Source organism: Urtica dioica, chromosome 3, assembly GCF_054948205.1.
Source record: "Urtica dioica subsp. dioica isolate 48M chromosome 3, U.dioica_male_clone48M_v1_H2, whole genome shotgun sequence".
Classification (NCBI taxonomy): Eukaryota; Viridiplantae; Streptophyta; class Magnoliopsida; order Rosales; family Urticaceae; genus Urtica; species Urtica dioica.
This window is the reverse complement of record NC_142758.1, coordinates 43199041-43260151: the sequence shown is the minus strand read 5'-3', so window position 1 is coordinate 43260151 and position 61111 is coordinate 43199041. Positions and strand designations below refer to the sequence as shown.

The window sequence follows — 61111 nt, the reverse complement described above, 5'->3', positions numbered from 1 at the left end:
ACATTTAGCGACGATAATAATCGTCGCTAATTAGATTTAGCGACGATAATAATCGTCGCTAATTAGATTTAGCGACGATTATAGGGTTATTACCGACGAAAAAAATCGTCGGTAATTATAGTATTTGTTGTAGTGCTTGTGCATCATCTTCGTAGGGTCTTCATAGTCATAGCCAATCAATTGATTTCACCATGACTAGTTAAATTTTACTTGGTACTTGGTTTTGATCATACATGAATTTATTCACAAACATATGTTACTAAATCTTAAATCTCATTAATTCAATTTTTTTCTTTAACAACTAGCACACGTCACATAAGAGATGTTCCAATAACATGTAGGATATCAGTTTTGTCAAAATACAAAAACAGCCGATTCAAAGTAATTATCTCTCTATTTTGCACTTCTTCTCTTTCGGCGTCCTCCAACGACACATCGTATTGTTGTTACCGGTAGCCTTGACGGAAACAAGACTCTCAACATACACATAGAAACGCAAGGCTCCCCGAACCGGAAGTTTCTGGAACTGTTTGGTGCGGAGGTTGTACGCCGCGGAACCCCACTCACCCGTAACCCTCTCCTTCATCCTCACCAACACCTCGTCTTCTTTCCAAAACGTCGAGGGCGAAAGGAATCCCATCCACAGCACGTCGATATTGAACTTCTTAGCCCAACCACCACCACCGTCTCCGTCCAAAACCCACACCTCGAAAGAGTCCGTGACGCACGCGAGAGACTCACCCCGGGCCATCACAAACGGGCCATCATTGGAATCCCAGCGGATCGAGGACGGCAAGTCGAGGCTGACGAAGCGCTCGTCGCTCGTGCCGAACGAGAGTAGGTTTTTCGTCCCGTGATCGATCCAGTAGCAACGGCCATTCACGTACGTCCCGGATTCTTCGGTCTCGACGTATCCGATCTCGAATTCTCTCCGGCGGCCGGTGCACAGAGAGTACACCTCGACCTTGGACTTGTCGGAGCCCATTGATATCCTGACAAACTTGTAGTCGTCGGTCTCGGGGTCGTACCCGAAGGCGTAGCTGAAGAACATGTAATTGGGGTACGTGGACGGGGTCTCGGAACACTCGTGCTCTCTTAGCGCCGGGTTGTAGAAGAACACTCGCTCTCCGGAGAACCACAGCCCGATGACGATGCAGACGATGCCGTGGCACTGAGCACTGAACAATACGTTGGTAAACCCTACTTCTTCGGCTTTTAGTAATTTCGGCCTGTAGATTCCTCGCAAGGTCATGGTTGTGAGCAGAGAAAATTCTGGTTGCTTTTTGAACCTGTCCTTCACGGCTAAAACCAAACACAGGACGAGATTTTATCAACCTTCGCTGATATAAATTTTAGTTTAATTAACTGATGTTTTTTTTTTTCCTGGTATATACCTAAGACCAGAGGAGCTTCGTTGTTATCGGAGAAAGCTGCGTTGCTTTTGCGGTTGTTGGCTTGAAGGTGATCGTTGACAAACTTCTTGCTGGTTATGAGAGAGTTCCATGACTCGCAAACGCTTCTGAATCGGACCAGGGATTTCACCGGCAACTTTAACAGAATCTCTTCGTGCAATTCTTCTGGAAGATAATACCCGGAGAAAGAGAATCTCCTCTTCATGTTTATATTAATTGCGTAGATTATTTAGTTGTTTAAGTAAGAGATTACTAAGAGATAATTCAAAGTCGAAGCCCTGATGTACAGGGGACACAAACTATTTAAAGAAGGATGAAAGACTCCATATCCGACTTTAAAATTCCAACGCACTTACACATGCGGACAAAGTAAATGAGAAATTTCATTTTCTAGATCTAAAAGTTATGAAAATATCTCAATTAGACCCGTTAATTAAAAAATATCTAAAATTGGACTTTTGTATCAATTTTGGACAAAAATGCCCTCAATTCAAAATAAACCTCATAACATCATCTCCTTCATTCTCACTTTCTCACTCTCTCACTTTCTCTCAACACAAAAACAACTTTTCTCCATCTCCACCAAATCCGACGCGAAAATCACCAAATCCGACGCCATCCTCATCAAATCTGACGCCGACCTCGACACCTTCGACGCCCACCACCAACTCCGACGCCGACCCCGACCGCCATCAACCTCCATCAACCTCCATAGCTATCTCAAAATGACAAAAAAAGGTATGTTTTTTAATGGTTTTTTTAATGGTTTTTCATGGTTTCTTAGTGTAGCATAGATAAGAAATAAGATTAGAGAGGTTTCATAGTGAATTTTTTTTTTTTTTAAATTTGGAAATGTTTGAATTTTTTTTTTTTTTTTAAATCCTGATGGATCCCGTCGGATCCCATCGGAATCGGTCGGAATCCGACCGATTCCGATGGGATCCGACGGGATCCGACCGTCTCCGACTGCAAAGTTATTTTTTTTTTTTAAATTTGTCGGATCCCGTCGGATCCCATCGGAATCGGTCGGATTCCGATGGGATCCGACGGGATCCGACTGTCTCCGATGACATTGAATCCCGTCGGCTTCAAAGTGAATTTTTTTTGTTTTTTTTTTCTACCGAGAGATGGGTTTAATGATATTTGTGTTTTGAATGATATTTGTTTTGTTTTAAAATTTATTAGTGATTAAACTTGTTATAACTCGTGTTTTAGGAGAATGTAACGTGGTTGCTATGCGATTAAACTTGTTATAATTTTTTATTTTTTTTCAAATTTTAGTTGTGTTTATTGTTGGATTGTTTTGAATGATATTTAGTTGTGTTTGTAGTTGTGTTTTGAATGATATGTAATTGTGTTTTTAGTTGTGTTTTGAATGATATTTAATTTTAGTTGTGTTTTGAATGATATTTGTTTTGTTTTAAAATTTATTAGTGATTAAACTTGTTATAACTCGTGTTTTAGGAGAATTTGACGTTGCTATGTGATTAAACTTGTTATAATTTTTTATTTTTTTCAGATTTTAGTTGTGTTTATTGTTGGATTGTTTTGAATGATATTTAGTTGTGTTTGTAGTTGTGTTTTGAATGATATGTAATTGTGTTTTTAGTTGTATTTTGAATGATATTTAATTTTAGTTGTGTTTTGAATGATATTTGTTTTGTTTTAAAATTTATTAGTGATTAAACTTGTTATAACTCGTGTTTTAGGAGAATTTGACGTTGCTATGTGATTAAACTTGTTATAATTTTTTATTTTTTTCAGATTTTAGTTGTGTTTATTGTTGGATTGTTTTCAATGATATTTAGTTGTGTTTGTAGTTGTGTTTTGAATGATATGTAATTGTGTTTTTAGTTGTTTTTTGAATGATATTTAATTTTAGTTGTGTTTTGAATGATATTTATAATTTATTAGTGATTAAACTTGTTATAACTCGTGTTTTAGGAGAATTTGACGTTGCTATGTGAGAGTAATTTTTCGGGTCGAATCACGTATAGTGGTTCGGGAATGTTGAAGTTTGTGAAAGAAAAATTCACAGCTCTGGATCTACTTCAAAGGATAGCAGAGACTCCGTTCGCTCAATTCTTCGAGGCGACGACGTTAAATTTCTCTTCAGTACTCTTACACTCTCTGCTTCTTCGAAATGTGGAGTCCACGAAAAGTGGTGAGATTCACTTCGGTATCGGAAATAAACGCGTGAGATTCGGTAAACTCGAATACGCGTTGATCACCGGATTCAGTATGGAAGACGGTCCGACGTGCCCAATAACCCAAGGTGCAGCTCCTCTATGACCTTCTATTCGAACCACACGCGCGCAAGAATATCTACTCTCATACGACGTTATCTGCCACATGTCAGACCACTGCACAACACCCCTCAGCTTCCAAGTGCACATCTCATTTTTGCATATGACATACCATCTCTTTTTCGAAGACGATTTCACTCTAAACTCAAAATTATTTTTTAGAGCAAAAACATGAATCTGTTGCTTCATCTGTTTCTTTGACTCAAACTCTTTCCCAAGGTATATATCTTCTGTGCTACCTATTGCATGTAATCAATGGTTATAAAATATATAACATAACATTTTCCATATATAAGTAGATATCATTGTTTTTATTACCTGTGGAAGAATGTGACAATAGAGTTGGACCTTCATTACGTTCTTCTTTGACAACATCAGCCGCTGTGAAGTCAGGGGCTTCCCATGAATAACGCACGAAATCCGTTTGTGAAACATCTTTACGAGGGTCACGTGACGGTTCACCTTGTTTTGATTGTTCACCGTGTCCTGATGGTACTGCAAAATGTTTAACAAAATCTTTATATTCTTCATGATTTACAAACTCTTCGAATTCTGTTTATTTGTCACTGTTGAGTCCATCTTCTCCCTTGTCACTTTTATCTTTGTCAACTTTGTTATTTTGTTCTTCATCATCTTCTTCCTCGTTGTTGTGATAATTATCTCTATCATGCACGTATACTTCATCATCTCGATCGGTGATTATCAAATTCTTTCGTCTCTTGTTGAGTTCAACACGAGGCAACTCTTCATTGATAACATTTTTTCCTTTATCTACTTTGTTTGCACTGAACGCTGTGATTTCTTTCGATATCAAAGTTACACAAAGTGCATATTTTCTACGACTTTTGCACTTCGTGTAATACTTAACATCAATATCGTCCTTCAACAAAGCAGGCTCAATCGGCATATTACCCGCTTCATATGGAACTTCTAACTTTAAGTCATACTTTGATCTGTCTATATCGACTCTATTGTACACCTTGTCGACTAACCCCGTGTATGTCGTCTCTTTCGAAACTTCAAGCCGAAATGTTCTTGCATTTTTGAACACGTATAAGTGTCCATTTCTCTCCCATGTGCCGTTAACCATCAACAAAACTGCAACAAATATAACATAAAATACATTAAATAAAAAAAAAACAAAGTTTTTATTTTTATTTTTTCTACATACACTATCGGTTCCGGCCAGATCCGGTCGGATCCGGCCAGATCCGGTCGGATTCTGGCAGTTTGCCAGATCCGGTCGGATCCTGCCAGATCTGGTCGGATCCGGTCGGATCCTGACCATGCCAGATCTGGTCGGATCTTGCCAGATCCGGTCGGATCCTGTCCGAATTTTAACTTAAATTTCATCGGAAATCGTACTTAAATTTCATCCTAAATTATCGGATTTCATCGGAAATAACGTTAAATTCCCGGATATTTGACCTAAATCTACTAACTTCTTTTTTTCTACACAAACTATATCAACATAACTATAAAAGATGAATGAATGAGCATACTAACCCATTTCGACGGGATTGATTGAAGTGGATACTCAAAAATGATGAAACGAGAGGAAATGAGAGAGGATGAGAGAGGATGAGAAGTATAGAATGAAGTGAAGATGGTTATATTACCTTGAAAGGGTATTTTTGTCCGAAATTGGTACAAAAGTCTAATTTTAGATATTTATGAACTAGTGAGTCTAACTGAGATATTTTCATAACTTCGAGGTCTAGAAAATGAAATTTCTCAAGTAAATATGTCAACAGGCTTTTTAAACCAATTTAATTTAAAAAGTTAAAGGCCTCGGTTTTTTTTTTTTTTTTTTACAAGGCCTCGAATTTCCGTAAGTCGTTATATAGAACCTTTTTTTCTTATTATTGAAGTTCTTTTTTCTTATTATTGAAGTTCTTTTTTCTTTTTGATGGAAACTTATTATTCTTCTGGTATATATATATAAGTAGATATTATGAAATTGTCTACACTACCATAATTTGATAAGTTTTTTTTCAATTTATCACCAAAAATTTAATTTGACATAAAATACTTATAAGCTACTTGTAATTAAGGTACTTGGCATAAAATTTAATTTGTATTTGTACAAATAATTAAGCTACTTGTAATGTGTTTATTTTACATTAGTCAACGTTTTTAAAAGTTTACAAAAATAGTCATTTTGTTGATGTGGCAAGATTTTCGTGTAGGATTCTCGATTTTTTCATTTCCTAATTTAGTAGTAAGGAAAAAAATGAATGAAATATTCTTTTTTTTTTTTATATAAAAATTAATTGATTTGATATATTTTTTTAAAAGGAAGGGGTAGATTTGTTATATTAATATCATTGTATTGGCTAATGTGTGACAAATATTCGAGCAGGATCCGCAAATCGAAACTGAAAAGTTTTAATAGATTCTTATTCCTCATTACGAGAGGTATAAGATCGGTTGTTTATTTTTCAAAATTGAAACAGTAATGAATGAGTAATTGATGCTCAAAATGTGTTACAAGAAACAAATTAGTTTTGTGAAGCAAGTGAAATTACAATAGCTCCACATTGATGGGGAATGAAAAATAAAATAAACATTTACAGCAAAGTTTAGATAAGGGTTTTGGTTCTCTAAGATGACCTTAACGTGCGCGCCGTCGTTTGGTCGGGTGACCAAAACGAGCTTGGGCTTTGCTTGTCTTGGTTGTGGTTATATCCTTATCTCTTTGTTGCTAATTTCACATTTTCTTTTTAGTTATTACATGAGTAACTATGTTATTTTTCTAACAAATAACTAGCCATAACTTTTGTGAGCATTGATTGAGAAGTAATGACTTAATTGAGTATTAGTGGCTGACTATTTTTTACATCAATGACCTTAAAGGTTGGAGTTACATATATGGACTATATTAAACTATTATGCGTGTTGGTGGGAGACTTCGTCTTAATTGGGCTAAGTCGCGTACGTAGGCCTAATCAGCTTAGGCCACCTCCAATTTATTAATAGATGAGACCTTGAGAACTAAAATTGGTGATATCATTAGGAAGATATTCATTGCGAAGATATCACCTCGGAAATTGATGAAGGTGAGGTGATACAAGCCCCACCTTAAGGCGAGGTGATACGAACGAGGAATCAAGTGGTCAAACAGCGGAACAAGCCATGCTCGCACAAATAAGTTAATTAATTAACCTAACTTACTCCAGTACGTTAATTAAATTAACATATTCGCGAAGGAAGTGAAGGCATTATGGTCTGAGCCGAATATATGGGCTATTTGCTTAATAAAATGAAACTTGGTCTATTCCCCCAATAAGAATGACAAGCTTGGCTAGTTACAACAAATTTCACAATTTTTTTTTGTGGATTTTGAATATTGTAAATCCAATTATATTAAGAAGGTATATGTAGGAGAACAAAATACCATATTAACATTATAAAAAACTGTTGATATCTTAATAGTTTACCATTACAAATTTTAATGTTATAAAACCAAATTCTTAACGATTTCAACGTAAAATTTAAAACAAATGGAAAACAAAAATTAATAAAAATAATAATTAAAAGAAATATAAACCGGGAAATTGTTTGCTTAAGACGCATATCTTCAAATAGAACTTTATTTTCTTCGATATCTCTCTGTACTTTTTTTTTTCTCTTAAACTTTTAATCACTTTTTTATAACTTCGAATATTGTAAAATCAATTATATTATAAAGATATAAATAGGAGACAAATTTTTTTGTGGATTTTGAATATTGTAAATTCAATTATATTAAGAAGGTATATGTAGGAGAACAAAATACCATATTAACATTATAGAAAACCGTTGATATCTCAATATTTTACCATTACAAATTTTAACGTTATAAAACCAAATTTTTAACGATTTCAACGTTAAATGCACGCATAGCCCTAATAAACTGAATGAGCCTTATTTCCCCTATCTGTATTTATATTTGGTAATTTATTACATTTTTTAAAGCAATTTATCCAAATTTCTATAACATAAATAATAAAGAGAAACTTTCTCTCACTTTCATCCAGAGGCCGCCACCTGACTTCGTCACGCAGCAACACGTGACGGCTTTTAGTTTTTTTTTTTTTCCTTCCTTTTTCTCCCTCTCTCCACCCTCTTTCTCACTCCCTTTTTTTCTTTTTCTCTCACTCTTTCTAACGCGCGCAAGAACATATATTCAACTAGTCTCTAAAAAAATAAAGCACTAATTATCTTTGTAGCATTACATTTGCAGGTTTGAGCCGCGTAACCAATGTGACAGCCGGCGCCGGGTAGCCCATATCACATACATGGTCCACCAAACTGCTTTTTTTTTTTTTTTTTGTTCATTTTTGTTGGACAGCTGGCCAGATAATTATTTATTTATTACGAACACATATACATCTGACAGCCTTATACCTCATTTGACACTTATGCTCGGCCATGTAAAGGCCTTTCATTTTATGAGAAGTCATTGATCGCATATGCTAATTCTTCTAACCTTTTAATAATAATAATAATAATAGTAATCGATTTGAAATAATCACCCATGAATAAATAACAAGTATAAACACTAAAAAAAATGAGCACCATAAATTAGATGCCCAGGTGGGACTTGTCCTTCATCACCTTTATACCTACAAAACTCTTTGGGTGTGGGGATACAAGGCAACCGGAGTTCTTTTTTTTTTTTTTTTTTTTTTTTCTTGTTATAATTTACGAAAAGCTAGGTTGTTTAACCCAAACTAATCCTAATTTGAAGCGCCTTCGTGGTAATCATCAGAAATCATAATTAAATCTACTTTTCTTTTTATTATTGATTTTTTATCCTGAGCTGTTTTAGTCACCGGGTCCAAGCAAGTCATCGCATCTTGTTCCCTCGCAGAGACATTCATAAGGATTCGCGTAGAAATAATCTTCCTCCTTGGGCCTCTCAGCGATGACCCTCCGAAGCCTCGGTTGTCCCATCCTCTTCTCATGGGCCAATTGAACACCGATCACAAACTCATTCCATGAGAGCGTCCCATTTTGATGCATATCCACCAGCTCCACAATATTCCTCCGGTCTAACGAGATTGTTCTCTTAAACCCGAGATACCTGTGACAAAAAAAATAAGGTTAAATAAGCCACCGAAATTCTAAGAATTGCTAGATAGCCAACTTTTTGTAAATTTTTTGTAAATAACCACCTCAACTTATTCACGACAATCAAAAAGACAAAAATACCCAAAAATATTCCCACCTATTTTGGGGTTTTTTTTTTTTTGTCTTTTTGAGTGACGTAAATAAGTTGAAGTGGCTATTCACATAAATTTTACAAAAAATTGACTATTATACAAAACACTATAAATCAAATGGCTATATAGGTAAAAGACTAGGAGCTAAACAAAAGAAAATTTTGCTTCTAATGTGTGGCCATCTGTATATTATATACCTCCGGTGACCTTCGACTAGTTTGGCCATGTTTCCATCATAGGTAGGAACGAAAGTGTTGCTGGCTACTGAAACCATGAAATCCAAAGCAGCCATTTGGGAAGAATGATTCTGGAACTGTTGTAACTCCTCTGGGTCAAGCAGCATTTCCTTTTTGACCTGCCATGATTAATGAAAACCATGTATGAATATATGATAAGAAATAAAAAAAGATCATCTTGGTATGTACCCAAGAAAGAAATGAAACAACATTGTGCGATTTAGAATAAACTCACTATTCTAGGGAAGGCAGCTCTTAGCACTGCGAGTCTCCGGTCAGTTCCATAGATATCACCGGCCGCAATGTAGATCTGAGTGCTGTTATCAAAACGCAAGGCTTGTAAAACCAAAGTCGCCTCTTCTGGCGTCAATGGACACAGGCCCTGTGATCTCTTTAATTCAGAATCGATTTCTTTATCCTTCCACCAAGTGATTCCGTACCTGAATGAAAATTATGCTATCATTAGGACTTTTGTTTTGTTATACTCCTTCGAGCAGAGCCAATTATTGACTACTTGTTAGGACCCAATTATTTCTTTATCCTTCGCTCCATATATCTGGAAAGATTATATTTGCTACATTTCTGATTGGTACAACAAACCTCATTCGTTTGAGATCTTCGGCTTCTTTCTCTGTACAGCCATGAGTGCAACCAGAAAATGCGAGCATGTCCATCTCATATCGTAAATGCAAAGCCACAAATGGTCCCCTTTCCTGAAGTATGCGGATCAATTTGCGCCCCAAAGTCTCAATCTGTGGAGTGAACTTCAAAGCCTGGAAATTGACACGACATCTGAGCCTCTGTAGAGAAATAGGAATCCCATTGTTTGCCAAACGAGCATCTGTCTTGTTGAAATGTAGAACCATATGCTCGTCGAAAAGTGGAAGAATCTGCATTATTAAATTCGGGCATCATAAGATGATGAACCAAATAGATTAACATTTCCTACTGCTATCAAGTCCATAGACCTAATAAGACCAGCAAAGGAATATGCCATCAACTTCACTATAGTCTAAAAATCGAGTACAAGACACGGAACATATTAGGATCTCAAGGATAGTAAATTCACATCACCAAGGATTAAAAAAAAAATTTAAAAATTAAAAAGAAACAAAAAAGAAGCAACCTTTTGAATGTAGTATGTCTCATTTGACCAACTAACAGGAGGCATTGCAAGAGTTTTGAACCAATATTTCCTGTTAAACCTTTTAGGCAATCTTCTAATAATTCGAACTTCATCTCTCAATGAGCCAATGAAATGCTTCACATCAAAGATGTCTTCAAAGTTACTGGATGAAAAAAAAAAAAAAAAATAGCTGAGACTCAGCAACTATTCAAATCTGTAATTGCTAGGGTGATTAGTTCAACATTGCTCAGAAATTAATATACCTAGGATCAGCCCAGAAAGATGTCTTATCAAGCTCTGGAACAACCAATGTAAGATTCAAAAACCGGGCGACAGTCACCATATCACAGATCTGTATACAAAATGCCGATTAAATAACCGGGGTACCCGAGAGCCAAAGAAAAAATAAAGATAAAGATAAAAATAAAAATAAAAAAAAAAGAAGTACAAACCGCAGCACGCATTTGATTCAAGCCCCCATTGCAGGACACTCTGAGAAAACCATTACTTTTATATCTTCCTGCAAATTTAAGAGACACAAATGAGATTACAAAGAACTACTCAACGATATCCAACTAAATCTTCTCTATAAAATCATTGAGGATATGTGCAACTCGCAGTCCTCGCAGTTCATCATCTAAAACTTAAAAGGAAAAAGTAACAACTATGTGGTTTTACCATCTCTTGCATCCTCATAGAACATCATAAACAATTCTTATTAATACTTTTGCATCCTTAATTTAGCGGTTTTTTGCCCTCAACTGAAAAACCCAACATGTCGAACTACAACAGCAATATTGGTCGATTACCACTAAACAAACTTTGACTACACCCAAACCTCATTCTCTTATAAAAAGGAGAGCAGATGATCTTTGCTGCTCAACATGGAAAATTGCTTCAAGAACAACAGTGATTTTAGGTTTACAATTTCTCCCATTCTTATGTAACCTTATAAAAGATTACAGCTTTACGATTCTGCATTCTTAGTTGAGTAGTTCTTCGCTCTCATAAGACAAAACCAACACCCTGAACTACAGCAACAAAAAATTGACCCATAACCACTTAAAACAACCTGGACCAACCACAATAGAAGCATTATATCCCTAACTTTCTAATTTTACTCATTACTCAGTTCACAGCCATAAGTCAAGGAAAAGAGCATCCCAAAATGTCATAAGATGGGGTTTCGTTCTTCACCCCCAAATAAGAGACAACCAACCAAACACACTCTCTGAACTACACCAAAAAGAGCAAAAGCATCAAGGAAAGAATTGGTAATAAAAAAAAAAAGACTCACTTCGCGGTGGCAGAGAAGGCGGAGGCGGCGAGAGAAGAGGCTCTTGTTGGAGGTGGAGAGGAAGGTGGTTGGGCTGAGAGATACGATTCGAGAGGTTGGAGAAGAGACGAGGCTTCCATAGGTCTCCGACGGCGACGAGCTGAACCAAACACGTCCAAAGCAAAATGCTCGAGCAAACTCTGATGAACCAGACCTGCAATCGCCGAGTCCTCTGCGTCACCGTCTGACCGCTGCCCAGAACTTTCTCGCTCCTCGCCGGAATTCCGTCAGATCTGTTAACCTCCATTTCTCTGCTTCTACTCGCCACCGCATCGCCGCTTCATCCGCCAATTTTTTCGATTGAATGCAATGCAACGCAATACAAGCCCTAATAACTCCGAATTCGACCGGGATCAAAGTGTATATATATGATACACACAAATAAAATCAAATATACGAAATGAACGAAAGAGGGCGAGAGAGAGATTGGAGTCTGAGAAGAGAGGGAATTTGATAGTTAGGATACGAAGATCTCAAGTGCAAACGGAAATATCGGATGATTTTTGTTGGAATTCTCTCTTTTACTCTCTTTAATTTTGGGGGATATATTTTCCGATGAAGAAGAGAAGATTTTATTTTTGTTTCGCTCTCTCTCTCTCTCTCTCTCTCGCTCTCAGTTTATTAAGGAATCTGGAGATAGGCGTTTATTTGATCGTCTGTCTGTTAGGTTGGTTAAATTCGAAAGTTAGGCTTTTGAAAGAAAATCACGGAAAAAGGCTCTTCTTGCACTCCTACAATTTGATGTTATGATATCTTTAACGAATATAATTTTTTAATTTTTTTATTTCCTTAAATTTATGATTCTGTATCGTATATTCTTAATAAAATAAAGAAATAAATAAAAACTCGTTATCTATAATTTGTTTTGATTTAGTAAAAGATATGCTATTAATTTTTTTATAAAAAATAAATAAAAAAGATATATTGTTAACTATTACCCGACATGTGACACATTGAGGTAAATATAATTTTTTACTATTTTTTTAATGAAATAAAATGGAGGGATGCAACAAAAAAAACACAGGGAATTTTCAAGAGGTCGCCCATTTAGCTGGTATGATTGTATCATTTTTTTTTATATAAATGATAATGAATTGTTAGTTATGGAAATGGAAGCAAAATTCATTCAGTTTGCAGTTACAGACATTTTTTTAAACTATTAGTTTTATGGAAAAATGGTATGAACTAGCCAATCTCAAATTATTGCTTTTGCAAAATAGCTATAGTTTCATTTGTTTGGTAAAATAGCCATCTCTCAAATAGCCATCTTTCTGGACCACATTGCGTTGCTCGCCAGAGCCCCCACGCCACCACTCTCATCGGAAAGCGGACTCTCGCCGAGTTCCAGTCTCACCAGGCCTACGGCGGAGGACTCGGAATCCCTAACCAGGCGAACTACCTCTGCTCCGTGAAGCCCAGGTTGTACCAGCACTCCTCTCCGCGATCTCGCCGCCCTCGCCGTCTCCGTCATCGCCGCCTCCGGTGACACCGTCTCCGTCGAGTCTTCTCCCGCAGCGATCCGGTTTCGCCGCCGCCGTCGGAGCGATCGGGAACATCGCGAGCGTCGAGGACGCAAGAATCGCGTCGCCAAAGAAGGAGATGTTTCGGTTCTGCTTCAGATCTGTTGGATTTCCAGATTGTCATTAAATTTAATCCTGCCTCGATTAATTTTAATCCAGCCATCATAAACCTTACATTCTGTCTTTATAGTTCGTTGGGATTAAATTTAATCCAAACTAGATTAAGTTGGCTAGTTTGCTTATAGTTGACAAACTATGGCTATTTTGCAAAAACTTAAGTTCTATTTGGTTATATAGCCGCTTCACCCTAGTTTTATATCCTCGCAAATTTAAATTTTGATAAGATTGTACCACTATTTTTTTATATATATATAATATCGGCTTTCCATGGATCGTATTCAACTAAAAATGTTTTTGGATGGATTTTTTTTTTTTGTAACATTGATTTAGTTATTTAATTATTCACAGGTAATCCTCTCGGTATTCATAACATCTATAAATTGCCAATCATGTCCATATTTTAATGTTTGTTAAATTTATGAAAGACATGCAATCAATATCCTACTTTAAAGCTTGCTTGAATTTACTAATTTTATTTCATAAAATTTAATAATTTACCATTCGAATTAAGTTTTAATTTCAATGTCAATTATTGTTCAATGATTATAATTTAGAATGAAGGCCTAACCGTTATATCATTTTATTGTAATTATAGACCATTTTTTTATCAGCATGACTACATTTAAGATTAAAAAATAATTATATTTTCATCATCAAAATTAAATATCATGACATATATAGTGACATTCATGCATTAAAATTCTCAGTTTGAATTTCAACTAAAATTGAAATCCGCAATCTAACAATAATACCTTAGCCTTTTATTTTCGGCCGAGAAACAAAAGTAAACAAGGGAAACTCATGTTTTCTTAAATTCTTCAAAACATCCTTTGAAAAACTACATTACATTTTGTTTCCTTTCTTATGCTAAAATTTCAATAATGGCATTTATATTGTAGATTCTCCCCCAAGCAAACACTTTAAGAATAGGATCCAATCCAAAACCAATAGAAACTTGTTGTCCCTCTCAATAAGGAAATAAAATTCTAAACGTACTTGTTTGTGTTACTCTTTTTTCACTTGAACTATAAATACAATGCCATGAATGGCTCTTCAAGCTGTGTACTCGACACACTAGGCAGAAGAATTTATAATGATAATAATAAAAATCATGGGCGATATATATTTTGGTGGTTACTCATTATTACTAAAAATATCAAAAACTTTATAATTATTCTATCCAATTTAGTTTATGTCAACAATTTTATTTTTTCATTTTCTTGCCCAAGTGTTTTGGGTAAACTTCCCTTTCACGAAAAGTTTGCCTTTGTATTTCAGTGTGTGTGGAAGTGGAAGCAACAAAAGTGGCGAGCCAATTATGTTGTGGATAGGTGAAGAGCAAATATTCTATGTTCTTTTTTCTTTTCTTTTTTTTCTTTTTTTTTTCTTTTATTCTGTTTGAGCAAATTAAATATTATATGTTCAATATACAATATGAAATTCATAGTCAATATCAATGGAAAAGTTTTTAGTATGTATGAATTTGGTGTTTGTTTATTCTCGTTGTTTTTAATTTGTTTAGATTCTTATCCATGTACTTACTTGTTGTCACGCAGTTAATTAATGCCAAATGATTATTTTTTATGAATTCATAAATCAAAGCTTCGATCTTGAATAAGAATTTCACATGGAAAAAGATATTTTACTATTTACCCTTTTGCAACGCTTATAATAGAGGGTCCACATTATTTGCCTTTAAATTAAATAACTGATTTTTTTTTTCCCTATCAGTTGCATTTGAAATTTTAGTGCCAACTCTAATCATCATTAAAAACATTAAAAGCAAAACGATATGTTCGCCAACTGTCGCCTAATTAAATATTTAAGTTCAAACTCCGTGCTAGTTTTTTATTATATGAAAATGTTTGACTATTGCTTCTTATTAAGAGTAAGACTAATAGAGAACTCTAAAAATTCTATAGATAGAGGTGAGGATTTCAATTATAACACTAAATTTCTATATTTAGTGTAGTTTTATCTCAAATAAATAGTGATATTAAATTTAATGTAACAATATTCATCTGTTATAAAAATTACACAATTCTTAAATACCATTATAATATTATCAATTCATATTAAATAATAAAAGTGTATATATTTTAGATTAGATATATAATTAATAAATAATTATTAGAGCATCTCTAACCTAAAATTTCATAAATGAAATTTCTTGCACTCAAAAATGCATTTTATGTCATTTCAAACAGTATTTCATTCCAACTCAATACTCCATTTTTAACATTAAAAAAAAGCATATTCCATATTTTTTCTAATATTTTAATAGTTTTAACTTCCTAATTATTACATTGTAGTCCATATATATTTAAATTGTATATTTTATATCCAACCATACTACATAATTTTTAAAATAATTATGTGATTCTCCAACCATACTATATAATTGAGTGATTCCAAATCCTACGGAGTCGTGACGCCGAGATCTTCAAAAATAGATCCATTGTGTTTGATGAAAAATAATGTTTAATACCATAGATGTAGAAGAATCTACCTTAAATATGGAAATAACGGAAATTTTTTTAAATTATAAAAAAAATGGAAATGTAAATATGATGCATTAAACATAATTTTTCATCAAACACATTGGGTCTATTTTTGTAGATCTCGACACCACGAATTTGTAGGATTTGAAATCACTCAATTTCGAGTTCGTATGAGAAAGATACGAATTTTTGAAGTTTTGATGCAAAAAAAATTATTTGAAAAAAAATAGGAGAGAGAAAGTGACGAATTTATTAATAAATAAGGGCAAATCATACCTTAATTATTGTCACATGAGCCATTTGGCTATATCCCTAAAAATTGTCAAACATAGGTTAGATCCAAAATCACATGTTTAAAGTGGTCTAGTTAGTTACAAATCTCTTTAAATATTTGACAAATAATTATAAAGTGAATTGCATCATGATCTAAAATACTAATTAGAACTTTACATGTATAAAAAAACCATAAACTATGGATAACAAATATAAAATAAAACAAAATATAAACAATTTATTTAGTCTTATTCATTAATCTATTTTTCCCACACATGATTTATCAATGCGTTTGCAATTGACTTTGTAATATATTATATTTATCATATTATTTGCACTTGACTTTGTAATGTATTATGTTTAGTAATTTATGAGTTTTAATTTGTATATATGCTATGTAATTTAATGACTACTTGATCAGTTCATATCAAATTAGAATAACATAAAGTGATTTTGTGATAAATTAATATAATTATATAATAAATATTAAAATGAAGTGGGTTGGAGATGGTTTAAGAGCTTAGATATACAAATGACACTATTATAGTGGTAGCAGATGATCTTAAAAATATATGAAGGAAAAAAACATTACTAACAATCATGACTGGTGATAAATGTCAAATTAACATTTTTTTTATTGGTAATTGAGAAATACCGATCGCACTAATAAGTGACCAACAATTTCCATCTAAAATAAATAAAAATTAATAAGAGACCTAACAATTAGCGTGACTTCTTTATTGGCTATTTTGAAACATACTCATCTAATAAACATGCAAGTTTAAGGATTACTTGAAGTCGTTAACTCATTATTTATGATCTCTTTTTTCTTCTCATCTCCTTCCGTGAGAACGGAATTTATGGCCAGTGATGTCATTGCTGATGCTTATTTCATTATTGTACTACTGCCAGTATATATATAGTCTTATTTTGTCAGACTCAGAAAAATTTAATTCGGAAGGAGGTGAGTAAATAGAGTTTTCTTTCAATTGTGTTATCATCACGTGTGACCTCAAATAATTTAATTCAGGCTTATACACACATGTACTCTTTAAATTTTACGGTCATAGTATTTTTTTTTTTTACACCACTAATATTTTAATTTTAAAAAACTTGTGTTCGTAATCTTTTTTACTTACTTTTCACTAATTATGGTATTGGTTATGATTAGTATGTCAATCTACACTATAGTTGATCTTCCGGTTCCCACATTTGTCACAAAAAAAATTAGATAGAATATACTCCAATTTTTCCAATTTTATGTGGAATATACTCCATTTTCCTATGACGATTTGAACATTCGTAAGTCCGATATTATGGTTGAAGCTCTTCTTGCTAAAATGACATTAGTTTTTATCGGGATGATAATTGGCGTGGGATCACTCTTAGGCCTTTTGCCCGTTCTATTTGTAACTCAAATCTTACTACTGTTGAAGGTCTTAAGGATTGTGCTCTTTTTCTCCATCTTCGAAGAACTATTAATTCCGAGAGAATCTAGAATTAAATTCAATGCACATTGATAGATCATTCAAGTGACAAACTAACCCGGACTCCCAACGATTCTGGTGACTTTTATATCTTGGATTACTACAATTAGAAAAACTTCAAGAGGGTGCGATAGAAAGTTTTAACTAGAATGTTATGTTTTGGAAGTCCAAAGTCTCCTCTAATATCAAAATTTTCATTTGGAACTTTGATATCATGCAATTCCAACATATGAACGTGTAACCAGTCTTGGCATTCATTTGGCTTCAAAATGTCAATGTTTTGAAGATTTTTCGAACGAGCCAACGAACTACTCAAATTTTAGTGTGGTCTATATTTTGTTTGTCGGAAGTTCTCACACAATGTGATTTCATCTAATTCTACTTTTATGATAAAAAAAAAACCAAGATTTCGAGAATGATACAAATATCAATAAGTTGCGAATATTGGCATGTTGACAAAGGTAGCTTGAGCCTGGAGTGGTCTTTAGCACCCCTATTTTCTTTAAAATATTTTACATATTATCTAATTTTCCCTTTAATATCTCTATCAAGTCTCTCTCTCTCTCTCTCTCTCTCTCTCTCTCTCTCTATCTCTCTCTCTCGATTTCTCGTTGCTGACCCGACGCCCCTCGCTCTGTCCAGCACCTCCACGCTCACGACGTCGTCGTCGTTGTCTCAAGTGAGCTCTCATTTTTCTCTCTATATATAATACTCCTTCTCTTTGTCTCTCTGCCTGACTCTCTCTTCTCTCTCTCCATCTCTCTCTGCTGACCACCCGAAACAGTCCCGAGACAGTCCTGAAAAGCCTAAAACAACCCCGAGAAAGCCGATGTCGAACCGCCACCTCTCTACTTTGTTCAGCCTCAGCCCCAACCTCGCCTCTAGCTCGTTCAGCCTCATATCTACCTCGTTCAACCGGTTAAGTTGGTTTTTTTTCCTTTATGGTTGTTATTTCGTAATATGGTAATTAATTTGTTAAAATGTGTTAGTTTAGTATAATTTGTTAATAAATTAGGTTAGTTTAGTATAATTTTTTAGTAAATTAGGTTAGTGTGAATTTGTGTTAATTAGTTTAAGAAATTGGTTATAATATGTTTTAGTAAATTTAGTTTTAATTTGTGTTAATATTAATTTAGTAAATTAGTTGTAATATGGTAATAATAGTGAAATTGTGTCAATTAGTTTAGTATCATGGTAACATTTGTAATTAGTATGGTAATTGATTGTAATATTGTAATAACATTTAAATTGTGTCAGTTTGTGTTGTTAGTAATTGTAAATGTAATTGATTTAGGGTAAATAGTTTAATGAAATTGATACTTAGATTAAAAAGGATTATGTGATTGTAATTGTAGTTCATCTCTTTAATTAATTTGTTTGTTTATTGATTTTGATTGTTGAATTGTAGTGGCCGAGTCGCAGAGGCTCGGTTTAGGATTTAGTTGATTAATAGGATAGTCTTGGTTGGTTTTTATATGTTGATTTTGGTTTATTAATATAATAGGAGAAACTCTGTCGAAATTTCGTTAGAATACTAGTTTTCAATAGTTCTGTTTTCAAATAATATGCTATTCTAGTCCTTGATATCAATATCAATTATCAAACTTCATATATAATGTCATTTCTCTCTTGTTTTACTAAATATTATGTCTTCCCTATCTCTCTTTGTCCCTCTCCTTTTCTCCTCTCGTTCAGCAAAATGTCAAATCCAAGTAGAGGTTGGATTAACGAGAACGATCGATTGAGCTTGTAATATAAAACAGTCGTAAACAAGTTTATCCGCCTTGCAAGAAAACAATTGAACGATGATATGTTAATATAGGTGTCCTTATAAGTCTTGCAACAATGTGAGATGACAAGAAATCGTCAACTACATCCATTGTCACATCCAAATTGACCTTTAGATGCGACTTGTATCGCATACAAATGCCTTATTTGTCCTAGTGCAAGGGCTTAGCTTGGGTGGCAAGTCATCTTGCCTGTGAGGTGACCTCTACGAGAGAGGGAGGGTTCAATCCCTAGGAAACACAATATTGACGTTTGAAGATTATATCTTGTAATTTTTGTTTAAATGTTCAATGTAATTGATGATATGATGTATGATGTAAAAATTGAATTATTAAAAAAAAAAGGACAATGCTATTTGACTCTATCACTAGATAATGGTACAAGTGTTGTCAATAGTGCCTACAAGAAGAGTAGTAGTTATTACTTATGTACATTTGATGTGATAAAGTCTCACGAAGACTCTTGTTTGTAACTGCTGAATAATTAATAAAAGTTGAAATGTTCATTCATTCTTCTTTGTCTGTTTGAAGCTTTATGATAAACTATAGTCTTTAGTCCTTAAACAAACCTAACAACAAATGAATATTCAAATATAGATTTGCATGAACAAACTCTTCATGGTTTGCTTAAAACAGTATATTCACAATCTAAGGATCAAAGGGCTATTGATCTCAGTATGATTGTTAGGAGAATCTATGATGTCTGGTTATGAGACATAAAGAGTTGAAGACTCTGTAGTTCATCCTAGGTATCTTATGAAGGTACTGAATTGACCAGTGCACTTCTAGAGACATTGTAAGAACAAACCATTTAACATCTTCTATCTCAGAGTCACTATGTATGAATTGTATCATACTTACCTCAATCCTGAAATAAGACACGTCATTTCATAGCTTACAAATTCTCATTTGAGAAAGTCAGAGTTCTAGATTCACTATATGATATAGACAAGATTTATTGGTGAAGTACTAAGTTATGAAGATGTCATGAACAAATTTGTAAATGTCTCATAGATATGGAATTCATGTACAAGATTGCTTAAATGCAATGTATATCACCTCATGTTTTGTTCCTTGGAATGTGAATAAATGAACTGGCCAGTGTCCAAATTGAGTCATGACTCTTTTGGATGAATCAATGTGACTAGTTAGCTCCTCGTTAATACATTGTTTCTAACTTATTCACAAGCGACAAAGGAGTTGAGGAAATAACAGCTAGAAGGGTAAAATGGTAATTTTGTGAATCCCGACTAGCTGATGATATTCATGAAGGGTAAACATAGATAATATTCAGTGGATCCACTCATCACAATTTAGTTGAATTCTTGAGTAGAAAATAAATTAATTTTAACCGAGAGATTCTCAGTGTCAACTCTTTAGTGGAGTCTGTTGACATTAAGCTAAACTTGAAAAATGTTTGTGAACTTTTGAGTCCAAGTATTTTAGCTCAAGCTTTGTTCATTTGGATCCATGAGGTCACTGTCACAAATCATATCGAGTAGAAATAGTTAAACTAGACGCTAAGTTAAAACAAGAACGAGACAAGTTTTATGAAAATTGTCTAAACGGTAATTTTGTCTCTTTGGACATAGGACGAAATGAATGTCAATAAATTTTTTGACATTGTCATATGATGACAAATGAAGCTTAAACCACTCGGCCATGAAGAGATTATTGGGCCTTGAGGATTAATTTCATTTCATAGAATTTTTCTTGAAAATTCTTAATGGGCCTTTCTTATGTTGTCATGAACACATGAAGAAACATCTAGAAGCCCCTTCTAGATGCACTATGGCCGTCTAACCCAATAAAAAAGGAGAGATTATTTTTTGCATTAATGTATGAAGATACTTGCCAAAAGAAAATGAGAAAACAAATTTCCTCCATGAGGAAAGAGAGAATTCGGCCAACAAGCAAGGAGAGAACAAAAGAGGAAACAAATCCAAGCCTTCTAGAAGACATTATGGCCGTGTTACTCTAAGGAAAAAAGGGGGCAATTTTTTATCATGAATATGTGATATTCTATAGAAGAGGAAACTACCTTATTGAAGTTAATCTCTCCCCTATAAATAGAGGCCTCATTCTCATTGTTTATTCATATAATGTTTTAGAGATTGAGAGTTTCTCTCTCTAGCTTGGCTGCCCATCTCCTCTCTCTCTCTAAGTTTTCTTTCGTTTTTGTTTTGGCACCTAGGTCCACACTTGACCTAGTGTTTTAGCTCTTCAACTCTTAGACTTGTTCTTGAGTCGTCGTGTTTAAAAGTTCCCACACGCTAATTCCTTTCTTTCTCGAGTGAGTATTGTGATAGAAACTTTCGTAGTTTCTCGAGTTCCCGAGGAAAGAAGAGAGACGTGCTGCGAGGGGAGACGAACGTTTCAACCTTCCTCAAGCTTCTCAACGTTCAAGCTTCTCAAATTTTAGTAAACATACAATGCTCATTTATAGTTTTTATTTATATGTATTTGCTCTTTGTCTAGGTTAGTAAAATCGTTTTACTTGTTTAAAAGAAAATTTTTAAATTCCGCCGTTTGCTCGAAGCGTTAAATCTTTTCTTAACCCTAGATCAATTCCAACAGTCACTACCACAAGTCATTAGAGTAGGATTAGTTAAACACGAAAGTGAAGTCAAAACAAGTTCAAATGTTGAACTAGACAAGTTTTACGAAAATTGTCTAAAGGGTAATTTTGTGTCCTTTTGGACATAGGATGGTATGAATGTCAATAAATAAGTTTTTTGACATTGTCATATGATGACAATGAATTCATGTCACACGGCCACATTAAAGAATTGGGCCTTGAGGATTGAATTTCATTTCATGGAATTTTATGTGAAAATTCTAGATGGCTTTTCTTATATTGTCATGAACAAGTAAAGAAACATCTAGAAGCATGTTTTAGAAGGCTTAAAACCATCCAACCCAAGAGAGAAAAAGAGATTATTTTGTGCATTGATGTATGAAGATACTTGCCAAACGAAAAAGAGGAAACAAATTTCCTCTATGAGGAAACAGGATGGGCGGCCAAAGAGAGAGGCAAAGCAAATGAGGAAACAAATCCAAGTGCCTTGGTGGCATGTTGGACGTGCAAGGGTAGGAAAAGAGGAAACAAGGATTTGCTCATGAATATGTGATATTCAATGGAAAAGAGGAAACTACCTTTTCAAAGCAAAACTTCCTCCTATAAATACCTCACCTCATTCACAATCCACAACACACAATTTTAGATATTGAGAGTCTCTCTCTCTAGAATAGTTGGCCGCCCCCTCTCTCTCTCTCTAGACCTCTTCTTGTTCTTTTGTTTTGGCACCTAGGTCCTCATTAGACCTAGAGTTTTGTTTTAGCTCTTTGGCTCATAGACTAGTTCTTGAGTCATAGTGTTTAAAAGTGCCCATACACTAAATCCTAACCATACTCGAAAGACTCTAGTGGTAGAAACGTTCGTGGTTACTCACAGGTTCAAGAAGACTAGTGGGAGGCGAGCTAAGTGGGGAGACGAGCGATTCAACCTTCCTAAGGCTTCTCAACGCTCAAGCTCCATTCAAGGTTGGTACCGAGTGAAAACTCAAAGTAGTTTTAAAATTTTAAATTATACGCTCATGCACTTTGTCTATGTTGTAAAAACTTTTTACGAGTTTTTAAAGAAATTTTTATATTCCGCCGCTTACTAGAAGCGGTAATCTTTTCTTAAACCCTATATCTATTCCAACAACAAGATTGGACTCGAGGATGGAATCACTTGGACGTATCACTTACGTATTTTTATAAATAATACCTTTTGAAAGATCGTACTCTTCAAATTCTGTCAAAAATAGACATACATTTAGGTAAAATGTTCATATGTTGCTAATGTCATAAGTGTATTTTATATACACTAATCATCAATATTCGAGCTCAATTTATTGTGAGTTATCGATTGTTTTCTTTTTTTAATGGTCTTTCATCGTTCTATGGTGATTTACATATTTTGAGCAAAATCTTGGTATTAAGAACTCAACCGAGTCATTCAAGATTAAGAAAAACAAATTCAGCCAACTATGCCCCTCGCGCTACCACTACGCACCGTAATTTCAAGACTAGAGTCCAAAAAGTCACATGGTCACCGTCAGGCAGTCTACGTAGCGCTCGATGCACACTGTATTTTTCTTGCTCCATTCAAAAGTCCAAATAACTCTGAAAATACCATTGCAAATTATACATACAAGATTGAATCTCAAAATTTCATCTAGTCTTTTTATATTATTCATTATTAGTGTTTGGGTTATTTAGAGAGGTGAAAAGGAAATGGTTATTTTGTTTGGAAGAAAAAATGTTCGACTAGATAGTTTTCGCCTACAACTACAAGGGGATCAATAATGCGTTTTATTAAGCGGTAATTCCTTCGATTCGTATTTTCTATTCTATCGTAAGAATAGCGTGCTTAAATTTTTTACTGTTTTAAGTTGTAAATAGTCATTATTTTATATTTACAATTTCTAAGAAAAATATTTATCTACTATTTTGGCTTTATTTAAGGACAAATTAGCAAACTAGTCATTTTGAAACGTTAAAATTTCGATATTACCCGTGTTTCGAAATTTTTAATAAACTAGCCATGACATGTTAATCTTTTACTGAAATACCCTAAATTATTTATTTATAAAAATAAAAAATAATTAAAATCCCATAAATCAAGTAAATGCTTCCTTAAATAAATGCTATTAATAACTGACTCCTACAAAAACTCTCAGCCAAACAGACTCTCTTTCTCATAAAGAAAAACATAATCACATAATTCTAGAGATCAAGATGTACAAAATCAAGGTCAGTTAGCCAATGCAATAGTCATATACCATATTAGCCCGGGAAAAAAATATAATTGATAGACTTTTTGACTCACTGTTGAAGGCATGGAATCCACGAGAAAATTTATCCATATAACCTCTCGAAAATTACATATTCTGGTTCCAATTTTAAAAAAATGCATATATGAAAAAAGTTCTATCGGGGCCCCTTGGGATTTCGACAAATCATCATCGACATCCATGCAATTCTCTCCGCTGCCTAAGGAAGAATACGTCTACACTCCCTTTTTGGTCCAACTCCACAACCTGCGTCTCAGTAGCAGAACTACTCCAGTTGCTCGCTACATTGCTAGCCAATTGGGTGGATTTCATGATCTCGATCCTAACTCCCTACATTTTGGAAGTGTTTTCTTACGTGTTAGAGTTCTACTAGACACTCGTAACCATATCCAAAGAGGTATAACCATCACTCTCGAACAATCAAACAAGAGTTGTGGATTGATTTCCGTTATGAGCAACTACCAGACTTCTGTTTCTTTTGTGGAAAAATGGAACATATACTCTCCCAATGCACCGATTACATGGAATATCAAGAAAATGATTAACCCCACCTTTTGGTTTTGGGCTGAAAGCTACTAGAGAATCATTGCACAAACATCTACCTTTCTATCCACCAAACTCCTCTATTGGATCAAAATACCATTTCTTTATAATCCCGCCTTATCTTCCACTACCCCATCTCCCCTTATTCAACGATGAAAATCACACGATCTCTTACTTACCAGCAACATCATCATATCTCCTCCTAATACGTCCGAAGATCTACTTAAGCAACATTTTCTTACCATATTTGGCAATACATCCTCAAATTTAAACTATTCCCCAGTATGATTACTCCTATAAAAGTATCACATGTGAATCATGCAAGTCTTTTTATAACCCCGGCTACATATCATAATGCCAAGGCGCTGGCAACATATGAGGTAATTAATTCATCATTTATCTCCCTTTCAGCTTACTGGAGATAGATTCACTTAGTACAAAAATCGGCTCTCATCTGACAGCATTAAAGAAAGATTAGACTGGTGTCTCGTCAATCCGGTTTGGTTAAAGAAATTCTCAGATGCGCAACTAAATCACCTCGACTTCTTTACATCAGATCATCGAGTTGTGCAACTACTTTCACATGGTATACATTTACCAATCATCACCTCTCAGAAGAAACACTCCAGGTAATTCTCTATTTCAATAAAAACAAATTTTAATGTACATGTTCACCATTCTCAAAGCTTTCAAACTTATTTTGTAAAAGAAAAATCATTCATCTTGCATTCTAACAATAGTTAAAAAATAAAGTAAAATAAAAATCATTTTAAATCGCTAATATTGTCACTTAACTAAGATACAATACAAGAAAACTGATAATCCCTTGAATTATTATATGCCTAATTAATCTATCACCCTATGTTTTACACTACTATCTCCCTGCCTTCAGTACTTATATGCGTGTCTACTAATTTTCAGATTTCGATTTGAAGCATTCTGGATGAACCATAAAGAGTGCAATGATATTATTAAAGGTGTATGATCTTTTGATACCAGCAATCCAGTTTTAACTCAAATCCTCACCAGCATGAAAAACTGTCAAATCCACGTGCAAGCATGGCATAGTACAAATTCGGAGGCCTCCATAAGAAAGTGAAAGATGTCAAAGCAATATCCATGAACTAACACTCTCTGGTGAGGTAACAAATACTTTCAATGAAGAATTATATAGCCAGAAAAAAAATTCTAGACAACCTTCTTTCACAAGAAGAAATTTATTGGAAACAATGCTCTAGATTTTCATGACTACAAGTGGATGATAAATATACAAATTTCTTTCATAAAAAAGCATGTCAACAGAAAAAGATTAATAAAATCAAGAAGCTACTAACTCCTTCGTGCAATGAAGCCACTTCTAATGACGAAATCCTTAATACAATCCAAAAAAATTTCTCCGAATTATTCTCGACTAGCCACCCATCCACAGAGGACATAGAACTCATCCTAAGAGTGATCCCCACTACAATTACAGAGGACAATAACAGATCTTTGCTGCATCCATTTACCATAGGCGATATCACAAAAGCAGTGAAATATATGTCGGCAGACAGATGCCCAGATATTGACGGTCTTCCAGCCATGTTTTATCAACGATATTGACATATTATCGGATCATCCGTATCAGCGGCTGTTCTAGACTTATTTCATGGTATAGGAGATATCCAAGCATAAACACAGCTCTTATTACCCTCATTTCCAAAGTCAAGAATCCTAGCACCATTAGTGACTACAAACCCATTTCCTTATGTAATGTCTTATATAAAATAGTAGCAAAAGTCTTATCCATGAGATTCAAAGAGGCACTCCCATTTGCTATCTCAAAAAATCAAAATGCTTTCCTTAGAAACAGATTAATCACCGACAACGTACTCATAGCTTTCGAGACTGTCCACTGTATCAAGAATAGACGCTCTGGTGAAATTAGACACACATCCATCAAACTAGACATAAGTAAAGCGTTTGATCGAGTCGAGTGGATTTTCATAGAACGGGTGATGCTCAAAATGGGATTTGATAGCCAATGGGTTAACCTTATCATGTGATGTGTCACCATAACATCTTTCTCTTTTATAATTCAATGGACTCCCTACATGAAAGGTAATTCCGACATGGGGAATATGTCAAGGATGTCCAATATCCCCTTAATAATTCCTCATTTGCTCCGAAGGATTATCATCTCTCATTAATAGAGCGGAAAGAAACTCCGACTTGATAGGGATCAACATTGCTAGATCAACTCAAAAGATATCTCATCTTCTTTTTGCCGATGACTGTCTAATATTTTGCAAAGCTACAACAGCAAACTGCGACTCAATCAAAGACATCTTGAATCAATATAGTGTTGGATCTGGTCAACATATTAACTACCAAAAGTCACATCTATCTTTCTCTCAAAACACTGCTCAGTCTATACAAGATTATTTTGCTGAAATCTTGCATATGACAATTGGAAAATGCCATGAAAATTATTTGGGCTGCCGTCCTATTCCGGAAAAGACAAAAAAAAATTTGTATTGAATTGAAGGAAAAGATCTGGAACAGATTATCATCCTGGGAATCAAAGCTTTTCTTCGGTGTAGGTACCATCTACTTATACTATTACACTCTTTAAACTCTGGATATTCACTATTATTCTTTTCAATTTTATTATTAGAAGTTGAATAAACAATTTATATTTCATATAGCGAATTATATTTTTTTTTTATAAATGTTATTTCTGAATGAAACAATTGAACTCATCCTACAATCTAATCTTATGCTACCTACCTGGCTATATAATTGAATTTGTTATAAATAAGAATTCAGAACTCGAATTGATGTCTAAGAAATATGAAATCTACATGTAATCTTACGTTATTGAATCATGACTCAATTCACAATAGTATAGGAACAGAATGTGAATGTATTGCCATCTTTTGAAAAAACAATATATTGTGGTGTATTTTTCGTGGACATTTGTTATATTTCTCTTTTGAGGTATGCTGTAAAAGAAGTATAACAATCTATTACTACTTTCAACTCTTTTGAGAATACTACTCTACCTAATTAGAGACTCAAAGTCTCGAACAGCTTGTTACTCATTTTCCTGTATCTTTCGGGCACTAAAGAATGCGTTCTCTCTGGCTGGTAGATTGTCCTACACGACGGTCTTTGGGTCCTCCTTGAAGGTACATGTGTCTTATCGCCGTGATTGCATTGAGGACGGAAGAGGATGATGAAGTCTTTGTCCCCCCAACAATAACCATTCTAGCATCGGAGCGCCTCCCGGCCTTCCCTGGCTAGCGAGAAAGCCCAAGAATCCCACATCCTACTGGCGAAAATCCTGGACCGACGGCCTCCAAGTCGAGGAGTCCTTGCTTCGGTGTTGAGCAAAGTATGGAGGACGACAAACCAGTGGAATGTCTTTGAGATTAGACCAGGGCTTTTCAAGTTCCAGTTCAAAGACCGTAAAGACAGAGACCTGATTCTTAACAGAGCACCTTGGACCATCAAAGGGTCTCAACTCCTGGTGACGTCTTGGCCGGAAAACCTCAACCCGGATGAGGTCGAGTTCGTCCAGTGTCCTTTCTGGATTCGGTTGCTGGGTCTGCCTCTGGCGGCGATCAATCAAAAGACTGTGGAGCACCTAGCTGCTTTCTTTGGGGATGTGGCGGAGTGCAGAATCAAACCCCAGGACCGCCATGGTCCCTGGGTTAGATTCAAAGCGGTGAACAATATCGCAAACCCTATTTTCTGTTTCTGGACAGAGATAACAGGCCCCTCATCTGGATACAGGCCAAATATGAAAACATAGGCATGTTCTGCTTCAAATGTGGTCGCTTGGGACATGGTCAGGCAGAATGCACGCTAAAATCGGCGGTGTTAATCGCAAAAGAGGGCTTCCCTCCTGTTCCGATCTATGGGGAGTGGCTGAACGCCTCGTCGGAGACCTACTCGTGTTTCACCGGTGTGAGGAGGAGCGTGGGAGAGGGAGCCAACAAAGATCGTCCAGCGGCCTCTTCGCTGGGACAACCTGGGAGCGTAGGGGTGGGGAGCACGGGCGGAACCCAAAAGGGGGTAGCGTCTGACCTCGAGCAATGTGAAAGGAGGGATGAGGTCCACCCCTCGACCGATGGGACTCAGCAGCTTTCTCAGGGTGAAGAAGCCGATCTGTCGCTGAGGAGCAGTGAAAAAGGAGATCTGACATCTCCCTGTTTGAGGGCTACGAAAGAGAGGGCTAGGGTTAAGTGTTTTATACCATCCCCTGAATTCCCTGAGGTAATGCCTCAAAGTGGGGCAACTTCTTCAGGCTCAATAACTCCTTTTGGCCACGCGGGCCTTAACCCAAATAAGACAGGAAATGGGCTCACGGTTGTCACTGAAAAACCAAAGCCCCACCACTTTGAGTAAACCTGTCTTGGGCTTGGAATTTACTGCTCCAGGGGTTTCAAAATCGGGAGCCACTCCAAGAGGGAGACTCTCGAATAATGGAAGACCCGGAAAGCGCCAGTACATCGTCCAGAGGAAACTAGGTACTTTAGCCAAAGAGGTGGAGAATACATCAAAGAAAAGGAAAACAGGACCGGTCTCTGTTCTGGTGGAGGACGTCGGTCCTGAACGTAGTCATTCCCCTCCACTTTTTTCTCATCGGTGTTGGGAGTTTCCCATCCTAGGGATTCCTCCGCCTCCTCCCATGAATTTTTATCAGCTCCCCCTGGCACCCGAGGCGACCTGGAGCAATGATCGGACTTGTTTAGAACGTCCAAGGGATCGGAAACCCTTGGACGATGGAGACCCTACAGCTCTACGTGCAAGAACACTCACCACAGTTCATTTTTCTCTCTGAAACAAAGCTCTCGAAGGCTGCGGCCGAGAGGCTCCGGGTGAAACTTGGCTATGATGGTTGTCTTGCGGTGGACCGTGTAGGATTGAGTGAGGGCTTAGCCCTCTTCTGGAAAGACGATGTGGAGTTCAACGTGGGATCATTCTCTAGATTCCACATAGAAGTGAAGATAACATAACAAGATGGTAAATGCTGGCGATTTATGGGGATCTATGGAGAACCAAACGCGTCCCAACGCAAAAACACTTGGGAGTTGCTGAAGAGGGTGTACGACTTATCCACCGGTCCTTGGCTATGAGGATGGGACTTCAACGAGATCCTCTTTAATCACGAGAAAAGTGGAGGAGGTACAAAAAGCCCGTGTTATTTAGAGGGCCTTCAGGCAAGCTCTTAATGCGTGCAATTTGGAGGATATCGGATACCTCGGAGATCCCTTTACATGGAGGCGGGAGACTAACGAAGGATGCACGTGGGAGAGGCTAGACAGATGTGTAGCCAACCGGGAATGGATCGAATTGTTTCCGTCCGCGAGTGTTCGGCACCTTGATCTTTGGGGGTCGGATCACCGTCCCCTTCTCCTCTCGACGGAAAGGGTAGGTCATAACCCATCCCGGCAGTCCCGGGGAGCTTTCAAACGCTTCTTCTTTGAATCGGCCTGGTGCAACGAAGAAGAGTGCAAGAGTATTGTGGAAAAATCTTGGTGCAATGATGCCCGATTGGCGGTGGGGAAGTGTTCGAGAGCCCTCGCTAATTGGGGGAACATGAAGTTCCGGGAGCTGCGAAGAGGTATAGAGAGACACCGTGCGACCCTCGAAGCTCTCAACTCTTCTTTCTCGCCCTTCGATGCCGATACGCTTCGCACGGAGGAGCGAAGCCTCAACGCCCTTCTAGAGAAAGAGAACACCTACTGGAGACAACGCAGTCGGTATTGCATGGCTTCGGAGCGGGGACCGCAACACCAGCTTCTTTCACCGTAAGGCCTCGATCAGGAAGAAGAAAAATTTTATTGCGGGACTCTGGAATGATGCCGGCCAGTGGGTAGACCACCAGGAGGGAATTGAAGGTATAACCTCTAAATACTTCCAGCAATTACTTCCTCTAACCCCCCATGTGAGTGTTGTGGAAGTTGTGTCTAGCTGCCTATCCCCGACGATCACTCCTGAGACCAATCAAGACCAAAAGTTTTGGGCGATGGTGAGTAGTAGCGTGACAAAAGTATGCCTCGGCGTCCACAACAATGGCGATGGTCTTGGGTCCTTGAACGACACAGTGTTAGTTTTGATCCCTAAAGTGAAGTCCCCGAAGGAGATACGAGAGTTCCGTCCCATAAGCTTATGAAATGTCATGTATAAAGCCATTGCCAAATGTATCGCTAATCGGCTTCAGAGGTCAATGGACGGAGCGATTTCGGAGAACCAAAGTGCTTTCGTGGGTGGAAGACAAATTTTTGATAATGTCACAATCGGTTTCGAGGGTCTCCATACAGTGAGAAGGGGCCGGTTCGGTAACGGGAAATGTGGGGCCCTCAAGATCGATATGTCGAAGGCCTACGCCGCGTGGAATGGGATTTTCTCGAAGCTATGATGATCCGCCTCGGGTACGCGCTTGAATGGGTTCGGCTAGTGATGAGGTGTGTCCGATCGGTGAGATTCTCCTTTGCCATCAACGGTAAAATTAGCTAGAGGCAACATCACCCCCCACCGAGGCCTACGCCAAGGAGACCCGCTCTCCCCTTTTTTGTTCCTCTTTTGCTCCGAAGGTCTCTCGGCGTTGTTCCAAAAGGCGGAAGAGACTAGGCGGATTTCCGGCTTGAAGTTTGGCATCTCGAGAGTTCCGTCTCACACCTCTTCTTCGCCGATGATAGCTTCATTTTCTTCACGGCCAAGAAGAGGGAGTGTGAGGAGGTTCGGAAGTGCCTTGAGGTGTACGCTCGGTGTTGGAATTGATCTAGGGTTTAAGAAAAAGTTTAACGCTTCAGGTAAGCGGCGGAATTTTAAAAAATTTCTTTTGACAAGTAAAACGATTTTACTAACCTAGACAAAGAGCAAGCACATGTAAATATAAACTATTATGAGCATTAAAGATTACTAACCTTTTTAGAAGCTTGAACGTTGAGAAGCTTTTGGAAAGTTGCAACGTTCGTCTCCCTCGCAGCACGTCTCTCTTCTTTCCTCGCCAACTCGAGCAACCACGAAAGTTTCTATCACATAAATCACTCGATAAAGAAAGGAATTAGTGCGTGAGCACTTTTAAACACGATGACTCGAGAACAAGTCTCAAAGTCAAAGAGCTAAAACCTCTAGGTCAAATGAGGACCTAGATGCCAAAACAAAAACGAAAAATAACTAAAGAGAGAGAGAGGAGTTCGGCCGAGTTCTAGAGAGAGAGTCTCTCAATCTCTTAAACTTTGGATGAATGAAATGAAGGGAATGAGGGCTCTATTTATAGGAGAGGTTTTACCTTCAATAAGGTAGTTTCCTCTTTTATTGAATATCATATATTCATGAGCAAATATTGCTCTCCTTCCCTTAGAGTTACACGGCCAAGAGTGCTTCTAGAAGCCCTTGGATTTGTTTCCTCTTTTGTTCCCTTCCTTACTTGGCCGTATTCCCTAATGCATCTAGATGCAAATTTGTTTCCTCTTTTTCTTTTGACAAGTATCTTCATACATTAATGCACAAAATAATCTCTCTTTCACACTAGGGCTGCACGAAATTAGTCTCCCATTCTCTAGGGTTGGACGGCCAAAAGGCTTCTAGAAAGTCTTTCTAGATTTTTCTTTACTTGTTCATGACAACATAAGAAAAGCCAATTAAGAATTTTCAAGTAAAATTCTATGAAATGAAATTAATCCACAAGGCCCAATGACCACATCATGGCCAAGTGATCTAGACCATCATATGACCATGTCAAAAAATTTATTGATATTTATTTCATGCTATGTCCAAAAAGACAAATTTACCCTTTTGACAATTTTCATAAAACTTGTCTCGTTCTTGTTTTGACTTAGCTTCTAGTTTAACTATTCCTACTCGATGTGATTTGTGACAGTGACCTCATGGATCCAAATGAAAAAAGCTTGAGATAAACTTGGACTCAAAAGTTCACAAACTTTTTCCAAGTTTAGCTTAATGTCAACTGACTCCACTAAAGAGTTGACACTGAAAATCTCTCGGTTCAAATTAATTTATTTTCTACTCAATAATTCAACCAAATTATGATGAGCGGATCCACTGAATATTATCTATGTTTACCCTTCATGAATATTATAAGCTAGTCGGGATTTACGAAATTACCATTTTACCCTTCTAGCTGTTATTTCCTCAACTCCTTTGTCGCTTGTGAATAAGTTAGAAACAATGTATTGACGAGGTGCTAACAAGTCACATTGTTTCATCCAAAAGAGTCAAGACTCAATTTGGACACTGGCCAGTTCATTTATTCACATTCCAAGGAACAGAGCATGAGGTGATATACATTGCATTTCAGCAATCTTGTACATGAATTTCATATATATGAGAACTTCACAAAGTTACTCATGACATTCTCACAACTTAGTACTTTACCAATAGGCCCTGTTCAGAATCACATAGTGAGTCTGAACTCTGACTTTCTCAAATGAGAATACGTAAGTTGTGAAATGGCATGTCTCATTTCAGGATTAAGGTAAGCACGATGCAATTCATACGTAGTGACTTCGAGACATAAGAGGTTAAATGCTTTGTTCTTATTTTTGTCTCTAGAAGTGCACTGGTCAATTCAGTACCTTCGGAAGATACCTAGAAGAACTATAGAGTCTCCAACTCTCAATGCCCCACAACCAGATATCATAGATTCTCCTAACAATCGTACTGAGGTCAATAGTCCTTTGACCCTTAGATTACGAATATATCGTTTTAAGCAAACTACGAAGAGTTTGGTCATGCAAATCTACATTTGTCTCTTCGTAAGTTGTTAAGTTTGTTTATGGACTAAAGACTAGTGTTTTATCATAAAGCTTCAAACAGACAAGGAAGAATGAATGAACGTTTCAACTTTTTATTAATGAATAAGCAATTACAAGTAAGAGTCTTCGTGAGACTTTATTACATCAAATGTACGAAATAAAGACTACAACTCTTCTTGTGGGCACCATTGACAACACTCGGGCCTCGGGCCAATCCATCAACTATGACAAGTCGGAGGTTTGGTTTGGGAAAAAAACGAAGCCGGAATTGGGCGAGGAACTTGCTAGGATTCTAGGAGTCAAAACCACGGACGGTCATGAGAGATATTTGGGTCTCCCCATGACTTCGGGCCGATGCAAGGCGGAGGTGTTTAGCTATATTCGAGAGCGGGTTTGAAAGAAGATCCGGGGATGGAAAGGTTCATTCTTCTCCTTCCCCAGAAAGGAAGTGATCATCAAAGCGGTCTTCCAAGCTATTCCTAGTTATGTGATGAGTTGTTTTATCCTCCCTAAAGAAATTATCAAAGAGCTCCATCAAATGGTGGCTAACTTTTGGTGGGGAAGCATGGAAGAAAAAAGGAAAACCCATTGGGGGAGTTGGGATAAGCTTTGCGCCCGGAAATAAGAATGAGGGTTAGGCTTCCGGAATCTCGAAAGTTTCAACCAAGAGCGTTGTTGGCTAAGGGTGTGTGGAGGGTGCTAAAATTCCATCATTCTTTGGCGGCACGAGTCCTCAAAGCGAGCTATTTTCCGAATTCGGATATCCTCTCCACCAACAACGTGAACTACGCCTCGAGCACTTGGAGAGGACTTATGTGGGGGAGAAAGCTGATCATTTGTGGTTCAAGGTGGAGAATAGGCTCCGGGGCTTTAGTTGATGCGAGGAAGGGATGATGGATTCCGAGGACGTCGGGCTGCATGGTGCGAGAACCGAATCTACTTCAGGAGGGCGCGAGGGTGGCGGACCTGAAATTACCAGGGGGGATTGGAATATACCGCTCCTCCGCGAGGTTTTGGCCGAGGAAGACTTCGTTGAGGTTATGTTGGAATTTCACAGAGGATGGGGAGTACACCGTGCGAAGTGGATATCGGGTGGTCCGACGTGGCTCGGGAAGTTGCAGCTCTTCGGACCCCTGGGAGATGGAGAAGTGGTGGGAAGGCGTTTGGAAACTCGGTATCCCCCCAAAGTTTCGTATGTTCCTCTGGAGAGTGGGTAAGCTTTGGTTACCCACCGTAGGAAATCTAGCTGACCGGGGTATGAACGTGGATCCGGGGTGCCCGAGGTGCAAAGCCGGCAAGGATAACGTGTTCCACGCGGTGTGGGGATGCAAAGTGAGCGCTAAAATCTGGAAACTTACAGGGTGGTGGAAAGAGATCAAAAGCGTTTTTGTGGGCGACATCATAGCTTTCCTCATCCACATGAAGAAGTTCCTCTCCCTCCCAGAATTCGAGACTTTTGTGGGTGTGGCTTGGACTTGCTAGAATGAACGTAACAACGAAGTGCACTCGGGTCGTCGTGGGGTCCCGGCAGACCGGTTTAACTACGCGCTCCACTACCTAGAAGACTTTCGCCAAGCCTCTCTGCCGAAGATCCCAGTGAGAGTCAAGAACCTGAGCAGGACCCGTTGGCCCCCTCCGCCCCGGGGTGTGACTGCAGTATGGGTCGATGCGGCCGTCCCTCAGTCCGGAGACAGCTGCGGCACGGGTGGAGTGCTCCGCTCCTCGGAAGGTCTGGTGCTGGGTTCCTTCATCTCTCAGGCGCGACGCCCCTCCTCCCCGCTGATAGCGGAGCTTCTTGTTGTGACCGAAGGACTCTGAGTGGCACAGGAGCTGGGGTGTTCTAGGGTCCTCGTCCAATCAGATTATGCTACGGCGGTCAAACTCCTGAACGGCGATCTTCGACGGGTGAAAGAAGAAGGTTTGGTGGTTCTCGAGGCGCTTCACTTAGCTCGTCGGTTCGAGTACACGGAGTTTAGTTTTCTTCCCCGTACCTGTAATGTGATAGCCCATGTTCTAGCTGAAAAGCTCTTTTGTTTCCTGCTAAGACGGTCTGGGTGAGGTCTGCTCCCCCGGAAGTCGTTGACTGTTGTTTGGCCGATTTGCCTTAATGGAGTTCCTGGTTTTTACCAGGTTTTTCAAAAAAAAAAAAAAAAAAGAATACTACTCTAACAAAGTTATAATGTAATAGTACTCTTTTTTTTTATCCATAAGGTAATTGGAAATTACGTTAAAAAATAAATAAGGTGTCTTGGAATTACTTTTTTTCTATGACGGGTTTGTTTGTTTTGTAAAACTTGTTTTCAATTTGAATTACTTGTCAGCTTAACACACTTAAAAAACGGTACTTATTTAGCATTCAATTATGGGAAAATAACACATTTATACCCTGTGTTTTAGTGAAATGTCGAGTTTAACCCTCGATTTTCAAAAATGTCGAGTTCATACCCTCTGTTTAATTCAAATGACGAAATTATACCCTCTGTTTAACTAAAATGACAAAATTATACACTGAAATAGACAACAGTGTCACGAATATTCTTTTTATTGACTTTTCATTGACGTTGACTATAATATTTATATATAAAGACCAATTATCTTTATTCATTCGCGCCATATATGTAATTTACTTAAAAACTAAAAAAATAAATAACAATCTCTTAATCGTGAAGAACACAGAAAGAGGCAAAGAGGTAAACATCGATAGTTGATAGTCATCAAAATCGCATATTCGAACAGAGAATCCAGGATTTAGAGTTACAATTCGAACACGGAATGAAGTCATTTCTTAGGAGGTATGAGTTTTATTATTTAATTTCAATTTAAGGTTATTTTTATTTCAAAATTGAGAATTTGGAAGTTAGGGCACTGATTTAGATTTGATTTGATTTTTCTTATATAAGAGTTAATATCAATGAAAGGGAGATTTGTGACGCTGTTATTCATTTCAGGGTATAATTTCGTCATTTTAGTTAATCAGAAGGTAAAATTTCGTCATTTTAGTTAAACAGAGGGTATGAACTCGACATTTTTGAAAACCGAGGGTTAAACTCGACATTTCACTAAAACACAGGGTATAAATGTGTTATTTTCCCTTCAATTATTGGCTTGCGTTTTCAAATAATATAATAGCTCATTCATTGTTTGCATATAAACTTTTTACTTATTCCTACATTGATTAACTTGGGTCTTCTTATTTTCTCGATGGACACGTTTGTTCTGTAGTTGACATTAATATGACACATATTTACATATTCTTATAAAATATAATTTAAATTCACAATAATCATTCCATTTTCTTATATATTAGACTTTAACAAAAATATTGATTATGTACATCTTATGCTATGCTCTAATCTTGATAATTGTCTCAATAAAAAATTTAGGGAAATAAATTTTGCTAAAGGCAGTGATCCAATCAATCCTCATTTACTACATGAGCTGTTTCAAATTACCAGCGTTTATATGCTCTGATATCGAATTAGCGATCGCTAAATTTTATTAGGGCTTTACATCGAAAATGAATAAAGTACACTGGAGAAATTGGAAATCCATATGTCAATCGAAGTTAGAAGGTGGATTAGGATTTCGTTGTTTCGAAGATTTCAACCAAGCATTACTAGCAAAACAAGCTTGGAGAATTCTGGACAATCCTCAATCTCTCCTCACAAAAATCTTCAAATCCAAGTACTTCCCATTACCAACCACAAATCAGCATGTGTAGGCCATCACCATTCTATAGTTTGGCGTGGCATCAAATGGGGAAATGAATTACTACAAAAGGTCTCCTATGGAATATAGGAAATGGTATGCTTATCAACATCACAACACTGCAAGAAATATGACATTTAGCTACGAAACTATTAGCGACGACTTAATCGTCGATAATATATCGTCGCTAAATATATTTTAAGCGACGATATTGTCGTCGCTAATTATTTGGTGCCAAAACTTTTAAAGTTTGGCGGCAAAGATAATTAGCGACGATAATATCGTCGCTAATTATTTTTTGTCGTCGCTAAGTTCGCGGGAAAATATTTAGCGATGATATTATCGTCGCTAAATTGTTTTGAACTCATTTAGCGACGATAATATCCAAATTTTTAAATGTTTAATCTTTAGGTAAAATGAGTTATCCAAATAAGAATTGGATAATCGAGGACCAACGTTTAAGCGTTGAGTTTGCGGCTGACATGACAAAGTTCATGGTAATGGCCCGACAACAGTAAACATCGAAGGACGAGTTAAGTGTCCATGCAAGAGGTGTAACAACGTGTTGATGCAAAAAATTTATGATATAGAGAATCATCTCTTTATAAGAGGATTTAAGAGGAATTACACGAGGTGGATCTTTCACGGGGAGGACGAAGATGACGTAATGCAGTATCAGACGGATTACAGAAGAGGAGGTGAGATGTTTGATGCTGTACACGATATCTTAGATCACAGCGACGTAGACGGTGACGAAGATTTGATGGAAGAAGATGATTTGTCAGACGACGATGATTGATAGTATATAACGTTTTTCATTTACTTACTAAATTAACTTATTTAAATTATTACGAATGCATAACTAAATAAAGTTTGTTTTGAATTTCAGATGGCTACGGCTACATGAGCTGGAGACAGCGGAGGCGGGGATGACTACTTATCCCGTCCCCCGAATTATTACGAGTCGGTGCCCGTACGCGATGGCGTCGAAGAAGAAGACGAGGATATCGAATCGGCCGTGCGTAAGCCGATGCTCGAGATTCGATCTGAGCATGCACGGCACCCCGGGGTGAAGGAAGTCGTTATTTATAACGAGGAGTTTCAGTCGTTCTTGCAGTCAGAGCGAGAGATGGATCCGGATCTCGCAACGTTCGCGAACACGCTCGGGTTGGTCGTCCGAGACAAGATCTCGCCTACGGTCCCAAGGTGGACGAATGCGAACGTGGGGCCGGCGAAGGAGGCCGAGATCCGAGCAGCGATTCGAGACAAGTACGACATTCGAGTCGATCGTGACGCAACCGGGAAGAAGAAGGCGATTGTCGATGCGGCAATCATTCGAGACGCGAAGACTCGTCTTCGCGATTGGAGGCATACCTTGCGGTCATGGTTCGACATCGTCTGCAAGAGCAGCGTACAGGTGGTGCGGTCGATGAAACCGAGGACCGTTAAGCTCGACACCGAATGGGAGACGCTTATACAACGATATACGAGTGATGAGTTTAAGGTAATCAAATCATTTATGTTAAATATGTGTTTACTCTTTTATTATACGATTTTTTATTTACGTGTACGTTTACTTATATTACATGCCATACAAGCGAAGAACAAGGCGAATCGCGCGAAGAAGAAGACGAAGAGTCGACAGGAGACGATTGGATTCTTGACCCACCGCATGAAGAACGTAAGTTTTATGTTTATATGATACATCAAATCGTTAAAACTATCTAACACTTGAAATTTTGTTTACATGCAGAAGAACGCCGAGACAAGCGCTTTCGAGAGCTTGTTTGCGAACTACAAACGCCAACATCAATCCGACAAGTCCGAATGGCTGACTCCTGAAGCCTCCGCACGTTATGTAAGTTTACATTTATTTTGTCTTATTTTTCGATTAATATATACTAACTAGTTAATTATATCAGGATCGACTGGTCGATAGGTTCAACACGTTGCGAGCGGAGGCTAGCAATAAGGAGCGGACATTGATATTTCCGTCCTAGAGCAGCAGGCGATCCGCGATATTATGGGTTCGCTGACTGATCACTTGACCGGCGACGGACGTTTGGTGCCACAGGGAGCACGGATGGCGGCTGAAATCGCCGAAGTCTACGGTTCGGAGACTGGGACGTCGCAACCAGGATATATCTCGCAGGAGGTGTTCACGTCGACCCTCGCCTCGTTCGCCGAGGCAATACAGAGTCAGGTGCCCGGCCTAAACCTGAGCTCGTTTATGCCCCAATTTTTGCAGAGTTCGCAGTAGGCTTCGTCGACCCACAGCCAGCAGACTTCGACGACCGGCATCCACACTCCGACGGGCGGCCAGCAGAGGACTCCCGACGCTAGCCGGCAGACGACGCCTGGCGGTCCAAGTCAGTCTACTGATGAGCACATTGTTCCGCCGCAGCTTGCAGAGTTTCAGTGCCAGCAGAAGAGCGTTTCACGTCGAGGAGGGGAAAACGAGCGGCGGGACGACGAAGCAAAGGTCGCGACTAGTGTTTTATTAGATATTTTGTGTATAGTAGATTATTATTTACATATTCTCGATAATCGAAATCGTAACCGGATTTTATATATAAGTTGATTTTGATAATATAATTTGGTTTTTATTTGATTTTTCATTTTAGAATTTCATAAACGAAAAAAAAAAATTAATAATTAACGACGAAAAATAAATTAATAATTTCAAAAACGAAAAAAAATAAAAAATTATTAATAAGCGACGACTTATTAAAAAAAGTGAAGTTATTAGCGACGACTTTATCGTCGCTAATTCGCCCGCGAAATTTTCCCGCGCGAATTAGCGACGATAAAATCGTCCCTAAATATATTTCACAAAATTAAAAAAAACTTTTCGTTTAAACATTTAGGGACGACATTATCGTCACTAATCTCGTCGGTAAATATTTAGCGACGACTATTTCGTCGGTAAATATATTTAGGCACGGACATTTAGCAACGATAATAATCGTCGCTAAATAGAATTAGCGACGATTATGGGGTTATTACCGACGACAAAAATCGTCGGTAATGGTTCTATTTGTTGTGGTGCAATAGATTCATGGATCCCAACCTCATCTACTTTCAGACCTATTAGCTGAAAACCTGAATGCTCGAATTTATGCGTATCCCACTTGCGCTTGAAAAACAAAGAATGCAATATGCCTATACTCCGTTACCTATTCAATGAGTTAGACGTACAACGAATTCAAGCTATTTCCTTAAGCCTAAGGGATAATAATGACCAATTAATTTGGCATTACACGATCGATGGAAACTATCAAGTTAAATCATGTTAAAAATTAGTCAGTCATAAACCGCAAGAGGCATCCACATCGGACTCTTCCTCAAATCAACTCTGGTGGAAAAATTTATGGCATATATAAGTTAAATAAATTTTAAAGATCTAGGTTGCGATCTGTCTTTAGTTGCTTTTAATCATTTGTACTTGGTGAAATCAATTTATTTATTGTATGTAATTTTTGCTCTATAAATATCTTTTTTACTTGTTCCTGTGCCAATTGGGAATTAGATCAAAATGATTTTTTTGTCTAGGTCCATAAATATCTTTTTTTTAACTCACTTATGTCTTTCTGAAACAGTCCCTAATAAGGTGAAATTTTTTATTTGGCGAGCATATTATGACGCCATACCCACTGCCACTGGACTTTACAGACGCAAAATTATTCAATCACCCAATTGTAACATATGCTCTTGAGCTTGGGAAATAGTAGGCCATATCCTCATTCACTGCAAATTTGCAAAAGAAATTTGGAGGACCTCTTCCATTAAGCTAAGTTTCAAATCGCTCTGTAATCTTAGTTTTGCTGACGTTTTACATTCGGTCCAAAACTCTCTTTCTAAAAAAGACTTCCCCTTATTCCTTTGTATCCCATGGACTATTTGGAATGCTAGGAATAAAATACTCTACGAAAAAATTAAGAAGGACCTTTACCATATTATCTCGTGGACGTCGAATTCTCTTCTTGAATTTCAGTCTGTCCAATCCAGCCGTCATCTGCATATAGTTTGCTGAGTGGTCCTGAACTCAGACAAGACCGCTCCCAAGCAAGATGGATACCTCCAAGTTGCGACTACTACAAGCTCGACGTTGATGCTATAATTCCTAAATCTTCAAACTGCATTGGAGTTGGGGCCATGATTCACAACTCTTCTGGACTGGTTATGTCTGCATTGGCTCTAAATCTTTCAGGCAAATTCACGGTCAAAGAAGCTGAAGCTCTTGCTCTCCGATACGGCTTATCTTGGGCTTTGGAAGTGTTTTTGTCTATTCATTTTGTGGAGTCAGATGCTAAGACGGCACTACTACAAAATTTATTTTCTGATGCGCAAGACTATCAGATGCGACTAGTCGCATCTAAAAGTCGCATCTAAATAACTTTTAGATGCGACTAGTCGCATCTGATAGTCAATCAGAAGCCGAAAAAATTCGCTCAAATTGTCTTTTGATTTTGACAATCCGATGCGACTAGTCGCACCTGAAAATATGATGAAACTTTCAGGTGCGACTGTGTCGCATCAGATAGTTTTAAATTTTTAGGCGGTCCTCATCTCCCCCTCTTTTATTTCATTAATCTGACGTGGCGAATGAAATTTTTATTTTTTTTTATTATAATCCGGTGCGACTAGTCGCACCTGAAGAATTATCAGATGCGACTAGTCGCACCTGAAGAATCATCAGGTGCGATTCTGTCGCACCTGATTATTAGGGTTTTGTTTAAAAACCCAGGTCGACTCTTCTTCTCCACAGCCGCTGAAACTTCTTTTTTTTGTAAACTCGTTTTTCTCTCTTCCTCTCTGCGAACTTCTCTTCTCCGTCCTCATTAGCCGACTATTCCTCCGTCCCTCTCTTCTCCGACTATTCCTTCGCCGAAGAACACTTCGCCGACCACCACAAGCGCCCGTCTCAGGTTCCGCTGCCTCTCAGCCGGCCACCGGACCACCACAAGCTCCCGCTCCGATCGACATCCTCAGGTTATCTATCTATCTATCTCTCTCTCACTCACTCTATCTCTGGCTCTCTCTTTCTCTCACTAATTTTCTATGTTTCATCAGCCGGAGCTCCGCCACCGTCTCCGCCGTCTCGCCGTGCGCTCAGCCCCGGCCCCGCTGCCTCCGAGTCACCACTGCCTCTCTCTCTCACTCGGTATTTCTCTCTCTAACTCCCTCTCTGCGTCGCTCTCTCTCACAGCCACGTACCTGTACCCGCCTCACAGCCACGTACCCGTGCGTCTCTGGTCCTCTGCCTCGTACCCGGCCACCGGACCTCCGCCTCATCCGGCCACCGGACCTCGCCAGTCACCACTGCCACCGTCCCTGCTCCGGCCACCAGGTTATCTCTCTATCTCTCTCTCTCACTCTAACTCTGGCTCTCTCTTTCTCTCACGACAATTTTGCTCTGTTTTTGTCCAGCTCCGCCACCGGACCTCACCATCTCCGCTGTCCCTGCTCCATCTCCGACAGCGCCTCAGCCACCGGACCTCACCGTCTCTGCTGAATCTCCGACGCAAGGTTAGTGTTTTTATTTTTTTTCCTGTTTAAGTATATATACATATATATATATATATATATTAATTACTAATTCATATATGAATATATGTGTAATAATATATGTATATATATATATGTGTGTGTGTTTGTATATTGCATATATGTTTAGTTTATATGTGTTACTAATTATAGTATTATATATTGTGTTAAGTAATTTTAATTGGATTAGTTTAATTTAATGTTTAATTTAATGTGTAACTTAATTAGTATTAATTTGATAATTAATTTAACATGTTTAATTAGTAATTTGGTTAAGTTTAATAATTCTATTAGTTTAAGTTAAAAGTTTAAATTGATTGTAAATTAGTTAGTATTAATATGATAATTTCACATGTTTAATAATGTGATTTGTTTATATTAGGTTAAAATTAAGTTTTAATTGTTTTTTGACATGTTTTGATATATAGTTTGTGACATTTTTAAATTTTTTGGTTTTAATTAATTTAGATTAATTGTAAGTAAATTATTACCTAGAAATTGTAATTAGTTTAATAATTACATTTATGTTGCTTAGTTTATAATTAGTTAATTAATTTGTGATAACTTTGTGTAGTTGATTTAACATGTAATGAAATTGTAATTTAAATAAGAAAAATAGTTTTGTGACATGCTTTGATAGTTTGTGACATGTTTTGATAGTTTGTGATATTTTGTTTATTTCGATTTTTCATGTATAAATGTTGTGATCGAACCACGGAGGTTCGGTTTAGGGCTGAGCTAATTTATAGGATAGTTCTGGATGGTTTGTGTATGTTTTTAAATAATTTTAAAGGTTTTTGGTTTGTCAGTATAATAGGGGAAACTCTGCCGAAATTTCGGTAGAGTTTCGAATTAATTAGTTTAAAAACTCCCAACTTATTCAATCCGAGCTCAAAATAACATAGAATTCATAATCTCTCTTTCATTTTGTTCTCCGTCGTCCTTTATCAATAACTCTTCCAAACTTTCATTTCTCGCTCTCATTCAGCGAAATGTCCAATCCAAGTAGAGATTGGATCACGGAGAATAATCGAGTGACATTGCAGTACAAAACCGGTGTTAACGAGTTTATTCGCGCTGCAAGAAGATTCCCTAACGAAAATGGCAAATATTGGTGTCCTTGCAAACCTTTCAACAACGTGACATGGCACGACATCGGGGTTGTCAGGAATCATTTGCTGAACAAGGGGTTTACCCCAGGCTACACAAAATGGTATCATCACGGCGAGCTCGAGCGTGTCGTCCTTCCTCATGAAGAAGATTCCATCGGAGGAACAGATCAGAGAGGAATAGGAGGATTGCACGGTGCTGTGGAGGATATCAGGGATCACGAGGATTTCAACGATGCTACGGAGCCGACCCAGAGCGAGGTGCGTGCAGAGGAGCAAGTGGAAGACCTCTTCGCCGAGTTGGAAGCAGAATTGTACCCTGGATGCAAAGAGTTTTCTTCTTTGTCGTTCTTGGTTTCATTGATGCACCTCAAAGTCACGAACCATTGGACGAACAAGTCTTTTACAGAACTCTTGCAGCTCTTGAAGAAGTCTCATCCAGCTGGTAATCGAATTCCGGAGAAGCATTACGAGGCAAAGGCGAAGCTGAAGCGTTTTGGCATGGGATACGAGATGATCGATGCGTGTATTAACGATTGTGTCCTATTTCGAAAAGATCTCGTGGAAGTCGACGTGTGCCCAGTATGCAACGAGATCAGATGGAAGCCAACTGGGAAAATGATACCACAAAAGATTTTGCGATATTTTCCCCTGAAAGATCGATTGAAGCGGTTGTACGCGTCTCGACACACGTCGCTTTTGAGATGATATTTCCACCAGCTTTTTTCACGATCATGATTCACGTGGCGATTCATCTACGAGATGAAGCGTTGTATGGCGGCCCGGTGCATATGCGGTGGATGTACCCATTTGAGAGATACCTTGGGACGTTAAAACATTTTGTCAAAAATAGAGCTAGACCAGAAGGCTCTATTGCGGAAGCTTATGTTGTAGAAGAAGCTCTAACGTTCGTTGCAAGGTATCTTGAAGATAAAAAAAGTGTAGATGAAGTTCAAGTGCGAGAGCTCTCTGTTTTTCGATCCGAGATGTGTGTGCCTTATGGGATGATGAAACCGATAGTATTAGACGATGAACAGAAAGAGAACGCGGAGTGGTACATCTATACCAACTGTCCTAAAGTGGATCCATATTTGACGTAAGTTATCGTTGGGAATGTGTTTCAATTCATTCTTTTTTATATATTGCTATTGAAGTAATGTTTTTAATAACAGCGAGCATTTGGATCTCTTGAGCGAATCTGGAGTTCGCGATATTGAAGCGGAGCATAGAAAGAGGTTCAAAATTTGGTTTGAGAAGAAGGTAATAACACAATATCAATGCAATTTTTTGATAAACGCACAAGTGCTAATCAATGCTTTCTTTTGTAATCAGATTTTTGATATGAAAGCTAGTGGTTCTGTCGTGTCTGACGAGCTCTATTCGCTTTCTATCGGTTCCCTTTAAGTCGCCTATCAATATCCGAGCTGCTTTGTAAATGGCGTGAAGTTCATCACTCGTCGTCGCGATAATCAACGAGTCACTCAAAATAGCGGTGTATGTGTACTTGTGGATGATTTCACTTACTATGGTCGAATGGAAGACGTCATCGTCGTGAACTATAGGCATAAATGTAGTGTTGTATTGTTCAAATGCATTTGGTACGGTGACAAGTATCATGCAAACCGACTAGTGCACACCGATAAGACTACTGGAGAAACGAGTGCTTATACTGCAAAACAGTGGTTTAAAGAGGAGCCGTACGTACTCGCGACTCAAGTGAAACAAGTTTTTTACATCGAAGATCTTATTAAAGGCGGCGACTGGGAAATCGTCCAGCAATGCAATCATCGAGGGATTTGGGACATTCCTGAAGTTGACCCCTCCAACTCAGCCTCGATCCCATTGACTATAGAGTTGTCAAACATCGAGCGTTTGAATCATCGACACGAAATCGATGAAGCTGAGTTAGTGACTGTCGTTGACGATGATGAAGAAGACGATGATGAAAATGAGAGACAGGTCGTTTTTGAGGGAGAAGATGTTGATGTCGATATAGAAGATGATATTAACATTATAGGCATAGATGATGATGAATTGTTAATATCTTTTTTGTATGTTTATTTACTATATAATGTAACCACGGTTTTCCTCCGCCATATGTGAGGTTTGTTAATAATAAAATCCGTGGTACCGTCCACTTTTTTTTAAACAGAAAACTAATATTTATTTACTAATATTGTTCACATCTTACAGGATGTCAGATGCAGGTGGAGCAGGTGGAGATGAGTCTCCGCTACACCGTTCAGGAGCAGGTGGAGATGAGTCTCCGCTAGAGACACCGGGTTCCCAAGGTCCTAAGAAAACAAGGGGACCAACAACCGGGTCTACTTCGGCAAAAGCAGCGCTTGGGGTACCCGGTGCGAAAGTTGTTAGGTATGACCCAATCAACCAAACTTTCTACCAGGACGTAAGAAAAACAATAAAAAAGGTAGGAGTATTCAACAACCGCGTCGGCGCTTTGGTGAAAGTCCATATCCCGGTCACACTTCGTGATTGGAACGAAGTGACGCCCCAGATGTTGGGCAATATTCTGAGCGCACTTCATTCCGAGTAACCTTTCGTGTACAAGGATGATGAGACCGAGGAGCTGCTTCCGGCGGATTGCTATCGTCATCAGATTGACCAAACTATCATTCGCGATGCAAAGCGTATGAGGCGCAACCAAAAGTCTAGATTATCAGGGACTTTCTTAGGAAAATGTTCTGGGCAAATGAATGTCGCCAAGAAAGAAATCCCAAAAGGATATCAAAAAGACGATTGGGAGAAGGTGATAGAGGAGTTCGCAACTGACGATTGGAAGGTAATGTATAATTCAAAAAATTATGTTATCTTCTATGAAATCGAATTATAACGCAATTTAATATGTGCAGAAAAAGTCTACTCGCAACAGAGACAATTCAAAGAACAAGAAAACAAAGTCCACACAAGGGTCGATTTCTTTTTTGGCTCATCGACATTTGAACATAAGTTTATTCTAATTTTGTAATATTTTTTTTGCAATAAATACATTACTCATATTTTCATAAGAACTGCAGAGTAGGGAAGATGGGACTTTGGCCTCGGCGTTAAACACGTGGGAGAAAAAACATCAAGATGATCAAGGCAATTGGACGACAGCTTGGGCGCAACAAGCATTTGTAAGTTACTTGTGTTAATTACTTAATAATCAAGTTTCGATAATCTTAATAATTTTTTTAACATATGTTTGAAGGCGCGAATTATGACTCAAGTCGAGGATATGCAGCGACAAGCAGCGGAGTCAGGCCAAACGTTTGACATAGACCAGGCGGAGCAGTACGCAATGGATACTGTTCTCGGGCAACGTCGAGATTGGTATGTCGGGATAGGTCCCTCGATCCCGAGATCCTCGTATCTCTTGGCTCAGGCTCAGGACGACAGCTCGTCCTCAGGTTCTTCATCGACGCGCGTTCCAGATCCAGTGATTAGCGAGCTACAAGCAGCGTTGGCCGCACAACAAGCTCAGATGGAGGCGTTTCAGCGACAGTTCTTTGCCTACACACAGCAGCATCTGTCTCCCATGCAGACATCCCCCGCGATGATGCACCCTGGGATGACGCCGCCATCAGCTTCAATGCCGAATGTTCAGACGCCGGCATCCGCTTCAATGCCGAATGTTCAGACGCCGCCATCCGCTTCAATGCCAAATGCTGATCAGACGCCAGGTTCGGTAGAATTTCAGCGACATCGTTCGAGCGGCAGCGCATCAGGCCGCCAAGGCGCACGAGCAAGATCTGGCGGAAGAGGAGGCCGTGCATTCCAGAATTGGCAGACTTCGAATGAAAAAGGGAAACAAAAAGAATAAATTGTAATTTTTTTAATTTATTGAACGTAAATTATCAAATTTTATGAATTTAATATTAGAATTTCTATTAAATTATTTATATAATTATTCTAATTAATATTATTCAAATTATTTATTTAATTTAACAAAAAAATTATTTAATTAATTTTTTAAATTATAATTTTTATATATTTAATAGGCTGATTCTATTAGAATCAGCATTTTAAAAAAAAAAAACTACAGACAATCAGATGCGACTAGTCGCATCTGATACCTTCGCGGGAAAAGTATCAGATGCGACTAGTCGCATCTGATTGTACTGTAACCCGCCAAATATTTCGCGGGGAATTACTATCAGATGCGACGAGTCGCATCTGATACTTTTCCCGCGAAGGTATCAGATGCGACTAGTCGCATCTAATACTATAACTCCCGCTTTAATAACTTATTTTGGAGGATATTTAGGTGCGACGTTTGGTGCGACTAGTCGCACCTGATAGTGATGACTTTCAAGTGCGACAAGTCGCACCTAAAATCATCAGGTGCGCACTTTCAAATGCGACTTTGTCGCATCTAAAGTCGCACCTGATGATACTTTCAGGTGCGACACTGATGCTTTCAGGTGCGACTTTTGTCGCACCTGATGCTATTAATTGTACTAGTGCGGTGGTACAAGCTATCGAGAAAAAAGTTGTCTTCAAGAATGAGTTTGGTTCCATATTGTCGGATATATCTAGTTTATTGTCTAAGTTTCCATGAGTAAAGTTGTCTCACATCTATTGAGAAGCTAACATGACAGCCCATGATTTAGCAACTTACGTTTTTTCCATAGATGATAAACTCATTTGGTTGGAGGATTTCACTCATTTGATAGAGTCTATAATTAATCAGGAGTGCTGCGAATTAATAATAGATTTCTATTTTTCAAAAAAAAAAAAAAGGAAAAAAATTAGAATTGTATTCACACCAAAATCTGAAAACGCCTTTATTAACTATAATTTATAAAAAAAGAATCCCTAAAAAAAACTATAATTTATACAAATTTACCATAATTTATTAACGATAATTTACGGAAACTAACTGATAATTTCTGCTTATTTTTCCTCGACCTGAGTCACAGTTACACGATTGAAAACTCCTTCATGATCAGATTTCTCAATCTGCCTGATCTTTCTCCGTCATGGTTCAGCCAAGGGGGAGAAGAAACAGTGGTGGTGAATCGCGATGACGGCGAGGAAGGACATAAGATGAGAGAGAGAGAATCATAATAACACCGTCGAACTGGAATGAGGTACTGTAAATAAGGTATCGACAATAAAGGATATATATATGATATATGTGTATATATATATATATGAATGTACTTATATATATTACGAATATAGAAGGAAAAAAAACAAGATCATGTATCCACATAACAACGACAAAAAGATATATGTATATCTGAATGTATTTATAAATATATGAAGTATATTATGACTATGGCAGGAAAAAAAAGATCCGATTGTATGTAAAAGACCATGAGACGGAGAGAGAAATAACTACAGAGAGATCGAACGAAGCTGAAACAATAAATAAATAAAAAATAAATAACTACTTGCTGAAAATAAGGAGTGAAAATAATTAATGAAATTTTATATAAAAAAAAAATAATTTGAAATTATATTTAAACCAACTCTCCAAATTAGGAAGGGCAAAAAAGAAATAATAAATATGCCACATCAACTGAATTGCTATTTATTTGAAATATTGTAAAATCGATATATTTTTGTCCTGTAAAATCGATATATTTTTGTAAATTTCCTTTTTAATAATAGGCTTACAACAATCGGCCTTATGTTGCTGGATTGGAATTTATATATATTCCGATATTTCAAATACTCTTCCCACCCTAAAGTCGAAACACGAAACAGTTTAAAACTGTGACTACACGTTAGCTGAAATTTTCCAGCAGGTTCGACAGTAAGTACAATCACTTCTTCCCATATTTAATTTCATCCGATGGATGATATTTATTTGTTTCATTCATATATCAATCCAAGCTAGAGAATCATCATGTGCGAAAACAATCCTTCTTTGATAAAAAAATAATCGTTCTGAGAGCTTGAGCACAGTACACATATAAGTTCACCTTCTGCCTCTTCTTCACCATTATTCTCCCTTTGGTTTTTTTTTTTTTTGTTTATTGTTTATTTATTCAGATATAGGTAGATACTTAAATAATCTTAGAAAACCAAGACACGATGAAGAGGAAAAAAGAGAAGGGATTATTTTCCGGCTGCAAAGTTCCGAGAGAGTTGGAGGAACAAATATTGTTGAAGCTGCCTTGCAGATCTATGGTCCGATTCCAAACCGTTTGCAAGTCATGGAAGTCTCTGATAACCGACAAGAGGTTCCTCGAGCAATGCGGCCGAGAAAAAACCCACAGAAACATGAATGACACAGCTCAGGGCCCGAATAACTATCTCGGGTTCAGGCTAAAGGAGAGTGAAAAGATAGTTCTTGATGCTATAATGACGGAGCGCGAGGCCAGGAAATACGAGAAGCAGAATTTCTACGCCGCGGGACGAAAGTGGCCGAACGTGCTGTATTTCAAGTGCAAGAATGTGAAGTGCACGGCAAAGAAACGCCTCATTCTACTTGATAACGGGCAAGCAAGGCTTGTGCTCATTAATCGCCATTGCCGGTGATCACTTCGTGTTCTAAGCGTATATTTTCACCGGGTACGCTGAATTATAATTTTTTTTTGTTTTTTGACAAGTAGGTTTTAGTATGTATATTAAATTTTTTGAAGAACAAAATAGATAGAATTTTACAAATTAATTAAAGTCCGTTTTTTTCGTTTGAAATTTGAATGATAAAAAATATACCACCTGTTAGGATTAGATCTTCACTACCTAGTCATTAGTACGCGTTTTTTAGATCCTTCAGTCATAGAGACAAAACATAGTATATAATTTACAGGAATCGGGGACTAATATCATAATTGGACTCATATCAAATTTGTTTTTTTTTTTAAAGAGCAAATGACATAAATTCCCCCTGAATTATAGCACTTGTTACAACGTGCCCCTCGTGATATAAAAACGACTTATTTGTCCCTCAATTTCATTTTTTTGTATCATTACACTTCTTCTGTTGACAGTTTCTCACACACCGTTAGTTAAGAGGTCACGTGATTATCATGTGATAGTCAAATAAAAGACTATGTATTCTTTCAATTTCCATCTAAATAAAAATAAACTAAAATAAAAATTGAAAAGAAGTCCTCTCTCTCTCTCTCTCTCTCTCTCTCTCTCTCTCTCTCTCTCTCTCTCTCTCTCTCTCTCTCTCTCTCTCTCTCCGTTCATTCAATTTCAGTTCACAGCCCACACTAAAAATTAAACCTCAAATTAATCGGCCGAACTTGTCCATGGCAGCTTCCATGGCCGATTCAAGCTCTTCGTAGGGGTATTTTGGGTAGTCTACTAAGTTAGCAGAGTTGTGGGACCGGGTTTAGGGTTTACTGCTTTTGAATAATCTGAAATAAATGGGGAAGAGGGAGAGAGAGGGATTCATTCTGATTTTGGGAAAAGAAAAGTTGTACGTAGGAGAGCACTGGTCCTCTCGAAAGGCCAGGTGTCCTTGTGTACTATGTATATCAGTATCAATCCAAAGTCTCTCATATTCTTCTACAAACACTTTCTTCTTCCTCTGTATTTTTTTTGCTATTAAGCCTGAACAGGGATCTATCAATTTGGTATCAGAGCATAGATCCTCATGGCAGCCAAGCAACAACAACAGTTCGATTCACGACTTACATCGGTGGAGGAGGTGCTGGCCGGAATCCGAGCTGAAGCTCACCAACAACAGGAGTCGCTGCGCAACCTGTCAGAGTCTTCTCTACAACAGCAAAACACCCTCGCTCAACTCACCACCTCCGTCGCCGCCATCCTCAATAAGCTCGACGGACCCACCCCGGGAGAGGAGCGATTCGCCAAACTCGAGCAGGAGCTGGCGTCGGTTCGTCTCGAGTTGACCCCGAGAGCTGTGCGTGAAGGCAGAGCAACGTCCGACGAGCCCCGACGGGCCGAAGGAAAGGAGACCGCTGGACTTGAAACCCTAGATCTGGATCCAGATCTGGGAAGTCGCCGAGTCTCGCCACGCGATCTGGACCTGCGATTAGGTGGAGCCGGGCCGCACCACTCGGCCCATGGAGGCTCGTTAGATCCGCACCAGCGACGTTCGTCGCCGGTTGTCAACCTCGATCCTAGCCCTCATCGCGCTGGCGCCAGCTCGACGTACACGAGAACCGCGGAGTTTCAGAACCCCGACCCAGGTCATCGCGGGGAACCGTGCGTGCTGGAGCCCCGACGCCCCGACGAGCCGCGCGAGTTTCTCTGGCGGAGCGAACTGGCGACGAGACGGTTGGACATGCCGATCTTCGAAGGGGACGACCCGGAAGGGTGGGTTTTCCGCGTAGAGCGTTACTTCAAGGTCAATCAGCTCTCCGACCATGAAAGACTCATGTCCGCCGCAGTGTGCCTCGAAGGGGAGGCCTTGTCATGGTTCCAGTGGGAGGACGGTCGTCAGAGGTTTCGCTCGTGGGTGGAGCTGCGAACGAAGCTCCAAGAGAGGTTCCAACCCTCACAAGATGGCTCGGCGCTCGACCGCTTCCTGAAGGTCACTCAAGTGGGGACGGTGCGAGAATATCGACGTCGATTCGAGGCACTGGCCTCCCAAACGACGGACGTGTCCGTGGCACTGCTCGCAAGCACGTTTTCAAACGGGCTCAAGTGGGAGGTTTGGGCAGAGGCGCGACTTTACCAACCGGACTCGCTCCAACGATGGATGACTGTGGCGCAGCTCATCGAGGACAAGAACGAAGTGCTCGAAGGCACGGGGTCGCACTCGGGTCCTCACCAACACCGACCTGTGCCAGGGGCTGTTTCGGCCAAATCGGGTTCGTGGAGCGCTCATTCCAGCCCAAACCCTCGATTTGGATCATCGCCAATGCCCCGGGTCAGCTCGGCCCCCAACACGAGCTCCATGGGGCTCCCTTCACTCCAAAGAGCCTCCTCGCTGCCGGTGACTGCGGCACCAACGGCGAGGCCTAACAATGTCCGACATCTCACCGACTCCAAAGCCCAACGACGGCGCGATAAGGGCTTGTGCTTCCAATGCAATGACAAATACTTCGTGGGGCTTCCCTGCAAGAATCGGGAGCTGAAAACAATGATCGTGGAAGACGGTAGCGACTCCGACGTTGAGATAGGAGGAGAAGACGATGATGGGGTTTCTCCGGCCGGGCATGCCGGATTGGAAATCGTGGAGCTTGCAAGTAACTCCGTGGTGGACGGTGACCGAATCGTGGTTCTCAAGCTTCGGGGAAAAATCGCTCAAACCGAAGTGGTAACCATGATTGACAGCGGGGCCTCTCACAACTTTATCACCAAGGAGGTGGTAAAAAGGTTGGGAATACCATGTCACCACTCCAATCGCTACGGGATCAAAACGGGAACGGGGAGCGTGGTGGAAACGTCGGGAAAATGTAAAGGGGTAGCTCTTTCCCTTCAAGGCGTGGACATCATCGAGGACTTCGTTCCCCTCGATGAATGTAGCACGGACGTCATCCTAGGTCAAAAGTGGATGGAAACCCTTGGTGACTACACTACTAATGTCCTTAAAAAGACCATGAAATTTCGGAAATGAGGGAAATGGGTGACTCTCCATGGTGATCTCGATCTCGGTGAATCGATGATTTCGTTGAAGTCTTTAGTGGTGTCGTACAAGGAGGGCGGGGAAGCATTTCTCGTGGAGTTTCACGGAATGGAGACCGACGCACATGACCCCGGCAAGACATCACCGGCCGAATTAGTCACCGTGCTCGAGGATTACAACAGCGTTTTCGAGGGGACGGACGGGCTGCCACCTCCTCGAAGTCGAGACCATGCCATTACCCTCCGGTCTGGTACAGCCCCGATCAATGTCCGACCCTTCCGATACCCTCAAGTCCACAAAGAGGAATGGAAAGAATGGTTCTTGAGATGCTCAATTCCGGGATTATCCAACCGAGTGTGAGCCCGTTCTCGAGCCCCGTACTACTAGTCAAGAAGAAGGATGGGTCTTGGCGTTTTTGCGTGGACTATCGAGCCCTCAACCGAGCAACCGTGGCCGACAAGTTCCCGATTCCCATCATCGACGAGCTACTCGATGAACTTCACGGGGCAGCGGTCTTCTCCAAACTCGACCTCAAGTCGGGTTACCACCAAATCCGGGTCAGACCTGATGACGTGGAGAAAACGGCGTTTTGAACTTACACCGGCCACTACGAGTTCCTAGTCATGCCATTCGGCCTCACCAACGCCCCGGCCACCTTCCAAGCACTCATGAACGATGTCTTTCGTGATGTTCTCCGGAAATTTGTTCTCGTGTTCTTCGACGACATCCTCATCTATAGTCGGGACATGGAGGAGCACAGCCATCACCTACGGGAGGTACTTCACATTTTATCCGTCGACTCACTTTTTGCGAATCGGAAAAAATGTGTGTTTGGGCAGGAACGACTCGAGTACCTGGGCCATATTCTTTCCAAGGAGGGCGTTGCCGCTGATGAGTCCAAAACCAGCGCCATGGTCGAATGGCCAAGACCCCGAACGCTTAAGGAACTCTGTGGGTTCCTCGGGTTGACGGGCTACTACCGACGGTTCGTGGAAAGGTACGGAGCGATCGCGCAACCGCTCACCGATCAACTCCGGAAGGACAGCTTTGCGTGGGATGCGGAGGCCGAAGCGGCGTTCGAAGCACTAAAGAGGGCTATGGTCTCCGTTCCGGTGTTGGCTCTCCCGGATTTTTCGCAGCCATTTGTGGTAGAGACGGACGCGTCCGGTCACGGCATCGGAGCGGTGCTGATGAAATGTCAAAGACCTGTGGCCTTCTTTAGCCGAGTTCTGCCGCAGCGAGTCCGCGTTCGATCGGTGTACGAGCGGGAACTCATGGCCGTGGTGTGGGCGCTACAAAAATGGCGTCACTATCTTCTCGGCCAACACTTCATCGTCCGCACCGATCAACGAAGCTTGAAATATCTGCTCGAGCAGCGCGAGGTGAACCCGGAACACCAAAGGTGGCTCACTAAGTTGATGGGGTTCGATTTTGAGATCCAATACAAACCCGGCCACCAAAACAAGGTGGCGGATGCGTTATCTCGGGTGGAGACCAGCGCTGTCCTCATGGGCCTCAACGTGCCGCGTGTAATTGAGTTCGACGATTTGGAAGACCAAGTTGCGGCTGATTAGAAGTTGGCGAAGCTAGTGACCGCGCTGCGAGAAGGGACGGCAGTCCGGTCAGGTCTCACTTTGTTCAGGGGCGGTTGTTGTACAAGGGTCGAATTATCCTTCCGAACACGTCTCCGTTGGTGGGGAAAGTTCTCAAAGAGTATCACGATGGTCACGTGGGCGGTCACTCGGGGTTCTTGAAGACATGGAAGCGCATCAGTGATGTGTTTTATTGGGATGGGATGAAGGGTGACATCACTAGACACGTGAGCCATTGTCCCACATGCCAACAGAACAAGTACTCCACTTTGTCTCCGGCCGGTCTCCTCCAACCATTGCCGGTGCCGGAGAGGGTGTTTGAGGAATTGACGATGGACTTTGTAGAAGCCTTGCCTAAGTCGGGGGGTGTGGACTCGGTATTGGTGGTGGTCGATCGTCTGACAAAATACGCCCACTTCATTGGCCTCAAGCATCCTTTCTCAGCCCCGATAGTCGCCGAGGCGTTCATAAGAGAAGTGGTGCGACTTCACGGAATGCCACGCTCCATTGTCTCCGATCGGGACAGTGTGTTCATGAGTCGGTTTTGGGACAAACTCTTCAAGCTACAAGGGACCGTTCTCCGCCATAGCACCGCCTATCATCCTCAAACTGACGGGCAAACCGAGGTGGTGAATCTCTGCCTCGAAACCTACCTCCTTTGTCTCGCCGGTGGCTGCCCGAAACAGTGGGCAAAGTGGCTTCCTTGGGCTGAATACTGGTACAACACGTCCTATTATACTTCGACGAAAACCACGCCGTTCGAGGCCCTCTACGGTCGTCCTCCCCCGTCCTTGGTCCGGTACAACACCGGCTCCGCGATCTGCTCTGATGTGGATGCCCTCCTCCGGGAGCGAGATGCATACCTTGACGCTCTCAAAGGGTTCCTTGAGTCAGCTCAAGCTCGAATGAAAAGGTACGCGGACGGCCAGCGATAGGGATAAGAAGTTTGAAGTTGGCGACCTCGTCTACGTTAGGCTCCGACCATACCGGCAAAAGACAGTGGCCAAGCGAGCCTTCGAAAAACTCAGCCCGCGCTTTTACGGACCCTTCCAGGTCCTCGCTCGCGTGGGTCCCGTGGCCTATCGGCTCGCCCTTCCTCCGGAATCCGCGATTCATCCCGTTTTCCACGTTTCGTAGCTCAAGCGTTGTCTCGGCGGGACAGCTTCTGAACCATCTTTTCCAGCCCACCTGACTTCCGAGCTCGAGCTCTCTGTTAGGCCGGCTCACGTGATGGGCATCCGGGCCGGGAAGGGAGGTTCCGGACACGAGATGAAGGTGCTAATTCAGTGGAAGGGGCTGCCCTCGCATGAGTCGACTTGGGAGCCATATGAGTTGGTGCAAGAACAATTCCCCGATTTTCACCTTGAGGACAAGGTGACTCTTTGGGCGGGAAGTGATGATAAGCCTCCAATCAGGTTTACTTATGTGAGAGGCAAAAAGAAGGGGTATTTTGGGTAGTCTACTAAGTTAGCAGAGTTGTGGGACCGGGTTTAGGGTTTACTGCTTTTGAATAATCTGAAATAAATGGGGAAGAGGAAGAGAGAGGGATTCATTCTGATTTTGGGAAAAGAAAAGTTGTACGTAGGATAGCACTGGTCCTCTCGAAAGGCCAGGTGTCCTTGTGTACTCTGTATATCAGTATCAATCCAAAGTCTCCCATATTCTTCTACAAACACTTTCTTCTTCCTCTGTATTTTTTTTGCTGTTAAGCCTGAACAGGGATCTATCAAGCTTCGTCGGCCTCGTGGATGTGGTCCTAGTGAGCAAAGAGCATCGCAGTGACCTGGGCGGCGCTGACCCGATCTGAATCAAGATTCCTCTGTCGGAGGCGGACTCGAGGTCTTGAAGGGAAGCCAATCGAGCTCGGATTAGGCTACAGGGTCGGAGAATCTCCTTCAGATCAGCCTCTTCACCTGAGACACTGTCCTCTTGGGGTTCATCATCGTCTAGGCTGCTCCAACGGAACCCCAAAACCTCTGCTTCTTGCCGAACCACACCACATACGACGTTTCTCGTTTCGACTCGTTGTTCAAAAGGACGTCGATTCCTCTCTGCTTGCGATGACGCAATTCGCGTTCCCAGCGTCAACCCAGCCACACGCATCTCGAATTTTCTGACCTTTTTTTTCTTATGTTATATACACCCCTGACTCCAAAAAAAAAAAAGACGGATTGAAACATACATGCACTCAAAAGCTCGATGAATTTGAGCAGTTTCATATTCTGAAATCGAAGTTTGAACTAAGCACCAACAATCATTGTACAATTTCATAATCTTCCGGAAGCCCCAAAATATCTTCAAATCCATAATCTCATCCATCACTCTCCAGAGCCCCAAACCATCGCCGCCGGAAAAATTAGTATTAAAAGAGTTGGGGCTTTTGGTGTTCAAGCTCTGGTAGTGATGCGGACTAGCCTCTTCGAGTCGGGTTGAACCATGGGTGGTTGGTCCGACCGGCGGACCCGCTTTCCATGAGCTTCCTGAACACAGTCTCGTTCAGGTGGATCAAGTAGAGCTCGAAGCTTCCTCTGCAACAATATTCATATCTTTTTCCTTCTTTCATGGATATCTGTGTTTGTGTGATTTATATTTTATATACGTATACGTATGCATGTATATACAGAATAAATTGTATAATTGCCCCCTGATTTATGGTCTCACTGCAAAATGCCCCCTATCTTTTTAAAACTATTTGTTAACCCCCTGCTATATAAAAAAGTAGCAGTTGAGTCCTTCCGTCAAAAAAGAGGCCCAATCGTCAGTTAAATAATCACGTGGAACGCACGTGTTCTGGTAAATAAGGGTAAAATCGTTGTTTTGTTAGTCGGATGAGGGAGTGTATTTTATTGTTTGTTTATTCATTTAAATTAAATAAATTGAGGTGTCAAAGTAAATTAAATAAAGAAAAAAAATAGTCGAATGTAAAAATCCCAAAATCGCATTTCAATTTAATCGAGTCTTAACACTAAAACCCTAGAACTCAAAAACTCTATTCGTGAACGCCCCGTCGACGAACGCCCCAGAAGCTGAAGAACGCCCCGCCGACGAACTTGCTCCACTTCGGAGACGAGCTGTAGATTGTCCTCGATAAGGCGACGACGATGGAGATGATGTTGACCATAGTAATGACGATCGGAGGAATCATGAGCGACGACCACTTCACAAGGTATAGAGATCGACAAAGACGTCGTCGGCGTCTTCCCCGGCGGCGGACTTGGAGGTGAGCGTGAAGGAGATCTCGATCCCGGCGATGGCCTTGAGGAGGCCCTGGACGACGGCCGCGAGGTGGGAACTGGTGCCGGAGATGAGCCATACTGCTCGTTGCGCCACCACTCCTCGAGGCTGACACCGGACTACTTGACCTCGAGGATGGCGAGGCCGATGAGGCAGACGGTGATGCATGATGAGGAGGTAGATGAGGAAGCCGGGACGCCAGCAAGGCATTGTTATGGGAGAAGAAAATCTTCACCAAGCCTTTGGAGATTTGGATAGCTCGGGGCTCAGTCGATTTAGGGGTTCTCTCTTTTTCGAATGATTTATTGAATAAAAATGACAACTGAAAATAAAATGAAAATTCAAAGCAATTCTTTTAACGCTGGTACCATGTGACTACCACGTGGTCATTTAACTGACGGAGTGGGCTATACACGGAAGGCACATAAAATTTTGTCGGTCGTGATATTGAGGTCCAATAACCTCAACTTTATATCATAAGTCATCTTCTGTCAGTGGGGTTATAAATCAGGGGGCAATTATACATGTATATGTGTGTATGATAAACAGAAGCCTTTCCATGTTTTTAATAAAACAAACAAATCTAAATTATATTGGTATTTTGATAATTTTTATTCATTTAAGGAGCCACGTGACAAAAACGTGCCTAGTAAAACTGACAGAATGAGCTTAAAATAGACGGAAGGACTATAATGACTCAAACCATGATATTGAGGGGTAAAGAACGAGTTTTTATATTAAGAGGGGCATGTTGTTACAAGGGCTGTAATTCAAGGGGAAAAATATCATTTATTCTTTTTTTTTAATTGAATCGATTTGAAAATAAAAACTGGGAAGTGTAATTAAAGATTAAAATATGGATATCGGTATCGATACTGAAGTTTTTTTTTACTGATATATCAACTACCGAGAGATATATCAATGGATATCTTATAATAATTTGAATACCGAGTACTGATGATATATCGACAAATATCCTATAACAAAATATAATTTTAGAAAACCTACATATCTCCAAGTTGAAATCACAAAATAGTTTTTAAGATGTTACATATTCAAGTTAACAATTAAAGTTAATGTACACACTACAAATTATAAAAATAGTTCTCAAATATTACAATTGTAACAATTTCATTTTAAACATGTATATATTTTTTTCGATGATAAATAGATTTTTACTTTTACATATATCTATATATATATATAAAGAATATAATATATTCATACGTAAATTTATACTTATACATATATCTATATATATATATATATATATTATATATTCATTCTTTAAAAATATAATATATATTCATACGTATGTGCATATATTTATGTATACATATATTATATATTAATTGCATGCTATATATATACATATATATATATATATATATATCTAAAAGACAAAAGAATGTCTCAACCTTATGTACGTATATTAAAGATTTATATAAAAAAATATTGATATATATATATATATATATATATATAAAAATATTGATACATATATATATATATATATATATATATATATATATATATATAGTGAGGAAAGAAAAGTATGTACGTGACATGAGATGTGGAGAAAAAAAAAAAGGTAAAGGAAATTTTTTTTTTTTAAAATGAAGTAGAGAAGATAAAAGGGTAGAAACAAAATGCCATCATATTCGAAGAGTCCGCTAGGCAGCTTTGTTATTAGCGTGAAATTACCAACTAAATTATGCTAAAAACCAACTAGTTAAAATCTTTGAAAAGTCTCTTTTTTTATGGCCTTTTATTCAAGTTGAAATTTAAAGTAAATATATAAGGTTACCGACATCCCGTCGATATTTTAAACTTTGTGTACTAATAATAAATCTCAGCCAAATTCCTGATCTCTAAACCTCACAAACCCTACAATGGCTCGTACAACTACTTTCACCTATGTTCGACAGTTTTAATTTTGCCTATAATATGCTAATATATTGACATAACTTTTTTTTTCTTTGTAGTTATAATCGTAATGTATGTCAATGTTTTTAACCATCTTCGTTGTTTCATATACCCGTGCTGATTGTTTATTTGCGTCAAGCACTTAAAAATCAAGCTACTTCATTGAGTTTTAGTCGTGTTAATGTTGGTTAGATCTATCATTTAGCCGTTTCTCGTAACTAACGCAAATATGGAATGCTCCTGAGATTTTAAAGTAGGATTATGATTTAAAATTGAAAGAAAAAAAAAAAAAAAAAAAAAAAAAAAAAAAAAACCGTTTCTTCTGTACGGTAAAAAAATATTTAGTAACACAATTTCCCCAATGTGAAGAAGCAGGACATAAAATTTTATACATTTTAGTTTGATGCATTCAAAGTTAAAATAGTAATTTCTTAATTACATAATCACTTGTTCTAGGGACACCTTTCAAATATTAATCCCTAAGAATGCTGTGAGGGTTTAACTGAACTAATATCTACATGAGAAAATTACACGAATACCGCTTTTAAAGATCGGAATTAATTTCAGCATATCAACTAATTTTTAAAACTCCCAAAGTACTTACTCATATTTTGGATGATTATTTACTTTTCAAGAAATAAGGAAAAGGTTGATAAGTTTATGTTTTCTATAAAAAAAAAAAAAAAAAAAAAAAAATCAATAATAAAAGTTAGTAATTGACAGTATTCTTGGAATTAGACTGTTTAAAGATTTATGTTTAAAGGATTTTTTTTTTCCTTTGAGTACGTTTCATTGTAATTTAAAGCTTTACTTTTGTATAAATTCTCCTCTAGGAACCTTGTAAATATACGAAGAAAATAAAACGTTTTAAATTCTCGATACAAATCTCTAATCTCATTGATAGATAAACTCATTTCATCATTCGAGAGGCGTACCAATCTCCCGGCCACAACTCTAGCACTATTTAGAAAAATAACTTCTTTTTTTTTTTTTTTTTTTTTTTTTTTGCGTACAGATGCACGTTTTA

At 38.9% G+C, this 61111-nt stretch overlaps 2 protein-coding genes across 2 annotated transcripts; both read right to left on the bottom strand.

Annotated features, from left to right (window-relative positions):
- Positions 1 to 385: 385 nt before the first annotated feature.
- On the bottom strand, positions 386 to 1617 carry LOC149402955 (F-box/kelch-repeat protein At3g23880-like). The gene is made up of 2 exons (XM_089608573.1): positions 1395 to 1617; positions 386 to 1302 (listed from the first exon to the last, which is right to left on the bottom strand). The coding sequence occupies exons 1-2, from the start codon at positions 1615 to 1617 to the stop codon at positions 386 to 388; spliced, it is 1140 nt and encodes a 379-aa protein (XP_089464699.1).
- Positions 1618 to 8221: 6604 nt separating this feature from the next.
- LOC149402954 (O-fucosyltransferase family protein) lies at positions 8222 to 12373 on the bottom strand. The gene is made up of 8 exons (XM_089609222.1): positions 11585 to 12373; positions 10740 to 10807; positions 10551 to 10639; positions 10288 to 10450; positions 9762 to 10051; positions 9397 to 9601; positions 9123 to 9280; positions 8222 to 8786 (listed from the first exon to the last, which is right to left on the bottom strand). Exons 1-8 carry the CDS (start codon positions 11868 to 11870, stop codon positions 8528 to 8530), a joined length of 1518 nt encoding a protein of 505 aa, XP_089465348.1. The 5' UTR covers positions 11871 to 12373; the 3' UTR covers positions 8222 to 8527.
- Positions 12374 to 61111: the final 48738 nt, after the last annotated feature.

Excerpts from the sequence above, each read along its gene's own strand:
- LOC149402955 (XM_089608573.1), bottom strand. The coding sequence starts at position 1,617 with ATGAAGAGGAGATTCTCTTTCTCCGGGTATTATCTTCCAGAAGAATTG. Across the intron at positions 1,303-1,394 it reads CGAAGCTCCTCTGGTCTTAG|CCGTGAAGGACAGGTTCAAA; the intron begins GTATATACCAGG and ends GTTTGGTTTTAG.
- LOC149402954 (XM_089609222.1), bottom strand. The coding sequence starts at position 11,870 with ATGGAGGTTAACAGATCTGACGGAATTCCGGCGAGGAGCGAGAAAGTT. Across the intron at positions 10,808-11,584 it reads GCCTTCTCTGCCACCGCGAA|GAAGATATAAAAGTAATGGT; the intron begins GTGAGTCTTTTT and ends TTAAATTTGCAG. Across the intron at positions 8,787-9,122 it reads CTAGTCGAAGGTCACCGGAG|GTATCTCGGGTTTAAGAGAA; the intron begins GTATATAATATA and ends TTTTTGTCACAG.